The sequence below is a fragment of the Vigna angularis genome, chromosome 1 (genome assembly GCF_016808095.1).
Source record: "Vigna angularis cultivar LongXiaoDou No.4 chromosome 1, ASM1680809v1, whole genome shotgun sequence".
In the NCBI taxonomy this organism is placed as follows: domain Eukaryota; kingdom Viridiplantae; phylum Streptophyta; class Magnoliopsida; order Fabales; family Fabaceae; genus Vigna; species Vigna angularis.
The window spans coordinates 54,971,931-55,044,019 of NC_068970.1; the positions used below are offsets into that span (position 1 = coordinate 54,971,931).

At 32.7% G+C, this 72,089-nt stretch overlaps 3 protein-coding genes across 7 annotated transcripts; 1 reads left to right on the forward strand and 2 right to left on the reverse strand.

Moving 5' to 3' along the window:
* The first annotated feature begins 3,448 nt into the window (after positions 1–3,448).
* On the forward strand, positions 3,449–7,154 carry LOC108319389 (14-3-3-like protein C). 3 transcript variants are annotated; one of them, XM_017550514.2, is made up of 7 exons: positions 3,449–3,845; positions 4,054–4,360; positions 4,442–4,529; positions 5,208–5,317; positions 5,439–5,587; positions 6,738–6,787; positions 6,872–7,154. In XM_017550514.2, the coding sequence occupies exons 1-6, from the start codon at positions 3,773–3,775 to the stop codon at positions 6,785–6,787; spliced, it is 777 nt and encodes a 258-aa protein (XP_017406003.1). In that variant the 5' UTR covers positions 3,449–3,772; the 3' UTR covers positions 6,872–7,154. The 3 variants fall into 3 exon arrangements, with proteins under 3 accessions (XP_017406003.1, XP_017405995.1, XP_017406011.1); XM_017550506.2 differs by having other exon boundaries at positions 3,450–3,845; positions 6,864–7,154; XM_017550522.2 differs by having other exon boundaries at positions 3,450–3,845; positions 6,869–7,154.
* Positions 7,155–19,617: 12,463 nt separating this feature from the next.
* LOC108340726 (cyclic dof factor 4) lies at positions 19,618–21,335 on the reverse strand. The gene is made up of 2 exons (XM_017578271.2): positions 20,623–21,335; positions 19,618–20,040 (listed from the first exon to the last, which is right to left on the reverse strand). Exons 1-2 carry the CDS (start codon positions 21,089–21,091, stop codon positions 19,928–19,930), a joined length of 582 nt encoding a protein of 193 aa, XP_017433760.1. The 5' UTR covers positions 21,092–21,335; the 3' UTR covers positions 19,618–19,927.
* Positions 21,336–46,498: 25,163 nt separating this feature from the next.
* On the reverse strand, positions 46,499–54,685 carry LOC108345081 (protein SCAR1). 3 transcript variants are annotated; one of them, XM_052878041.1, is made up of 10 exons: positions 54,514–54,685; positions 54,166–54,330; positions 53,012–53,175; positions 51,649–51,772; positions 50,747–50,879; positions 50,558–50,622; positions 47,361–50,457; positions 47,157–47,270; positions 46,776–46,883; positions 46,499–46,699 (listed from the first exon to the last, which is right to left on the reverse strand). In XM_052878041.1, exons 2-10 carry the CDS (start codon positions 54,318–54,320, stop codon positions 46,649–46,651), a joined length of 4,011 nt encoding a protein of 1,336 aa, XP_052734001.1. In that variant the 5' UTR covers positions 54,321–54,330; positions 54,514–54,685; the 3' UTR covers positions 46,499–46,648. The 3 variants fall into 3 exon arrangements, with proteins under 3 accessions (XP_052734001.1, XP_017439140.1, XP_017439156.1); XM_017583651.2 differs by having other exon boundaries at positions 54,166–54,685; XM_017583667.2 differs by lacking the exons at positions 54,166–54,330; positions 54,514–54,685 and adding an exon at positions 53,895–54,049.
* Positions 54,686–72,089: the final 17,404 nt, after the last annotated feature.

Genomic DNA, 72,089 nt, shown 5'->3' on the forward strand with positions numbered 1-72,089 from the left:
GTTCAAAACAATATTGCTAGTGCCTAACAAAGCCAAATCACACAAAAGTCATTCTAGAAGTGTACACACGCATTGGTTCGAGTTAAATTTGACCATACTAATTATTATATAAATCAAAATACTTCAATGTGTGCTGAGTTGGATTTGTGCACTTTGTATATATTTTCGAGTGGATCGCGATATTCTAACAACAAAATTTTAATATTTTTTTTATAACGTTACGTGTCATGAATTCATTGGCTTGTATCTATTTTATTTTTTGTTTTAAGAAATGATGTTAAAATTGAGGAGGGTTTCAGAATTTCGGAATTCCAAATATGTCCCTTGTCCTATTTCATTAGAAAGCAATGTTCTCTACGTTCTTGTTCTCGTTCTCATTCTCCCTCTTTGTTGTCGCTCTCGATCTTGGTTGTCGTTCTTCTTATACGTTTTCGTTGCATCTCTTCGTTTTGCTCAACATCGTCCTCTTTGTTGAGGGTTTGTGCGAAATGATAAGTTCCGGTAACCATGGTCCTTCGAACAAGGTAAATGCGTTATTCCTCCTTTTTCGTCATTGCGTTTTTGGTTTGGCTTTTGGGTTTTCCCTTTTGTGCTAAAATTTTTGTTGTTTTCGTTTTAGGGATTTGCCCTTTTGCTTATTTTGTTTGTCGTTGATGCAGAGAAAGTTTTATGCGTGCTTTAGACGAGCAAGACAATCTAATTGCAGAACTTAAACGGAGGGTTGTTGTCCTAGAGGCAGAGTTGGCTGAAGAGAAAGCTAGAAAAACAAATAAAGATGATGGTGGACAGAGTGTGCCTCGTGCAGAACCCTTCATGAACAATGAATTTGTTTCCCCAGGAGGCGTGTCCACCAATCCACCTCCTATGAAGACGTATGTAGGGTCGGATCACGAAGGCGTTACAAGAGTAGAACGCTTAGGACTCCTGGAGATGGATTGTTTAAAATAAAAAATGAGTGATATATTGATTGGTTAAAAGAATGTAATACAACATTGTAAATAGATGAACAAATTGTGTAATGTAACCTATTTTGTTCAATGATATAAAATATGCATCTTTGCTTGTGTTACTTATTATTAATGTTAATTGAATTCATTTTTTATTGTCATTGTGAAATGAGCTTTTATTTGGAATGTGAATGAATAAAGTGGCCATTTTGATTGAGTATTCATGTATGTGATGGATGAATGAAACAATACTTGTGAGTACAGCGTGGGAAGTCATGTTTTGGCAACCCATGATGGAGGAAAGGAACAATGTTTATGAGATGAGCAACTTGGGTGAAGTCCACAAACTTTTGAACCAAAAAATTGACTTGTAATAGTTTACAGGTTCCTGGTAAACGATTACACGACAAAATTTGGATTTTGTACAGAAACTTGAACTATAGGAACCAGCTGTGGTAACCTAGGTGACCATAGTCAAACTTTTTCATATTTTGGCATAAATCCCATGGTTTGCACTTGATTTTGTTGTTTAAGTATGAGTATAGGGTGAGAAGTGATGTTTTGGCACCCCATGATGGAGGAAAGAAACAATGTTTATGAGATGAGCAACTTGGGTGAGATAACATGTTGTCAACTTTGACCTTTGCTAGCTATTTTACTGATAACTTTTCCCACCGACCTCCAAATGATGTGATTCTTTTTTTATGAGAAACTAGACTCAAAAATCTTTCCAATGACTACTAATTTGTAATTTTTGGACATCTGAGTTGGTACCGTTTATTCTTTCAAGTTAGCGTTTCATATATTCTTGCCAACTCTGACCTTTGCTTGTTCTTTTTCTCATAACTTTCTTCACCGAACTCCAAATGAGTTGATTCTTGTTTTGTTGGAATCTAGACTCAAAGACCTTTCAAATTATGCCTTGGAAATCAAGTTTACACCTTTTTTGACACTATAATCGATCACAAGGACATTGTAAACGATTACCACAGTGTTTTTTCTGCAGATTAGCTCTGCACTTGTCCAACTTGGTCCCCTTAGTAAGAATGACTTATTCTCCACTTCTTGGGGTCACCTCCCATCACTTACCACTCTCTACCACCACTGAAACACCAACAACAAGTAAATACAAGTGGACTTGTGCCTGAAAGTAACAATTTTTGCCAATGATCACCCATGACACCACAACTGACTACTTCAGTTCAACTTTCTGTACAAAACAATTATTTCTCTCATGTAATCGTTTACCAGGCCAATGTAAACGATTACCACAATGTTTTTTCTGTAGATTAGCCATGCACTTCTCCAACTTGGTCCCTTCAGTAAGAATGGCTTCTTCCCCACTTCTTGGGGTCACCTCCCATCACCTACCACCCTCTACCACCAGTCAAACACCAACACCAAGTAAATACAAGTGGACTTGTGCTTTAAATTAACAGTTTTTGCCAATGATCACCCAGGACACCACAACTGACTACTTCAGTTCAACTTTCTGTACAAAACAGTGTTTTCTCTCGTGTAATCGTTTACGAGGCCACTGTAAACGATTACTACAATGTTTTTTCTACAGATTAGCTCTGCACTTGTCCAACTTGGTTCCCTCAGTAAGAATGGCTTCTTCCCCACTTCTTGGGGTCACCAAACATAACCTCCCAACCAGACCCTTAAATTCACTTGTATGGTTTTTTGGTCAACAAATTCCACAACTTATATTCATTTCTGAAACCATTGCCTACATTTTAAATACTTATTAATATTCTGCGTTCTTTTTTCAATATAACACCTTTATTCATTATAACACACACAACGTAAAAAGAATTAAATTCATGACACCCAAACCGTTACCAGACTTCGAATCAGAAAAAAGATACAAGAATAGATGACACAACGACATAGATGAAAGAAGTGAAGGTCAAATCCCAGAACAAGGTAAAACGCAACTAGGGTTAGAACGACAGAGAAGATAGAAGTTAGATCAAGAGAGAAGATAGAAGGGATGAAAGAAGTGTAGAGGTGAGAGCGAAAAAACGAAAACGAAAACCGCGAAAACAAAAATGTTAAACTTGTAAACTTTTCTTCCAATTTTACTCTTAGTCTGATAACCTCTCTCTATTTTCTTTATATTAAATTTAACCAATACAAAGACACTACCTAGTATTGTCAAATTGTTAGCAAATATTGGTTGTCAACATAACATTTTCCATTTTGGATTTATTTTAAACTAAACATACACCAACTCGTCAATGATTGAATCAATTTATTTATCGCTTAGTTGAAAAATCAATTTTTTAATCAGTATCATATTAGTTCATTCAAATATTAGAGGTACCATTATGTAACCGACTGTACAGTTGAAATTAATACATCAATTCATCCTGAGCGTTAGATTATTTTAGATTATATCGAAGGGTGAAGAAGGATGAAGTGGACCGAAATGAAGAATTCCATCATACACAGAAATATAGTATTAATTTTTAGTGTTTCCGTGTGAACAACAACCCCTCATTTTCAAAAAGACAAAAAAAGTGAATTTGAAATTTCAATGCCCACCAAACGCCAATCAATTTGCCTCCCTCCCAATCCCACGCGCCTACCTCTCCCGTCACCATCACAGCCTCCCCACTCTTTGCATGAACACAAACGCGTGACAAACACTCTCCCTGATACGCGTGCGGAATCGTGATCGCCCACGACCAACCCGTGCCGTCGTGCCCTGTCTCTCCACAACTAACCCTGCGCTCATCAACTTGCAAACACTCACAACACAACACACACAATTTTCTAGAGAGAGAAAGTGAGAGGAGAGAGAAAGTTGCAGATCCTCCATGGCCTCCACCAAGGAACGCGATAACTTCGTCTACGTTGCCAAGCTCGCCGAACAAGCCGAACGCTATGAAGGTACTTTGTAGTAATCCATTCTTTTAAATGCTTCCACGCTGTCGGTTTTTTTTTTCTACCGATTTTTCTGCGTTGAGATTTGAGAGTCACTACTGTGCTGACCTAGATGTTTAATTTGGAAATCACTTTTTCTGGTTTAATTTGAATTTGTTTTGAATTTGAATTTCGTGGAGACGAATTCTGAGATTTAGAGTGTTTGATGTGGTAGAAATGGTGGATGCAATGAAGAATGTGGCGAAGCTAAACGTGGAACTGACGGTTGAGGAGCGGAACCTTTTGTCGGTAGGGTACAAGAACGTGGTGGGTGCTCGTAGGGCTTCGTGGAGGATTCTTTCGTCGATTGAGCAGAAGGAAGAGGCGAAAGGGAACGATGTGAGTGTGAAGCGGATAAAGGAGTATAGGCAGAAGGTGGAGTCTGAGTTGTCCAATATCTGCAGTGATATCATGACTGTTATTGATGAGCACCTTATCCCCTCTAGCACTACTGGTGAACCTAGTGTCTTTTTCTACAAAATGTGAGTGCTGACTTGTCTTTTTTGTCTCTCACTGTGGATTTAGAGTTTCATGTGTGTTCATGTCTCTGTTGTTGGCTGCAGGAAGGGTGACTATTACCGGTATCTCGCGGAGTTCAAGTCCGGTGAAGAGAGAAAAGAGGCTGCTGATCATTCCATGAAAGCGTATCAGGTATGCTTGTATTTTCGACCTCTTGCATCTGTTGTGGTTACAATTTTAAAATGTCTTGATCTTTGATGCCTGGTGATTCATGATGTATGCTGTTGGTTGCTTTGCTTCTTAGCATGTCTCCAGTAACCAAGGGCAGAGAGGAGAAACGATATGTTTTTGCATTCCTTTATTGTTAACTTGCAAGTCTTGCTTATTGGTTTTTCCTTTTGCTAATCTGATGATGTCAATGAGTCATTGACTTTTTTAAAAAATTCCCTCAAGGTAATTGTCTAGTCAACCATCTATTATTGTAATATAAATCATATGATTGGAATACTGTCGACACTAATGTTAATATGTATGCTTATGTTGATGGATTGTTTGCCATAGTCATTGGCCATGTGAATATTGAAATAGTGATTCTAGTGGTTCTTTATCATCAAGGTTGTAGTATACACGGTAATGAGGGAAAAATTAAATGAGGGAGCGAGGGAGTATGGATACAGTAGGTTAGTGTTTGTTTTTCAGGCATAATTTCATCATACCAAGTTTCTGTCTTGTGACTTTTTATCAGCTTTACTAGTGTGGCACTATAACATTTATTTAGATGTAGGCATCACTGATATGAATTTGGCTGCTAACTTGCCAAAGTATATTTCGGCCTTTCATGTTGATCTGAACAATTCTTAATTATTTCAGACAGCTTCCACTACTGCAGAGGCTGAGTTACCTCCTACGCATCCTATCCGACTGGGTCTGGCTTTGAACTTCTCTGTCTTTTATTATGAAATTTTGAACTCTCCTGAAAGGTATTGGTTTTATATTTTATTGTCCTGAGTATTATTGTTTATTGGCTCCCCTCCTTGTTAATATACTATGTGTCTAAGTTTGCCTGTTTAACAAGTTTAACTCTGTACTCTTATATTTCAGGGCTTGTCACCTTGCAAAGCAAGCATTTGATGAAGCAATCTCTGAGTTGGATACTCTGAGTGAGGAGTCTTACAAAGACAGCACCCTAATTATGCAGCTTCTGAGGGACAACCTCACCTTGTGGACTTCTGACATCCCTGAAGATGGAGGTAGTGATTAATGGAAATTAATGTTCTCTATCACTTTGTTAGCTAGACTTTGTCTGCAATGTAAATTACATAGATGATTTTTCTTAGTGTAAATTACACATTCTCCGAGGTTTAACAAAATTTCACCTGACACCCCTCCTTTTTTTTTTACCCTTCGCAAACCTTTGTTTATTTATGATTCGTAACACCACATACCCTGACCATTAATACAGATATCCTATTTTTTATGTAGTTACATAGATTAAGGAAGGACAAAGTAATGTAAAAAGAGGGAGGGATATTATTGGGTCACTAATTTCTTGAAATATACGGTGATTGTGTAACTTGTCCGATTTTATTTTTTTATTTGATATAGAAAGTCCATTTCAGGTATAGTGGATACTGTCGTGATTTATGGTTGATATGGTTATTCGTTTGTGGTCGTTGTGACTTCCTTTTATGTGATGTTATGCTTATTTGGAGAGAAATTTACTACACAAGTTTTTGGTGGATCTCTATGCCTGTTATTATCAATGCACTACATTTTTCGGCGAGTAAATATCGATTCTTACTTTGTTGTGTCTCCAAACAAGATTGAAAGAATGAGATGGTAATAACTTGTACATAATTGGAATTGATTTGTTCCGAAAAAAGTCAATACTTTCCTTTGCAAATAATTGAATAATCCTGTTTTTTAGAACTCCAGAGTATAGAAGAAAAGCCTGTACCTCGCAGTGTAACACTCTAAGTTGAAAATAAACTAGGGACGATTTGGGAAATCTGATCAAGATATTATTGTTAAATTGCTTTGAAGCAACAAATTTAAAAAATGTTGACTTCATTGAAAAGCTTTGAGAAATGTTTAACTTCATCTTCCATGTGATCTTAATCCACAAATTCTTGCAACCTAGAGGCAACTTAAATTTTTCGTAAGGTGATGTTTTCCCAGTTTTGTTTTTCAATCTTTGTTTACACTAATGTATTCCTTCTATTGGTTATCATATTTGATGTTGATTTACTGACAAATATACTTATTTTTCTGTTCTTTTAGACTTGGCTATTCCTTCTCATTTTTATTTTATAGCTATTTTCCTTTCGTTGTTCTGTGATCCTGCCAACCCAACACTAGTATCTATGGTTCCCTAGCTAATTAAATATTCTTTTTTAACAGAAGAACAAAAGGTGGATTCTGTCCGAGCTGCTGGTGGTGAAGAGGCATAGGTAGGTTGTCTACCGTGTAAGCAAATGATATAGGGTTTTACCTTTTACCTTAACAAAGTTACATTTTGCAATGAAGTGAAGCAGGTATTGGCTAGGAATTGGTGTGCATACGAGAAGGCTAGCCTCTGTCGTGATAGTTTACATTTAGGATGTTGCAATAGAGCATGTTGTTGGTCTCTAGAAAATCACCATAGAGCTTTGTGATCCTTTTATTCTATGCGTGTGCTTTCTGTTACTGCAGACGATTTGCATGGTGTTTCGCTGTAATCTAGTGAATTGCTTCATTTTGTTGACTTCATCTTTCTAAGAGGATGCTTCCTTGCATTCTTTTATCTGTTTACATAATATTTATTTAAAATTATGCCAATCATTGTTCCACAAGAAAATTGAATTATGGACTTCGATTTCCATCAGATTTCAGGTTAAAATTTTCTTGGTGTTTGACCGGAGTTTAACCGTTTACCAACACTATTGCAATGTGGTCATGATTGAATGGGCCATCTCAACTAATACTTTTACTAACTTTTTTTTTCTATTTTTATTGGGGGCTTAATATCATACTCAGTCTGTAAATTCGCAATAATACTGAAGACACAGTGTAGGTAAAACTGAAAAAAAAGAAAAAAAGTCATTTTGTAAACCAAATTATAGAAATAAATTGTACTTCAAATGTCAATAATTCCTGTTGTAATGTTCAATGGGCAGTTTTTACCCTTGTAGAAAGACATTCTTCACCATAGCCATTTCTGCTTTCTGAAAGAAAGAGATGCACTTTTGTTGTAAAACCTTTTTATGCAAAAATTATATAAAATCGGTTAAAAATTATTTTAATTCCTCAACTCAACATAATTGGTCTTTTAATCCTTTTAAAAAACATAGAAATGGGTTCTAAAAAAGAGGAGTTGGTCTATTTTCATTTAATCCATCAAAATTATAAATCAGGACACCACCATTAGAAGCAATTTGCATAAGTTGTTTCATATTTGAAAAATGTAATTTGTGATTGTATGTTACATCATTGTTAAGAAACCTGCTTTTAATTTGATTCAATGAAAGATAATTTAAAATGACATAAGCCCTATAAACACGACTTTTCTCTCTCTTAATAAACTTTTCATAGGTTTTATGTTGTCATTTCATTGTTAAGAATTATATCTATCTTTTAAGAATTATTAGTCATTTTACATATACAAATTTCCCCATCCAATAATCCTTGTCGATAATATTCTAAATCTATTATCTAAATCAACAAAAACAGTGCTCAAAATATTACAGTTAAAAATCTATAGAAATTTGAATATTTTTACATTAAATCAGTTCCTATAAAACCTTCAAATTCCATATAAATCTAAGAATTCAGAAATTGATGTGGTTTTCAAAGAACTATTTCAAAAACTCATGACAGTTAAAGAAGTTACAACTTATCATTCAAAAGTTTAATTCACAAAACCAAAAGCATTATTACAAATCTAGCCGAACAAACATTAATGTTTCCCATCATATTAGACTTGGGTTACTTTAACCCCAACATGCAAGCAAAATAAAAACAAAGAACTTTATATTCGAGAAAAAAAATTACTCAATACAAAATCAGATCAAATTTTTTGTTGATACCTTCCAATCTTTATGCTCTAATAAGAAAGAGAATTAACATTATTTTAGAAAGATAAAAGGTAATACAAAGAATTTAAAAGTTATGAACAGTGAAATATTTTAAATAAATAAATAAATGGTTATTTATTTTTTAATATATAATATATATGCGTGTGTGTGTATATAATTTTTTAAAATAATAAAAATATTCATTCTATATTTAAATTAAACTTTATCATAGATCATTGAACATTAAACCATTGATATATTTGCTGAAATTACGAAAGTGGCAAATCTAAGTTGGATTTAATTACTTAAATAATTTGTCATTCATTTTCTATATATATTGACCCATTTAATTTTATTCTAATTAAACAGGTGCTTGCAACAACGAGTAAATCTAAACAATGCTTGAATATAGGTGGAATGACTTTAATCATGATGTTGGCTAGCTTATCTGTCATGAGAATCTTCTCTATTATACAATCTCTTGAAGATTTAAGTTATTACATCTGTGAAATATTATTGAGTTTAATTTCAATGGTCCATTCCTTTTACATCACGTTACATCTTTTCAAATGAAAATGAAGTTAATTATGAGAGGCCGACATTGTTACAGAGTTGATGACTAGAGAGGTTGGTTTAGGGTACAAAAATGTGATGTAAAGATGGGCCACTGCACCACATTTCAAAAAAATCGGCTTCTTCATTTGATTCATTCATTCTGTCTCTTAAAAGTGGAAAATTCTAAGAATGTTATATTGATGTATGTTTTATATTTGTCTCCCATCAATGTCATGGCACAATAAAACGATGGAAGAGAGACCTGATTTTTAGTATTATGAATCGACTCAACTTAAAGTATGTATATGACTTAATTTTGAAGTTTATAAAAAATTGTGTATTTTTAATTTAATCTGTTATATCTCTAACGAGTATTTTAACCTTTTAGATATTTTTTATTTTTTTTATTGATTGGATAATATAGTTATTACATTGCTGGGTTGGTTTATCTTTGTTACTTATCTTATTATGTGATGAAATAAATATAATGTAAAAAGTTAAAAGTGATTTTTATTTTTTTATTTTCATTAAAAATGTGTTTGATAATAAGAATGGTCCTATCAGTTCTGGTAATAAGGATAATGTCTTAATCATTGTAAGTAACGAGGTAAGAGTCATTCAAGAGCATGATGATCTAGTTATTAATATCCAATAACTTCTTGGCTAAAATAATAAAAGTCATTTTGCATTAAGTGTATTATCAATTTTATATTAATCTTATATAGAATCAAACCTTTTTTTAACAAGTGGAGATAAATAAGCAAGATGTAGTAGTCACATTATCTAGATAACAAAAGAATTAAATAACAATAACTTAATTGAAAAATATAAAAAATTAAATGCTTAATAGATAAAAAAATAAAAACAATTACAAATATCCAAATTTATAAGGAAAACTTGACATTTATTTAAAGTTTATGATGATAATTATCTATCATTAGCTACAATATTAAGCATTACGTTGCTTAAGATTGGATGATTAAGTATTACATGCTTAAGAGTCTACATATTTCTATATATACGGTTAAGTATTTGAAAGGTTTAAGGGAAAAAAAGTTTACAAGAATTACGTTGAAAAATTAATTATGTTTTAATACACTTAATAGTCATACATCGTTTAGGAGTTGAGATTTAGAATAACTTAAATACATTTTTCTCTTTTAATTTTTTAAGATGTCTTTTAGGGATAAAATTACTATGGAGTTTTGAGTTCCAAAGCAAAAAATACTTTATATAATGTTTGATCCTAATGATGTTATTTTAATGAACTTGAAGTTGCAACATTAATGTAAGACCGAGAAAATGTAGAGCTTATAAATAAAACTTGAGTATATTTTATTAAAATCTGCATGAGTTTACAAGGTGTTGTGTAACTCAGTTGGTATGCAAGTCTTGAATAAAACATAAAGTTCTATGTTATTTATTTATTGGGTTGATATAAGTGTAACACATGTTGTTGTATGATTGTTAAATTTATGAGGTTCTATACTTTCAGTGTGATGTGTTGGCTTGTTGGTAGAGATGTGTGTTTAAAATTGAATGAAAGTGAGTTCAAATCCTAGAGAGAGAGGTTTATGGGAAACCTTTGTTTTATTTTAGTTATATTTATTTTAGTTATATATTTTTTAGTTATATTTTTGCCAAAGGGCAATAGTGTATTTTTCCTTTGTGTATTGAGGTGTAAAAATTATAAGTCGAAAATTAGAAAATAGAACGTGGAATCTAACCGTTATAAAACTGATTGAGATTTTAAAGGTAGCACTATCTAAACAGTTACTCTTAAGTTATAAAATATTTTAATTTCAAAAATAAAATAAGAACTTATTGAACAAGAAATAAAAAGAAAGGAAGCGTAAAAGAAAGAGGTACGTAAAAATTGAGAAAAAAGAAGAGAGAGCACAATGACACAGAGAGATTAAAGAAGAGAAAATATTTTTAGAAGATAGCAGAAACGTGCGTTCGTGATTGATTTGTTTTCATTCTTAAAGCTTTCTTAAGATGTGGGAAGCTAACCTTAATTACTGATCTTAATTTTAAGAGTTTTGTAAGATGGTGTGATGTTTGTGCTTTTTAAAAGTATATGTAACCATGGAACTCTATTTTATGACCATCTAAATAATGGTTTCTTCTTTTTCATGAATATGTGAAATTAAGCCTAATTATATTTAGAATCATCTATGGAATTATGGTTTTCTCCTAATTATAATTAGAGATTGAATAGGATTAGAATTCGTTTTTAATGAATGTCTGATCTTTTGGGGTTCTAATTAAATTTCTAAATTTGATTTGTTTTTCCTAACCCCTAATTAAATCCCCTTATGTTCTTTCTAAGCCCAAAGGGGTTACTTTTTCGTTTGAAACTGTTAGATTCTAATTCTCGAATAAAACCCAGCTTTGTGTTCTTCGTTGCACAGAGTCTTCTCTTTCTCCTTCGCTCTGTTCAAGCCGTATCGCAAGGAGGGATGCTTCCTTCCTTTTATTTGTTATGTTTCTTCTTGGACTCTACGTTTTTTTTGCTAGGGAGGAGGTTTTTTGTGCTCTTCGTTTCTTTGGTTCAGCTTGCAGAGAACCTTTTCTTCTCCAATCGTTAGGCTTTGTTTTGTTTCACAACAAGGAGGCGTTGTTTCCTCTCCTTCTATTACTTTGGTTCTGACGCATTTTCCAAAGGAAGCGAGGGGGCTCATGTTTGGTGGCTCATGCGCGACGACCTCTTTGGTGGTGACGGGTATCACAACAGCGACGTTACCGCGGTGCGAGGGTTGTCGTTTTCCAGCATCTTCATGGCGGCAAGGCTCGTAGTGATGTGTTGCTCTGAGGCTTTCTGTTCTCGCATTTTTTGCTTACGATTTGGGGGTGTGTCGTGAAGAAGAAGACCCCTTGTTTGTAGCGTTTTTAGGGTTCTTGATTCTGCGATTGAGATTTGTTTTTGTTCTATGATTTAAGAATAAAAAGGAAGTTAATGAGGGTATAATGATTAATTAGATTAATAAATGGTTTATTATTTTTTGTCTGTTATTGACTAATATTTATTTATTTATTTTGTAATCTATTGTTAGGGCGAAACTCATGAGGGGTTTATATTAGATACATTGGGTTTTGAATGAGACTTTAGATAATGACGAGTGAATAGTGTTAGATAGAGAATGAGAATTGTTGTTTTCCTTATGTATATGATGAACTTTGAGTGATGTTGGAATGTGTGAGTGTTGAGATGTACTTGAGTGTATGGTTGATGAGCATAAGAGTGGAAGATAGGTCTACTTGTTGTACCTAGTAAAGCTTGAGACTATCGATCGTCTGATACGAGATAACGACTCCCTTTGGCCTTGTGTGCGAAAAGGGGGTGCTCGGGTATTGAACATTCTTTGTATGGGGTTGACAGTGTTTGCTTTGTCCTTGTGTGGCAGGAAACATGTTCCTTAGCCAGGTAGGCGAGACTACTCGAGCAGACCTGTAGGAGAGGCTACAGGTTTGAGATATGGTACAAGAGTGTGGCTGATTCTTTTCAATATGGAGTTATGGTATTGTGGAGACTCATGGTTTTATTCATGATGACATTAGTTCTGATTGAGGTACATGTGATGATGATTCGTAGTTACGATGTGTTTGGAGACGATGTTGATAAGGATGACGTTGATGGTATAGTAATGATATAGTTGATGATGATCATGGTGTATAGATGATTCTGTTAGTATGATAACATTGTAGATGATTGATTTGTTATTAAGTTGTGTTTGCTTACTATGTACATATTTTATTGTTATTGGTTATGCTATGGTAGTTTACCTATATTTGTTTGTGTTTGAGGTTGTGTGTGTCTTGCGATGATCGTATAACTTTTGGTTAGCAGATGTTGCAGATGCATGATAGAGACGCGAGAGTGAAAATAAGACTTGTGTTATTTAAAGTTTTTGTACTATAAATGTTAGAGACAATGTAATCGGGTTTATTTTATTTCGTTTTTATTTTACAAATTTCGATATTATATAAATGGATTTCCGCGATGGTATTATGATTTTAAAATTTTTTAAATTTTACTCGTAATCAAGACATCCCAAATATCGAAATGTTATAATTAACATTGATTATAGGAACAAAACGAGATTCCAAACACAAGTCCTTTTTATCAAGGGAATTGTAACCCTCAAGTCCTCACCAAAGGAAATAGAAAAATAGTTTCAAAATCAAACATTTATTTTCTTTAGTAAATCCAATAGTCTCACATCACCAAGAACAATTTAAATACATCTTCTTCCATTAACTTTTTGAGATATCTTTTAAAACTAAAATAACGAGGAAGAGTTGAACTCCAAAGGAACAATCATCGAATGCAATAATTAACTTTAATGATATTATTTTAATAAACTTATATTCTAAATAAAATGTTACAAATATATTTAATAGTAAAATAATGTTAATTATTATTATTTTATTTAGACTATGAATTAACATTTTACAATTTAAATTTAGCATCTTAATATTAGTGTAATTTTTCTCCTCCTTATTAATATATATATATATATATATATATATATATATATATATATATATATATATATATATATATATATATATATATATAAAATAAAAATTGAAATCATCATATAATAAAAGGTCATAAACACAAAAATATTAGCACGAATAAATATATACCGCAAAGTTCTCTCCTTTCGTGGAATTATTTTCTCTCCTTATAAACCTAAAGGAGAAATATAAATTCATTATTTTACTATTTGTCCAAACTTATAACTGTGAAAACATGTCATGAAATGAATGCGGAGTGTAGTCACAACAGGACATATAAGAACAAAATATTTAATTTTCTTTGTTTTTAGGTTTTAGTATTATATTTATTTATTTATTTCTTAGTTCATTGAAAGATATGTGATTTATATATATATAATTTGACTTTTGTGTGCTGTAAGGACCTGAAAAATGGGCCAAGAGCAGTTGGACTTTATGATGAAGCAGCCAGATCCGTAAAACTAAGGACATCATGATCTTAGAAGGGACCTTTCAAAATCTGAGTTCATTACCCAACTTTCCCTTCTCTCTCTAGAACTCTTATTTTCCCTAACCTTGCTCTGCCTTCTTTTTACCATTCCCTCACATTCAGCCATTGCATGTTGGATTAGGTGGTGCTCAAGTGACCGCGGCGCAGTGAGCTTCGCAACCATCCGATTAGATTTTCCTTCTTCAGTGGGGTTTGGTCGGGTCCTTGCTGTGTGAGGCACTGTTAGAGCATTCTAGTGGACTGTACTGCTCAACTCCCAGGTAAGGGGAGCTAGAATACTTCTTTAAATTGCTTGCATGAAGTGTATGTATATTGGATTCTGAATTGGTGCACTGTTTGGAATTGTATTTTGCGTTTTGAGTATGTTGTAATGTATGTGTTGATATGTGAAATCCACCAACTGTGTTGAGATGTTTGGAATTGATTTGGATGGGTTTGAATTGCTATAATTAACCAACTAGAAGTGATTTAAGTGTGAAATCTGGTATATTTTTGGTTGGATAGAAATTTGGAGTTTTGTGGTTTTTAGGTCACTTTGAGAGGAAGTGAGGTAGTGATTTTGGGCATTTGAGGTCTAAAGCGCAACTGGCTGTTGGGGTAGTCTTAGCTAGTGTATTGTGACTTGTTTGAGTCACTAAATTGATCAAAATAGGTGCAAAGCAGTATGATTGGGTTTTGGATCCCTAAGTTGGGAAAATTGGTGTTTTAGAGTTGAAATTGAGTCTTAATCACTTTAGGATGGTAGTAGGAATGTTTAGAATCATTTAGATAAGTTTAATTAAGTATAAAACAAGAATTAACGGTGTTAGAAGTTAGTAAAAATGGTTAGGAATGGTTATGTTAGGTGTTGTTCATAATTCTGCAGAATTATGCATTTTTGTTGAAAGTGAACTGATAACCGTTCGGCCATGCGCTGTTGAGCGTTCGATCTTAGTGGGTGGTCTCAGGTAGTGTTCGGTCTCTTAAGTAGCGTTCGGTCTCTCAGGTAGCGTTCAGTCCCTTAAGTAGCGTTCGGTCTCTCAGGTAGCATTCGGTCTCTTAAGTAGCGTTCGGTCTCTCAGGTAGCGTTCGGTCTCTTAAGTAGCGTTGGGTCTCTCAGGTAGCGTTCGGTCTCTTAAGTAGCGTTCGGTCTCTCAGGTAGCGTTCGGTCTTAGGTAGCGTTCGGTCTTAGGTAGCGTTCGGTCTTGATATTGCTTGGTCTTAGGTATCGTTCGGTCTCTCTTAGTGAGCGGTCTTGAATAATGTTCGGTCACTTCTTCAGTTTTACCTTTTATGGACCGTTCGGTCCTGTCTTATGGAAGAGAGATACCGTTCGGTCTCCACCATTCTCAGGGTGTTCGGTCTTGCTCATTATGTGTTGATGTTTTCTGTTCGACCTATATTCCTATTTATTCCAGTATGCTATTTTACTTAATTGTTCCAGTTGCTTTAAGGGCTTATGTGTGCATTATCATGTTGGCGTTAAAGTGGAAAGTATTAGTATTGGACGTAATTTCATGATCCTCAAGGGGGGATACATGGTGGTGCCCTTTCAGTGTGTTTAGAATGATTTGCATGGTAGCTCAGTCTTGGGGGTTTTCCTGACGCTCCAATGGTCTTTCATTCTCAAGTAGAGAGGATTGATCCATGTGGTGAGGAGTAGCAGGAGGTCCTAATCTTGGGTGCTTCCAGTATGGCCCAAGGTGAGTGATAACGGACTAACCTCGTGAGTGTGGTAGGGTGAAATCCATTGACAATGGCTTTGCAAAGCAGTAGAAGCCACCACGAGTGCATGATCCGTCATAGCTCGGCAATCATTCTAAGTCCGGACGAGTCAAGTTTAAGTGTCACAAGTCATGTTTGTATATTATAGTATATCTGTCTTTACTTGCATGTTGCCTCTGTTATAACATGATTTTTATATCTAACTCACCCTTGCTTGTGTGTTTGTGTTTGCTTGGGTATGCTTTCTTTTGCAATGATCATCCACTTGGATGTGAGCAGAGATGGATGATGTAACACCCTAATATTTTAAAGGGTATTACTGATAGTTAGAGACTAAATTAATTTGATATCTCATATAAACAATCAAACTTTATTTCAATTACTCCAAAGTACAATACCAAACTTACAAACTTTAAACAATATAGTCTTCACCATTGAAATTTCAACTTATAAGCTTTACACAACATAATCTTCCCAATACAAATTTATTCTTTTTACAAAAATCCCTAAAAGTTTTCCCCACATCTCTCTCATCTCTAAGCTTTTTCAACCGCATCTGCAACATTATCTAATCACATATAACATGAGTTATATGATCATAGTACAAACAAATAAGGGTAAGCCAATCATATCATAAAATCATTAAACTTGTAATAAAAATATTATAATCATGTGTTTCTGCAATTGATAAAATATCATTATTCCGATGTCATTAATTCATCATTATCAAAATCATCTTCCTCATTTTCATAAACCTTACAAGTGTACCATGCTTACTCACGAAGCCTTATGGTCAGACCGCTCTCTGCCTGCTTCCTTAAGCCTCACCTGTTACTATGTCTTACTTTCTGAAGCCTTATGGTCAGACCTCTCTCTGCCTGCTTCTATAAATCTTTGAATCATATATTTATGTCAAAGCCTTATGGTCAGACCACTTTCTGCCTGCTTTCATAAACCTCAGGTGTTACTTTGCTCATATCAAGCTCTCATGGTATAAATCGCACATACTACTCCTCGTAGTAAACATCATTTCATAAGCAATGATTTCTTATATCCACTCCAATATTTCATCAAATCAACATTTCATACCATCTTATCCACTCCAACATTTCATCAAATCAACAATTCATAACCTCTTATCCGCATAACTCAATCATGTTCATTCTTTAATCATAATTTGACAATAACCTATTTTGATGTCAATAAATTAAACATATTGCCAGATATCATACTTCATATTATAAACTCATTTTGACCATAACGAGTATAACTCAACATATTTTCACCAATCAAAGATTCATAGATCAGTCAAAACATTTCAACATATCTTAGCAACTCATATTAAAGTCTGAGCTCAATGTAACAATAAATAAAATATATATGAGGTTTTTACCATGATAACTTTATGCATCTACAGTCAACTTGTTTTATTTTATTTTCATCCTATTAGAGATCTTTCTTTACCCCAATTGGTCACCGGAGAGGACCCAGATGTCTGAACGCATCAAACTCACCTTCGACGCCAGCACATATGACTAGTCACAACTGACTGGACCAGGCCAGGGCTGCTCTATGATCAGGGATGTGCCAACTCAGGTTTTTAAGGTTCCTCTATCCTACCAACAAAGGGAGGCCCTCAATAATTAACAATTTATTTATTTATCTACCTTGTTCTCTTATGCTCTAAATCTAATATGCCAAATTTTAATATTTTTACTTCCTCTCACAACAACCTCAAACAGTATTTGTATATCTATTTAATAACCATATACAAACTATTACAGAACCCTTACTCCAGACCTTCCAACAAGATCAATTTCAGCCAACAAGCTCATTCAAAACAGATTAAATTCATCACATCACAACATGTACAATTTAACAGTTTCAGTTATAACACTCAATATAATAAAAGTCATAAAACAGTTTCGCAAGAGAACACCAGTTCAACATTCGTATATTTATAAATTCATACAAAAATAATTAGTTGCTCTTACCATCAAAATAACATTAATATAAAAATTCAGGGGAAACAAGAAGTTGAATCTGGCAGAGCCGGTTAGACAACTTCTCATCCTTCCAAAAAGATGCAATAAAAAGAATAGATAAAACAATAAAATTTCTGGGGAAACAAGAAGTTGAATCTGGCAGAGCCGGTTAGACAACTTCACATCCTTCCAAAAATACAATATAAATAAGAAATAACAGGTATGGGGAAACAAGAAGTTGAATCTGGCAGAGCCGGTTAGACAACTTCTCATCCTTCCAGAAATACAATATAAAGATATAAGAAACAACAAAAGCTTTGGGGAAACAAGAAGTTGAATCTGGCAGAGCCGGTTAGACAACTTCTCGTCCTTCCAAAAATACAATATAAAGATATAAGAAACAATCAAAGCTTTGGGGAAACAAGAAGTTGAATCTGGCAGAGCCGGTTAGACAACTTCTCGTCCTTCCAAAAAAATACAAAAGAAACAAATAGATATTCTCATTCAAAATTCAAGACCATACAACAACAAAATACTACATATTCAAGATTTAGGATTAGAGACAAGCAAAGTATAAGAGTGGCTTCCCTTACCTCTATTCCAGACTTAGTTTCCTCTTCTCAAACCGTTCTCCGGAAACTTCCAGAATTTCCCCTCTTCAACTATAATTTACTCCAACTCTCTTCTCTCACAATTTCTCTAGAATTTTGGTGTAAATTTCCAGCCTCCCCCCCTTGGCTATTTATAGTAAAAAACTTTACTATTCATTTTTACTATTCATTTTTTTATTCATTTTACTATTACAAAAATAATTTTTTATTTGCAAATTGGTGAATTCTGATCTCAAAGCTACGTGTAACACTTATCCTTTCCAAAAATAATTTTTTTTACTATTCACTTTTTACTATTCACTTTTTACTATTCACAATTTACTATTCACAATTTACTATTCACTAATTTTTTTTTCTAGTATCTAACAAATATTTTCAAGGATCTTACAGATGAGGTGCCTCTGGAGCAGACTTTGGAGGAAGATGATGTTGCTGCTTAGTCTTCTTAGGATTCTATCAGTTATTCCTTATCTTTTGAAATACTCTAATATGCTTAAGTTTTAAATTCTGACTCATTATCGAATGACTGTAAGCTTAACAAACTTTATTTACAGTCTACTCTAACTGTTCTCTTTTATTTAAATGTAGACTTACTATCTTATATGCTTCTATATAATCTGTGATATTATATGAGTTGTTCACACTCAAGTAGTTTAAATTATTAAATTATTTACTAAGGAATAATAATTGAATATACTAAAAAAAATATGAATACGAATAGGTGAAAAAGAAGGAATAAATATATGGAAAGAAATAGACTACAGAGAGTCAAGAGTCAGAGGAGAGATAAATTGCTATATTTTTCTATGCTTGAATTTTTCTTACTTTTATATTTTCTTCAGTTTTAAAAAAATAATATTTATATCAACAAATTAATAGTAATTGATTGGAGTTGTTAACTTGTATTATATATATTATTTCATCGACATGACATGTTACAATAGAATGAAGTTATAATGAATGAAATAATTTTATTTTTATTACACACAATTTATATCAATTGAAGCAAGGCAAATAACTAGCATATATATTTTTGAGTTGTGTTTCAAAAGGTTTATCATATCGTACGTAATATCCTTGAGACAAAAAGCAATTTAATTGGACAAAAGAATGAAAATAGATCACTCATGAGACTACTCTTTCACAATTTGACCGCTGTTAATTACATATCATTATTCTAATAATCTTACCCAACTAATTGCACACCAAATCTTATCCAATTATCTACATATAATTATTGTTATCATAATAATAATAAAATAAAAAAAGAATTTTAACTTAAAATTATTTTACTATATAGATACCGTGGATTGGACGTTTCGGCCGGCATCTAAACCAAGTTGTGAACAAAAGACGGATAAATTCCTTAATTTTCAAAGAGAGGAAATAAATAATAATCAAAGTGCAATTTGCCTAAAATTTTAGTATTTTCTTTTATAAACTTCTCTCTTTCTTTCTCATTGACCGTTTCTTCCGCGTTCACGTTTACATCAATCAACGTCAAACCAAACCAATTAATCTACTTCAATTAATTCTATATATATAGATTTTGTGCCAATTCTAGAACATCTTGCTAACTCAGAAATCATCTCAACCGTTCACGTCCCCAATAATTAGATCACCATTTGTTCCTTTGCCGTGTACTTTTTCGAGCATTCAAACTTCTTATTCAGATAAGCTTTACACTGTCTCTGCCTTTTAAACCATGCTTCCTTTCTATCTCATTCCTATGTTCTGTGATTTCGTGCCTGATAACAAACTCTTTTTGACTTTCATGCTCACCTGCACTCACAAGCCTTTCTATAAGATACTTTGCTCCATTTCATATATAATATACAATAACTACGACAAATCGTATTTTCCCATAGAGAAATCAAACAATTGGGTCATCATTATTCCAGAAAATGAGAAATTCTGACTTCCGTGTTCATATTTAAGGATGTCTTGTTCAGATAAACAAACAAACTCTTTCACTTGGTGCATGGAACATGTTTTTCTTCTGAAATCGCTTTAGATGAGTACGAGATGAATATATTACAGGATTATGGGTGTTTTAGTCTCTGTGTCTACATGAAAAGAAAAAGAGGCTTAATGAATACGATATAAGAAAAATATGCATAATTTTGGGGTTTTTCAATAAATTAAAAATCCAATATGTGCAAATTACAAGCGCGTTATATTCTATAAATTATCACTTTTTTTTACACGTTGTGTTTTTATTTAGAAACAGCAACGTACTTACATAATCAAAGTGATATACCTAAGTTTCGTACGCAAAGTTGAACTAAAATGCCTCCAAAGTAATAATACAAGAAGAAGAAAAACAATGGAAGAAGACAGTTTAGAAAGGTTGACGTTGACCACCTGAATTTATCCTCCGCCTTTTAGAAGGAAAAAACTGCCGGAAATCGCCGTGAGTGATGGTGGCAACATGCCATTGATCCAAGATCAATCTATCTTCCAAACCAAATTGTTGTTGAACCGTGGATGCGAGTCCATCGTCGAGAAATCCTGTAGGGTCATGGCACGGCGGTTTGGCCTTCCGGCGACCTGCCCCTATGGGTACGTTGCGAAGGGCTCCGCCGGCCGTCCAGTACCTCTGGCAGCCCTTGCAGAAATGCCTTGGCTGATTAACGTTGTAGTTGTTGAAGTAGCAAAACTTGGTTTCCATGCTCTTGCATCTTGGACATGGTATGATCCTATCAGGTCTCTTCTCTTCTGTCCCTTCTTCACTCTCTTTATCATCTTCTCTTGTTTCTCTACCATGCAAAGTGATCGTTGTTCCAAACAGCTTAATCCCTTCACTCGCTTGGCCACTCTGTACTTTGGCCATTTTCTCAGGGAGAGCACAGAAAAAGAGAGAGAGAGAGAAAAGGATTATTCGTAGTGAAGAAGGTTTAGGTTGGTGTTGAAGAGGAAAAATACCAAGGTATTTTTATATATGCAAAAGAATAGTTAGTCGAATGATAAACCATGGGTTTTTGGTAGAAAGTCCATGTGAAAAACGCCAAAACGTAGGTGGAATATAAAGTGCGTTGCGAATTAAACTAAATAAAAGAGAAAAAGAAGAAAAGTTAAAAGGGTTTTGGAAGAGTAGAAACTGGAAAAGCTATGGATGAACTTTTTGTACACATCAGTAGTCTACGTCATGACCATGCACTGCTAAAATGTATACATACACTGCTGGCCCAATCCAGGTAGATCTCTTGCTATGTGTAAAAGGGATGTTCATTTTATACTATAAATCTTGTAAAGAGGAAAAGTACTCGTAACAAAGAGAACCAAAAGAACTATTGAAAAAGTCATCAAATTTTATTATATATACTTATATTCCATTTTCAAATGTAAGCCAGCTCGAAAATATTATGTTAGCCAAAAGAGGGTCTGGATTCTGTGTTATTTATAGCTTCTTTATAAAAAGTTCAGAGGAGAAGCCAAGGAATATTGTATATGATTATTTTTGTTTTGGACGTCTAAATTCATTGATCTTTGAAACTTGGCATTGAAGTTTGGAGAATAAGGATGTTGGTAGGTTATGATAATGAATAATTAAGTAATTGATTATGCTGTGAGTATGATTCGGCAATTGTTTAGATAAGTTATTGATCGTGGTGTGAGGCATATACATAGCACAAAATGTAAATTGCATCGTCTTCTGTACTCTCGCAATTGTTTCCATATTAATGATTCAATTTTTTTCTTAATTACTCAAGTTAATTTGTGTTTGTCTCTATTAATTACCAAATTAGTCCCTTAGAAAATTAAATTTATCCATTTTTAATATTTTATTACTAAATATAATAAGCCACTATTCAAAGAATTGTCATAATATATATTCTTACACAAAAAGATAAAGTCTTCTTTAATGTAATTACCCATAAGTGTAGCTTAAATTAAACAATTGAATAAATGTAAGATTATTTTTTATTAATATTGATCACAGTTGTTTTAGTTCACATTAATCAAGATTACTGTTTTTACAGTCTTTTTGACCAATGTTAGCTAAGAATTTCTCATTATTGACCATCATTATTTTAGCTTACCTTAGTCAATGTTATTTTGTTGACAATTGTGGTAGGTTCTTTTCCAACTTTAGGATGAATATACATTGAAAATTTTGTCTTGCTAACATTGTTAAAAACATCTTACTCAACTAATTTTCCTTTTATCCACAAATTTTAGTTATTATTTTTTTTATCGGCAAATCTTACTTAACGATCAACGATGATGACGGAAAATTTCCACAACCAACATTAGAAAAAATTTATGACCAACTTTGGAAGAAAGATTACACTACTAATATGTATAAAAAATAAAACTTTGCAAACATGAAAAGAAAACTTAATAAAATATAAAATGAAAAAAATAACCACGACCCATATCAATTAAAAATTAAACCTAGTTTATCTTAACTAAAAGAAATTATGTTTAATATTAGTAAAATAAATGTTAACATAACTTTCTCTTAATTTATTTTATCCAAAATCATTTTCAGTTTATATCAACTACAATTATTTAGGTTAACATTAATCAATATTATTTTTTATTACGTGCAGTTGAAGGATTCTTTTACAATCTTTTTGATTGTTGTCAATGGAAAAATTCTCCCAATTGACGACATTGACAAAATAATTCATAGTTAATGTTTGTTGGAAATTTTCTTATTCATCATAAGAAAAAAAGGTCCTAAACATTGACAAGAATAATGTTAGTGTGAAAGATAAAAAGAATTATCACTATAAATATCCACAAACAAAAAAATAATAATCACAATAAATATGAATCATATAAATAGTACTTGTCAAAAAACAACTTCCTCAATATTGGTTGAGAAAACCTTATCCAATATCTGAGAACAAATAAATAACATTGACCTACAACAATGACAATAAAATAATATTAATAATTTAAATAAAAAATAACTCCTATCACCACTAAAACAAATAGAATAAAAAAATTAATTCCAACAATATCTATGCCTATAATAAAATTGACAATGTTCTAACCAAAATTTGAAATGAAAAAATATGAATAAAAAAACATAAATTTAAAAATATAAAAAATTGTAAATTCTTAACTTTTTATTAAAATTTAGATTTCTATAGTTTTAAAAAATAAACTATTCTTAAAAAATTCTAAATTTTCAATTCTTTTCTAAATTTATTGTTCAAACAATATATGTTATAATAAAATATATAAATTTTTCTGTAAAATAAAATTATTAAAAATTTTCATATAAGAATATCAATAATTATTTTTCATGTTTTATCATAAAATATAAAAGTTAAAAACATAAATTTATTTTGAAATTAGTTCATTTAAAACATAAGTATGACATACTAAATATAAATTCAAATTAGTCTCTTTAAAACATAAGCAGAAGTAAATAAAGTAAAATACATAAAGTAGAAAAAACATATAATTTGAAATTTAAGTTTATATATAAAATATTTGTCTGAAAGGAAATTAATGTAAAAGAAAATTGCATAAAAGGAAGGAAATTAATTTAAGAAACTCCACTTCCTTGAAAGTGTTAGAAAAGCATAGGGATACATATATTCTACACGTGAGTTGGAATGATCTAGGCTTCACTTTTAGTGTCTTTTAAAAGGATATCGTAGTTCACTCACCAATCATATTTTAATACACATCGTGCAATTTTTTCTATCTGCATTTAGATATATTACTTCTTAAAGTCACATCCTTTAATGCCATTTGGTAGCACTTTTCATAAAAAAAAAAGCCAACTTTTTAGCTACCAATAGAGTTTTAATGTATTTCTTTATTTAAAAAGAATACTTTGCCAATAAATTTTTTTAATTAATTCCTTAATAATTGAAAATCTCACAAAATATTCTTCAAGAATTTCTACATACTATACAAGTGTGTAATTAATTTAAAAATATTGAAATAAAATTTAGTCGTGGGTCGGGTTCCCTTTTAGTACGCCAACAACGTTTTCTGTCTTAAGAGACTTTTATATGCCTTTTTTCTAACTAAAGGGGTTTTCATATTATTTATTTGGAAAGTGATCCCATTTCCAACTCATTACTCTGTTTTATAATGAAGATTAGGAAGCATCAATTAACTTTCTTTATCGATAAAAGATAAGCTTTTTCCTGGGAATTATTTTAAAGTCAATCACCACGTATAAAGTTATATCGGAGCAAAACATCATAGTCATAGATTTTCATTAAAATAACGGAAAAGTTTCATGTTCTTTATCTAATCTGGTCACAGAATTCGAACTCGTTGTTCATTGTTACTTTTTTTCTTTTCCACTTTCCTTCTTCCTTTACCCAAGAAAAAGTGAAATCAAATAAAATTGTGCAATTAATGAAATATTAGATTCGCTAATATTATATGTGCAAGATCTGCCAATTACCAAATATTTTTGTTCCTGGATACATTTTATTTTAAACCAAGTTCCTCGATTAATATTATTAGATAACCACTATACATTAAAAATATTATTCTTTTTAAAGTATAAAATTCTGTTACGGGTTTTTATTACAGAATACACATTTTTTGACATCACTCTTCGATAATATTGAGAAAATCATATCCTAGTTATTTTAGGTATTTGAAATAACTAATTTATGATGCAATCTAACGATCAGTAGTGCAAGGATTAAGATTTTTCGAGTGGGATCCCTTGTACGTGTAATTTAATTTATATACGTATTATGTTATTTGTTGTACATAATCATAATGGTAGAAGGGTTTTATTTTTCACTTCAAAAGCTTGAAAGAAAAGTCATTATCTATTCCATCTTCCATTCTTCTCTTTCTTCCATGCCAAGTGTTGTGCCGCTAGTAGGGCTTCACTTTCCAGAAGAGAGAAAAAAAAAACTCAGTATCAACCCCTATGCATTGCAATTGTGTCCAACTATCTTGCCAGAACCTTACTTTGATTTGATAATCCTAGTGATAGTTATGTTGTGAATTTATTATATTTAAATGAATTGGATTAATGTGAAAAATAATTACATTCTTTTTAACAATTGACCACTTGATTAAGTAATTTTAGAAAGAAGATGTTAACATTTTATTAATATTTAAGTTATGTGAAAACTTAAAAAATAGAATATTAGAGTTTATTATTGTTTTAAAATAATGAGACTGCATATTTTAAAGTTAAAATAATTTAATAATATAAATATAATTTCTTAAACTCGTCTTATTATCTAAAACATAAATTATCTTTCTAAAAACTTGTTCTTTGAGTTTCTCTACCTTTTCTCTAAGAAATCTAATTTCTCGATCATTTGTTTGACGATCAAGAAGTGCCTAGAGGATCACAGTTAAGTAATCTCCATTCCTATCCGATCAGTTTTTGATTTAGAGCAAGTAAGTTTCTACTTATTTTTCTTTTTGTTCTCTATTTATGATCATACTTAGGAACCCCTTCACATGTTCTCTAATTACTCACTCCGATCACAATTTGGTAATTTGTAGGGGTTTCTAGAGTTCCTTGAGCTCGAAACAAGGATAGTGTACCGTGTAGAACTTGGTACCATCCTTTAAGGTAAGGAAAACTAATGTTATCTTATAATTGATTTATTGAGTATGAAAGGATATTTGATAGTTTATGAAACTAATGAACGGTGTTGATTATGTTAAAATGATATGGTGTTGAACACCCCTTTCTAGGCACCTGAGCGCCACTTTCTAGTGACTCCAGCTTTGAGCGCACCTTTCTAGGTGCTGAGCACCACCTTCCAGTGGCTTTGATGCTGAGCGGTGGCTGTCTAGCGCTAAGCGCCATGTTCCTTTGATGATTTTTGAGTTCTTTCCCTTTTGTTTCTATGAATGATGATTTCATTAATGATTTAATGTGTGTTTAGTATAATCTATGATGATTTCATTGATGATTTTGTTTGGAAAATAATTTCTAAGGTAAAATTCTTAGTGGTGGTTTCAAGTAAGTGATGTATTGATGTAAGGACTCAGTCTTGGAAGTTATCATGACGCTCCAATAACCACGTCATCTCATATAGAGAAGGAGATTATGTAGTAAGGAGTAGTAGGAGATCCTAGTCTATGGTTTGATGTTCTTTGTCCATAGGTGGTGATAGATAGATTAATCTTGTGTGGTAGCTTGGAGGCTGTTGTTTCACAATTACAAGTGCAAAACTTGTCATAATCTGACATCAATACATCTATCCATATAATTCAAGTCTAGGTTAATTGCATGATTAAGATGTGTGAATTACTTTGATGTGTAACATAATATATGAAATATTAGTATGCTATGTTTGGTTTTGTATCATTATCTTACCTTGTTTGTTTTTTCTTGTGTTCAAACTTTATAATTGTTTGTTCGTGCATTGGCTATGATCATCCGGTGGATGTGAGCAGAGGTTAATGATGTTTTTGTTAAGCAAACTTTGAAGGGAGGATCAACAAATGCTTAGTTTTCTTTATATTAGTTGTAAAGTATATAGTTTTTCTTTAGATGACTTGTATATAAAGTTTTAATTTATGGTTATATTAGATGACTATAATACAACTTTTTATTACTCTACGAACTGTTCTATATTATGAGTTATGTTACAATTCCTCTATATTATTTGTACTATGTGAATGGGATGTTACAAGTTACATATAGGTTAAAATATTAGAGGTGAAAAATTGATAAAAGATTTTATGTTATTACTTGTTAAAGTAAAAATAAGAAAAGAATCTTGATTTATTGTTAACTATTATTATTATATTGTAAATGTAAGGAAATTACTTTAATTTGTTTTAAGTTATCTTAGTGAGTAATTATGATTTTAAATTATTATGTATATTAGATTTTTTAAGATGTTACAAATAGTTTAGTTATTTGTAAAAAATATTTTACACTGTAACATCCCAAAATATGGCATTTAACTATATAATAGTCATCACAGATTTAATAAGATAGAACAATTGTTAACTGGAATATAAAGTAAAAACTTACAATTATTCAAAAACAACTATAAATTTTAAACTTTATATACAAACGGACTATACAAAACTGATTGCAATACTAATCTAAAGAAAACTGAACGACAATGTCTCCTCCATCAAGTGTTTGCTCTAAGGAAACCTCATCTCCCTCTGCTCACACCACAGGATGATCATAGCCAAGAAAAGAACACAGCCACATACAAACACAAGCACAAACAAAAGGGTAAGCTAGATATAAAAAGATTCATACAATTTTATAATACATTTAACACCTTAATTCATTCACATATAGCAACAAACTTCAAACATCCTAAACATGTTAAGACTTAGACTAGATTTTCCGGACTTAGAATGATTTTCGAGCTATGGCGGGTTGTGCACTTGTGGTGACCTTTACTGCTTTGCAAAGTCATTGCCAATGGGTTTCACCCTACCACACTAACAAGGTTAGTTTGTTCCCCGCCTTGGATCATACTGGAAGTGCCCAAGACTAAGACCTCCAGCTACTCTTCACGACATGTATCAATCTTCTCTACTTAAGAATGAAAGACCATTAGAGTTTCAGGATAACCCCCAAGACTGGGCTCCCTGCATTCATTCTTAACATACTTTCATTCCAATCCAATAATATTATAGGATATATAATAACAGAGGAACTTTTAAACCATTCAAAGAATCAAACATACCTAGGATTATCTGAGACTTATACTAAATATAAAATACAAATAAATCATGAACTAGTCGATCAACGACCAAGCTCGTTTGACGACCAAAGAGTCCTCTCGCTCAACGACCCCACTCGTTGTACGAATACAAAGACAGTGGTCCAAACCCCTTCACCTCTCACTCAGCAACCCAACTTCTATGTGAATACAGAGACAATGGTCCAGACCCTTTCACATCTCGCTTAGCGACCCAACTCGTTGTGCGAATACAAAGATAGTGGTCCAAACTCCCTAACCTCTCGCTCAACGACCCAACTCGCTATGCGAATACGGAGATAGTGTTCCAGATGTAAGACCCTTGAAACTTGTTGTAATTAAGATACTAGATATTTTTCAAACAAAAAATAATTTTATGTATAAATGCTACAGTAAAATACGTATAGTGCTACAGTAAAATATGTACAGTGCTACAGTAAAAATACCTCGTGAATCATGTGTTGCTACAGTACTGCTACAGGAAAAATGTAGTACAAGCTACAGTACCGCTACAATGAATAGTAGTACAGCTACAGTAATTGTAGTACAGCTACAGTACTGCTACAGTAACCCCTAACTTCAACTATAAATAGGAGTGAGAAATGAAGTTTTAGGGGGGAGAGTGAAATTGGGTAAGACTTTTGCCAAAAATAAGGAGATATTAGGAATAGAATCTGAGTTGTAGAGAACGTAGCGAGAGCTTCTGAAGAAGTGCTCTTCATTCATAAAGGAGAGAGAATCAGGTAAGGGGAGCTAACTTTGAGCATTTCCTTTTGTATTATCTTGAGTCTTGAATATGCTATATTTTGCTTTTGCCTGATCTTAAATCTTGAATATGGAGTATTTTGTTTTTGTATGATCTTAAATTTTAAATGAGAGTATGCTTTTGTGTTGATATCCAAGTGTGATAGTTGTAAAATGTGATGTTGATTATGTTATGCCATTTGTATGTTATTAGTTGTTCATTTTTGTATTTTGGAAGGATTAGAAATTGTCTAACCGGCTCTGCCAGATTCAATTTCTTGTTTCCCCAAACGTTTTATTGCTTTACTTATTTATTTTATTGCATTTTTTGGAAGGATTAGAAGTTGTCTAACCGGCTCTGCCAGATTCAACTTCTTGTTTCCCCAAACTATTTATTGCTTTACTTATTTATTTTATTGCATTTTTGGAAGGATTAGAAGTTGTCTAACCGGCTCTGCCAGATTCAACTTCTTATTTCCCCAGACATGTATTGTTCTTGTTATTTAATTATATTGTATTTTTGGATGGATTAGAAGTTGTCTAACCGGCTCTGCCAGATTCAACTTCTTGTTTCCCCATGAATTTTTATATTAAGATTATTTTTATGATTGTCAAATATTGTATTCTTCTATGACCATTTATAGTAATATTTTATTATTGTTAATTGTTTATAATTATCTTGTATGAATTCTATTATGAATGAGTTGTTGGTTGAAATTGATCTTGTTGGAAGGTCTGGAGTAAGGGTTCTGTAATAGCTTGTATATGGGTATTATATAGATGTACAAATACTATTTGAGGTTGTTGTGAGAGGAAGTAAAAATATTAAAATTAGGCATTTTAGATTTAGAGCATAAGAGAACAAAGTAGAAAATTTAAATAAATAAATTGTTAATTATTGAGGACCTCCCTTTGTTGGTAGGATAGAGGAACCTTAAAAACCTGAGTTGGCACATCCCTGATCATAGAGCAGCCCTGGCCTGGTCCAGTCAGTTGTGACTAGTCATATGTGCTGGCGTCGAAGGTGAGTTTGATGCGTTCAGACATCTGGGTCCTCTCCGGTGACCAATTGGGGTAAAGAAAGATTTCTACTAGGATGAAAATAAAATAAAACAATTTAATTATAGATGCATAAAGTTATCATGGTAAAATCTTCATATATATTTCATTTATCGTTACATTGAGCCCAGACTTTAATATGTAGTTCCTAAGATATGTTGATGTATTTTGGCTGATCTATGATCTTTGTTTGGTGAAAATATGTTGAGTTATACTCGTTATGGGCAAAATGAGTTTATAATATGAAGTATTGATATTTGGCAATATGTTTAATTTATTGACACCAAAACGGGTTATTATGAATTTATGATTAAAGAAGGAACATGATTGAGTTAGGTGGATAAGAGGGTATGAATTGTTGAATTCATGAAATGTTGGAGTGGATATAAGAAATCATTACTTATGAAATGATGGTTACTACCGGGAGTAGTGTGTTCGAGTTATACCATGATAGCTTGATATGAGCAAAGTAACACTCGAGGTTTATGAAAGCAGGCAGAAAGTGGTCTGACCATAAGGCTTTGACATAAACATATGATTCGTAAGTTTTATAGAAGCAGGCAGAGAGGGGCCTGACCATAAGGCTTCAGAGAGTAAGACATAGTATACAGGTAAGGCTTAAAGAAGCAGGCAGAGAGCGGTCTGACCATAAGGCTTCGTGAGTAAGCATGGTATACTTGTAAGATTTATGAAAATGGGAAAGAGGATTTTGAAGAAGTAAAAAGAAAAATGGATTAATGACATCGGGATAATGGTATTTATAAATTGCGGAAATATATGATTGAAACATTTATATTATAATTAAGTTTAATGATTGTATGATACGGTTGGCTTACCCTTATTTGTTTGTGCTATGATCATATAACTCATGTTATATGTGAGCAGATAATGTTGCAGATGCGGTTGAAAAAGCCTAAAGATGATGAGAGAGATGCGGGGAAAAACTTTCAGGGATTTTTGTAAAAAGAATAAATTTGCATTGGAAAAATATGTTGTGTAAGACTTACAAGTTAAATTTCGAATTTATGTTAAGTGGTGAAGATTATAATGTTTAAAGTTTGTAAATTTGGAATTGTACTTTGAAAGAATTGAAATAAAGTTTGATTGTTTATATCAGATATCAAATTAATTTAGTCTTTACTATAAGTAATACCCTTTAAAAAATTTTATTTATATTATGAAATTATTTTATCATAAAGTACTCACATTATTTTAATATAAATATACTCTAATACTCTATTTTCTAGGTTCTTACGTAAATAAACAATGTTATTAGTACTTGACGTTTAAGGTTTCATTGAATTCATGATAATGCTTCTTTTTAGCATAGCACGCTTATATCATTCATAATGAGAGTGTAAATACATGGTATATGTGACACCCGGGCACGGAGACGAGGGCGGGGAGTGACGCCGGTGCAAGAAGCATGGTGCAGGGGGCACAGACAAGGAGCGGCTCCTGGCAGCTTCGGGTGGAAGGGGTACATGGACGAATCGAACATACACCGGAATGAGAGGGATCTGGAGACTGTATAGGTATGGGACTATACGGTTGAAGGATAGCTTAAAGGAATTGATTTGACTACTCATATTATCAAAATGCATTTACTTTTCGGTAGCCTGACTCATAAGAACTCCATGGTTAAGCGTGCTTAGCCTGGAGTAATTCTGGGATGGGTGACCTTCTGGGAAGTTTTCCCAGAAAGTGTGCGAGTGAGGACAAAGCACACTGGAAAGCCTGGTGGTGATCTGTGGGGGCAGTCGACGGTCCCTGTGAGTTGCCGGGACGTTACAGATGGTATCAGAGCCTAGCCTCTCCCAGTACGGTGTGGTTCGAGGACGAACCAAGCGGAAGCTGGTGGGCATGTGACACCCGGGCACCTCATAAGAACTCCATGGTTAAGCGTGCTTAGCCTGGAGTCGACGGTCCCTGTGAGTTGTCGGGACGTTACAGATGGTATCAGAGCCTAGCCTCTCCCAGTACGGTGTGGTTCGAGGACGAACCAAGCGGAAGCTGGTGGGCATGTGACACCCGGGCACGGAGACGAGGGCGGGGAGTGACGTCGGTGCAAGAAGCATGGTGCAGGGGGCACAGACAAGGAGCGGCTCCTGGCAGCTTCGAGTGGAAGGGGTACATGGACGAATCGAACATACACCGGAATGAGAGGGATCTGGAGACTGTATAGGTATGGGACTATACGGTTGAAGGATAGCTTAAAGGAATTGATTTGACTACTCATATTACCAAAATGCATTTACTTTTCGGTAGCCTGACTCATAAGAACTCCATGGTTAAGCGTGCTTAGCCTGGAGTCGACGGTCCCTGTGAGTTGCCGGGACGTTACAGATGGTATCAGAGCCTAGCCTCTCCCAGTACGGTGTGGTTCGAGGACGAACCAAGCGGAAGCTGGTGGGCATGTGACACCCGGGCACGGAGACGAGGGCGGGGAGTGACGCCGGTGCAAGAAGCATGGTGCAGGGGGTGGTGGTGACTAGTCTTTCTATTTTCCTTCTCCCTTTCTTCATCTTACTTAGCACTTGGAGCATCTTCAAGGGAGGAAGAATTTGGGGCAGCTTGTGATGCTCAACATAGTTGTCTCCTTGTGTCCTATAATTCCTTCAATCTCAGGGTCTTCATGATGCTTTTGAGGCTGCAGTCCTCGTATGAACATCTCCCTGCATACACTTAGACACAACTAGGCTAAAGCCACAAATTAGCCCAAGTAAAATTGAAAATTTATTTACAAAAAAAAGAGTTAGTTCTATATACAAAATCAAGTCTACATAAGTTAGAAACCTCACAAAAGTCTAGTATTGACATGAGTCCCCGGCAACGGCGCCAAAAACTTGGTGGGCGCTGTCGGGACTCGTGTTTGAATCCCCGGCAACGGCGCCAAAAACTTGATGTCCCAAAACTTTGATATGGCCCAAATTTAACTTGTTAGCCGTTGCTAGGACTCGGGTTCAATCCCCAAATCCTTGGCAACGACGCTAAAAACTTGTTGGCTCAAAAAATACTTGTTGGGCTCGATTTCGGCAAGTGCACCGAATCGTTCAAGTAATAAACCGGTAAGACCGGGTATCGTTTTCCCAAGAGACTCGTAATACTAGAGAATTGTGCGATTAACAACTCATATAGACTCAATAACATAACATCAATATACAGAACAAGTGCAGAAATGTAAATTCATACATAATTACAAGGTTGGACTTTGGTATTGAAGACACTTGGAAATGGAAAAGACTAGAAATGGAATGAAGTGACATTGCTAAGGTTAGTTTTCACCAATGCACTCTTGTGTATAACCAATTTTGTCTCCTCTCTATCAATTTACTAAAGTCAATCCACTAAAACACTCTAGCCCTAATTCCTTAGGTGAAAGAGCCTAGGTTTTCCTTATCAAACCCCAATTCCTTGGCAATCTAACAAGCAAAACCCGCATTAAAGAGCTGGGATCTAAGACAACATGTGAATCATCTTCCATTCCTAGAATCAATGACCCACAAGGACTCCTATTTCAGTTCCGGGTTTCATCTTACGTTCCCATAATCCATAAAACCCCAAAATCAAGTCATGAACGTTCCCATTACATGCAAGCTTTAAGATCGGAAACAAGAATACTAGCAATTGATAGAAAAGGCATATATATATTCAAATCATTCAACAATTACACAAGAATTCAAAGGCTACAACTAATCCCAACAAAGATGGGTTTGGTTCTCCATTTCCATGGAGAACCCTAAGCTTACAAACATGGAAGATGGAAGAAGAAGGAGACCCAAAGGAAGAGGAGGAGATGTTCCCACAAGCTCCTCACGCCCTCCATGAGCTCCAGCCGTGAAATCGCGCCTCCAAATGACCAAAGACCATTTCCCATTCGCGTTTTAGGGTTAAATAGACACATCAGCAAAAGTCGCGCCCGGGCGCCCTCTGTCAGTCGCGCCCGAGCGCGAGACTCTCTGGAAATATTCAAAACTGGCGAAAAGTCGCGCCCGAGCGCCCCATTTCTCACGCCCGGGCGTGAAACTCTCTGGAAAAATTCAAGTCTAGCGAAAAGTCGCGCCCGGGCGCCCCTCTGTTTTCGCGCCCGAGCGCGAGCCTCTCGCATTTGGACGAACGTCCTACAATCTGGCCGAGCGTCCTCCTTCCTGGACGAGCGTCCTGGACGAGCGTCCTCTGCCTGGCTGGACGAGCGTCCACTTCTGCCTGGCTGGACGAGCGTCCACTTCTGCCTGGCTGGACGAGCGTCCACTTCTGCCTGGCTGGACGAGCGTTCTCTGCTTGGACGAACGACCTCTCCTGGACGAACGTTCTGCTGGACGAACGTCCTCCTGCATGGACGAGCGTCCTCTCGTTTCTTCTGCATGGACGAGCGTCCTCTTCTGGACGAGCGTCCTCCTGGAGGAGCGTCCTCTTTCCTGGGCGAACGTCCGCTCTCTTGGACGAACGTCCACCTTGCTGGGACGAGCGTCCTGAATCTTGGACGAACGTCCTCCATGAGCTCCTGGACGAGCGTCCGCTCGTGCTTCCACTCTGGACGAGCGTCCGCTCTTCTGCCTTCTGGGCGAGCGTCCGCTCTCCTGGGACGAGCGTTCTTGCACTGCTGATGGCATTTCTTCATGCTAATTTCTTGGTCCAGTTCTATCGTTTGTTGGAGAGTCTTCCAAGTTCATTTTTAGCTACAAAATAAGGGATTATTGATGAAAGTACATCAAAGTAGCCAAAAACACAAATATATAGAAAACAAGACAAAACAAGAGGATTAAGCAAGTTATAAGTTAGAAAGGAGTTGATTTTGCCATTAAAATGATGCTTAAAATATGGTATAATTTAGCATTATCAGGGGCACAGACAAGGAGCGGCTCCTGGCAGCTTCGGGTGGAAGGGGTACATGGACGAATCGAACATACACCGGAATGAGAGGGATCTGGAGACTGTATAGGTATGGGACTATACGGTTGAAGGATAGCTTAAATGAATTGATTTGACTACTCATATTACCAAAATGCATTTACTTTTCGGTAGCCTGACTCATAAGAACTCCATGGTTAAACGTGCTTAGCCTGGTGGTGATCTGTGGGGGCAGTCGACGGTCCCTGTGAGTTGCCGGGACGTTACAGTATACATTACTTTAAAATTTAACAAGTTAAATGCAGCTCAATTGTTATTGAATTGATATTAATGAAATAATAGTAATTATTATATAAATACAAAATTAAAATAACACTTATTTTCAGTTTTGACATTCAACAAACATAAAAAATCAAAATATATGAGAATACTTAGTCTAACTTTCAACTATACACGATAATATTGGTTGATAATTATAATCAAATTCAATTTAAAATAAAAATAAAAACGACAGATATTTCAGATTATTTTTTCATTTAAAAAAAATAAATAAAAATAACCTTGTAAAATGATTCTTTAATTTGTTTTTCTTTTTTTTACCTATTTTTTAGATAGATTGTATTGTGAACTAGTTTTCTAATTTGAATGGACTAAACACAGGAAGTTTACTATTTTTTTTAGTCCATCTTCAAATATCTTACGAATCTGAAGTGACAGAGAAAATATTAGCTGTAAAATGAGAGTACCTCTAAACAAAATAATGTTGGCAATGTGAATTGTATCTATGTTTTTGTCCCTTCTCCGATACATATCTTACCCAAATCAGTTTATTATCAGGAATGCATGCTATGGATATTATTATTATTATTATTAATATATATATGTGTGTGTGAATTTTATCGATCTAATGATTAAATTATAATTGATTTTTTATTTTTAATTCAATAATAATAGAAAAATAATTAAATTATTTATATTTTAATATATTTTTTAAAACTACATATTATGTCTATTTTAATAAATATAAACGAGGTATAAATAATTTTCATTAACCTAATCTTATGAAAATTTAAGTCTAATAATAAGTTTTGAGAAAACATGTTCAATAGAAAAATGAGAATGCTAACAATGTCCTAAGAATATTGTTTAAAGTATGATTAATGATACTTAATTTCACTGTATTTATGTTGAAATCTGAAATAATTAATTTTACTAATTAAAATTGATTTCATTATATTTATGTTGAAATATGAAATAGTTAACTTTACTAATTAAAATAATATAAATCTATATAACAGATTTTCTATAAACAAAAATACATTTTTTTTTGTTTTTATGTTTACAACCGTTTTCTAAACTCAAAATGACAGTGATTTTCTAAAATACCCTTTCTGTCTTTTCTAATTTAATAATTTTTTTACATTTAATTATATTTTAACTTTTAGTAACCTTAAAATGAAAGACAAACTATTAAAAATAAGAGAAATAATACAAGTTAAAATTATTTCATTATTTAACTATTTTTAATTTTTAGGTTAAACCCTTTATAGTCTCTATTTATGTGAATTTTTCTCGGATCCCCATTTTATTGGATTATCCAATTTAGTCTTAAAAAATTAAAATTTGAGTTAATTGAGCTCCTATCGTTAAATTGACTTAATAAAGTTAAGTTTTTTATGAGGTGTGACATTGACGTGGTCAGTTTTGAAACATGACATTCTCATGTCTTTGTACATGGAATATATAATTATAAAAAATTCTGAGAATTGAAACCCAAATTAGGATTCATCATCTTCAACCTTACCTTTCACCATCTTCAACCTAGTGATGTTTAGGTTCATTATGAAATTTGGCTTTCACGAATTTTTGGTTCATAAATCCCAGTAAAATAATTATGGAAAGACAACACTGTCAACTTAAAAGACCCTAATTCAACTAATGCTCAAAGAAAATTCTTCATCTTCGAGAACCACACAAATAAAATAAAAAATCCAAATCACCCTCTCTTTTAGACAACATCTCCACATATTTTGCCCAAAACCCAAATGGAAAGCATGTATCTTTCCATTAACCAACCCAGTAAATCACTAACAAAAAACTCTAACCATAACATAGCGAAAGTTAACTACTTAAGGAGATTTTATCAAACATTCCCAAATTCACAGCTCCCTAATTAATCCACAGAAACCCAGAAGTCAGTCAAAGCTTAGATTTTCAGCACAAGTGATGGGAGAACCAATTCGATCCACCAACAAATCAGAAACATAATAGGGCATCACAGAAACCCACATAAAAAATTATGGGAAAAAGAAACATTTTGCGAGAACCTTTTCTTCATCAGGTTCCCTTCATTTCCACTCTCTCTCCCCTTTCGTGTAAACTCTAACTAACCATTCATTTTCTTGTTTCATGCAGGAACGACGGGACGGAAGATCACTATAGCGTGTTGATAAAATTTGCCGATCAGTTCGTCGCCGATGAATTTTACAGCTATTTCAATGGCAGGAAATTTTCTCCCGCCGAAGTGAATCAATCTTGATAACCTTTTCACATTTTAATTTTGTTTTCTGTTTCCGAACATTTTAAATGATAATCAAAGTTTTCTGTCCAGGGTATTGAAGAAGATATAAAGTATGAGATTGGAAGAAGAGGCGACCGAGTATGACTTGCATCTAGCTTCTAGGATTCTTCAGGTTGTGAAATTTGGGATTTCTATGTAGGTTTGTTGTGAGGCCCGATTCAAATGTAATTTGGAATTGATTTTTGGATTTCTTTTCACAGGCTTGATGCATAGGGAAGAAGATTTCTGGGTGATGGATAGGGAAGATGATTTCTGGGTGGTGCTTCATTATAATGGAAGATGACTTTTATTTTTTTAATTTCTTAATCAAACATTTTTCACGTCAAACTTAACTTAATCTCGTTAAGCCAATTTAACGGCAGGGATCTAATTGAGTCAATTTTTCACTTATAAGGAATAAATTGGGGAAACCGATAAAATGTTATGAAGGTGATGACTTGGGTCCAAGCCCATCAAATAATCAAGGCCCAAATACTATAAGCTAGCCAAGGAAAGCATAATTACAGTCCATGAAGGTGCGCCCAACGCAAGCCCTAGGAGTGCTTAGCCCATCTTCACTTTGTAGCATGTGTATTAGATGCTTAATTATATTTCATCATGCGTTGCACACAAGGCACATGGCTTGTGATCCATTATACACGACTGATTATAAGCTCAGCCTAGAAGCCCTAAATGGGTAGTTAAAAGTGCTATAAAAGCACACCCATCATCTTGTATGAAGTCACTTTTGAAGAATATTGAGTTTTATGCATTTCCAACACCCTAAACTCTGTTCAAAAGTCACTTCTATGAGCTTTCCTTCTCCATCTAGCTTCCTTCCAGTGGAAGGCCGCCTAAGCTAGCTTCCACCCACACCAAACAGCTCTTCAACCATCCTCTACACCATTAATTTCACCTTTGCATATCTGCTGCCCCAATTTGGTTTCCATCTTCCGCCGCATTCCACTCATCACCCTTGTAGGAGCAACCTCATCAAGTGGTATTCAGAGCTCTGGTTTGTTCTGCATCATGCTCCAGCTAAGTCCAATTCCTTTTGTGCCACACTGTCCACATTTTCCATTCGTGTTTTTCCTTTAGTGCACTGTTACATTGATTTTTGGGTTTCAATAGATTTCCAATCGAGTCATTTAATTGTTCCAACTTTTATTCAATTTAATTTCATCATTTTAATCGGTTTATTCATTTTTTTTGAGTATTTTCATTTTGGAAATATGATCTGTCATGTTTAGTCATGTCCAATTAATTCAAATTGTCAAATTTTGAAGTAAATCAGTGCTTGGATAAATTTGTGTTACTTGAATGGTTATTCGATAGCTGCACATTATAAGAGCAAGGATCCAAAGAGCTCAAGTGCAACCTGATTCCATCAAGTGCAGTACCAATTTTCACGGTAACCAAATCTGATTTCAATTTGTTTGAATCTGCACGTGTAAAATTGAAATCTGGATATATTTGAATTGCTGCAAAGTATGATGAGTGCATACCAAATGAACAGTACATTGTCCAAGACAATAACAGTTGGTTGTACCATCCTGCAGAATCCAAAATTTAGTGCCTAAGCAGCTTGACCGAACTGCACCCTTCTTTGTTTGAGTTTCTACATTTTTGTGAATTTTTGAATCTGTCCAGTTTATAACTCTCTGCTGGACATCTTTGAATTCATTCCTAGAGTCTTGTTCAAATTTAAATTGTTGTCCTGGAGTCATAAGACTTGTTTCCAGTTCCATTTGAATCTTCTATTGAAATTTGGTTGGTGAATTGAACCAATTTTGGATGTTAAGAGCAACTCATACAGTGAAATTTTGATTTGCAAATAGTTAGTCTCTGCTGGCAGCTTATACAAGTCTTATTTGGTAAAATAAAGTTGCTCAAATCATAAAATTAAGTGTCCAAACTCGTTTGTGCAAAATGGCCATTCAAACCACTAATTTTCCAACACTTTTTCTGATATGAGTTGCAGAAATTTGTGAATCTTTGCTTGCTGTGATTATTGCATCAAATTACATCTTCAATTGGTAGCAAAAGCTTGGTTCATTTGATTAAAAAGAAGTGCACAAGTCAAAATTCACAATAGACTGCATTTTAAAAAGCCATGTGAACCAATGCCAATAAATTTTTTTTCAAATGTGATGCACATTTTACAGAAGCTCTCTTACGCTGTGTTCATTTGAAGCGATTTAACTGTTCACACAGTTTTGCGAGCGAGGAATTAAGCTCGTTATGCGTTTGGTTGAAGTGAAATGCGCGAACGGATTTGCGGTGAAATGCGGGATGGTTGCATTGTTCAGTCACCCGCGGTTGTGATGAGATTTGAGTAGATTGTCGCGGAAAAGTCGTATGTGCCCTCCAATTTAAGCAACGAAAGAGGGTGGCATAACCGGTTACAGCAGAGTGTAACTGGTTACAGAAGAATGAAATTTTGGCTGGCACACGCGTAACCGGTTACGCAAACGCGTAACCGGTTACAAGGCTATATATTTTTCAGTTTTTTGTATAATTATTTTAATATTATAATTTAAAAAAGATCTACATCTTAATAAAATTAGGTATATTATATTTTCTAATTTATTAAAAATAAGTTGATTATTTAATTTTTATAATTTTTAAAAATTAATTTTATAAATTATTCATAATTTTTTTTTCTTTATAAACATTTTTACAATTAAATATAACATTTATAAATAACATTTTATATTACTTTTATAACTAGGGGCATTTTGGTAATCTTTAATTTCTACCAATTAAACTAATTTTTAAAATCTATCACATCAATCAAATCCTACACTAATTCTCACAAACTTTAAATCCAAATCCACTCAAAAAAACAACTAAAAAATTACCCTCAAATTCATTCAAATCATCTCCCCCAAATCTACCCAAAAGAACAGAGCCTTAGGCATTTCTTCAAACAGTTTTGCCTATTTTAAAATTGAGTTCGAATTAGCCATATCTGCAACTTGTAATTGTTTATTGCTTTTTAACTTCACTCTAGAGTCTCTCCTAAGTTCATTTTGAGTGCCACCTTTCATTGAAAACCGCTTAATTGTTTGATTTGATTTGTTTGAAAATTTTGCACATCAACTGTTTGATGAAAGTCTAGTTGTGCATTTTGGTTTAGCAGTTTCTGGCAGTAGCAGGGTTGGATTTTCTTACATTTTAATCACTTGAAGGTGGTTCTTTTGAGCTCTATTTTGGGTGCAGAATTATCCAGGCAGTCCTCCAACACTGGTAGCATCCTAGGAAGTGGAGTAAAGCAAGGAAAGATCAACTTTGGAGTTGATTTCTGGTGCAGCAGTTCACGTCCTTGGGTCTGCACAAGTCTCTGATTGTTGTAACAGCAGAGTGCATTTCTTGGCAACTATGAGATTAGTGTGAATCAACCAAATTCACTTCCCTTGAGAGAAGCCAAAGCTTCCACACATCATTTACGTTCCATTTCTTTGTTGTTCCAATTCATTTGATTCGTAAAGCACTTGTAATTGGTCATTCAAAGTCCAAGTGTTTGGAAGAGTTCTTGGTGCTCTTTCAACTCTTGGAAAACCTTTTCTTGTTTATGCTTAATTTTGTTTTGCGTGTTTAGGGTTGACCTAGGCTATAAGAGATTAAAATCTAAGCCTGGTCACATTAGAGTCCGAATATTAGGAGTCTAGTTTTGATTGTTTATGTTTTGTTTGAGTCTTGTCCATTGATTTTAAAGGTGAATTTAGTTTAAAGGGTAATTAGTTAGTCTAAGACATCTCTGGCAAGGTAAGACTTGGTACTTAAGCAACCCTTGTGGTTCACCTCTCTTACTTGGACTTGTCTAGGTGAAGCTTATAACCCTTTAGATTAAAAAAACTTTTAAGAACAAATGATGTCAAGTTATAGGTCTTATAGAAGTTGTAATTTTAGTTTTGACAAACCACATACTTTCAAAGAAATGATTGAAACACTTGAAAGAACCATGAAATACTGTACCTTTTGGGAATTGGATAGGATTGAGTGTGATATATATGATCAAGCTAATAGGGAACTTCCATTTTTTGGTAGAGACACAAGTGCATTAACCTACATACCTTGGGAAAAGAAAATTAATGAAATACATCCACTCTTGGCTAAAATTAGTGATCCTTGTAAATCCATGCTTTTTCTAAAACAAATGAAAATTGTGTTCCTAGGTTATACATTTCTAAGTTTGAAGGGCATGCAAGAGAGTGGTGGGATCAAAGGCAAATTAGTGTTAGACAAGGTAGAAAATCCTCCATTCATGATTGGTATGAATTAAGAGCTTGCATGAGAAGAAGGTTTGTGCCTTTATCATTTAAACGAAACCTAGAGCTAATGAGAGAGAGCATTCAAGAGGGAAAATCATTTCTTAAAAATATAGACAAGTTTCATCATATGGAAAGAGAGTTTAGGGAAAAACTTATGACATTCTTGAATAAGGGAAGTACACGAAGAACTGAGAGAGAACATAGGGAATACAAGAAAAAATAGAAAGGATAGAGAGAAGAAAATAGAGAAGAAAAGAAGAGAGAAGAAGAGAAAAGAGAGAAAGAGAAAAGCTTGAAAGAAGAGAAGAGGAAGAGAGAAGAAGAGAAGAAGAAAGAAGAGAGCGAGATAGATGAGAAGAGGAGAAAAGAGAAGAAAAAGAAAAGAAAGAAAAGAAAGAAAAGGAAGAAATTGAAAGAAAAGAAATGGAAGAAAAGAAAAAAGAGCAACTACGAACAACATCTCCTCCTACACTCTCAATAAAACCTAGACTATTAAGGGGAGGTTTTCTATCCTTTCACTTTTCTCCATTTATTTTTGAGTTTCCAAAATTTCACTTTTCTTTTAAAGAATTTGCCATTTCACCTTTAAAAATGTTACAACTTTCAACACATGGCAAATCACAACTTGAGTTATGGTTACCTTTCTGGTTATCACTAACTCAAAACAAAAATAAAATTTCAATTGAACAAAGGTTTCTTTGTTGTATTAAAATTAAAAATTTTAACATAAGAAAATCTTCTTCTAAACATATTCTTATATGCATCTTATCGGGTCAAATAAAACTAATTAGAGATATGTTTGATGATTATTGCAGATTGATATTTGATCCAAGAGGAACTCTTGTGAAGCCAACTAAAATAAGTCTTCACAAAGACAAACCATCAGATTTGAGGACAAATCCTTTCTAAAGGGGAGGGGATGATGACTTGGGCCCAAGCCCATCAAATAATCAAGGCCCAAATACTAGAAGCTAGCCAAGGAAAGCATAATTGTAGTCCATGAAGGTGCGCCCAACGCAAGCCCTAAGAGTGCTTAGCCCATCTTCACTTTGTAGCATGTGTATTAGGTGCTTAATTATATTTCAGCATGAGTTGCACACAAGGACACATGGCTTGTGATCCATTATACACGACTGATTATAAGCTCAGCCTAGAAGCACTGAATGGGTAGTTGAAAGTGCTATAAAAGCACACCCATCATCTTGTATGAAGTCACTTTTGAAGAATATTGAGTTTTACTCTGCTGATGCATTTCCAGTACCCTAAACTCTGTCCAAAAGTCACTTCTATGAACTTTCCTTCTCCATCTAGCTTCCTTCCAGTGGAAGGCCGCCTAAGCTAGCTTCCACCCACACCAAACAGCTATTCAACCATCCTCTACACCATTGATTTCACCTCTGCATCTCCACTGCCCCAATCTGGTTTCCATCTTCCGCTGCATTCCACTCATCACCCTTGTTGGAGCAACCTCATCAAAAGGGGTTTAACCTAATTTTTACATGTGCTCCAAATAAATTATCAATTACAATTGTATAACACTTATAAACATTTTTATAATCTAAATAACATTTAGAAGATCATTATTATTTTGTGTTTAGAGAATAATTGTAAGCATAAAAGAAAAAGAAGAATATATTTTTATTTTTAGAAGATCAGTTATATGAATTTATACTATTTTAATTAGTAAAATTAATTATTCCAAATTTTAACATAAATGTTATATAATCAATTTTAACTAATAAAGTTAATTATTTCAGATTTCAACATAAGTTAAATTAATTGTCATTAGTTACACCTTAAATAGTGTCCTTAGAACACTGGTTAGTAAAACTCATTAAAAAATATTAAAAAGTAGGCTTAATAGCCTTTTTTGTTCCTAGATTTGCTTATTTTTCTCAATTCCTTCTTTTAAAAGTGTGTCAAAATAGTTTCCATTTAATAAATTTTGCGTCAACGCTGTTCTTTCCGTTAAATACGTACGGCGTTAACTTTTTTTTCTCTCTCCTCTGGTTCTCTGCAACACTGCAGACTTTCTCTTTCTTTTGTCAGATTCTCTCTCCTCTAGTTCTCTCACGTCACACACCCTACACATCTCTTCATCTCTTTCTTCTTTCATTTACACTTCCTCACTTTATAAACACCAATCCAGTGTCCAAAGTTACATAATCATTCCCATGCAAAATCACACACTCCCTCCCTCCTTGCTGCATTGGTCCGAGAATCTCACTCATGCAGTAAGCATATTTCGCTTTACTCTCAACATCATCCCTTATCCTTCCTTATTTCAAACCTATTTCCAATCTTCCTTCCATCATTCACCAACATTATCACACTACTCACTAAACATAGCATTTCACACTTATTTTTTTTCCTAGTTACCATCTTATTTTCTTCTTCAACTTTAGTTCCTACAACTCCTACAACTCTAACACCCAGTATCTCCTTCTCCTCAACCTCTCTTCACTAGTATTGCACCCTTTTTCTCACTCTCCTTCATTTTCAACAACCCATTCTCTTCCTTCTCTTCCTCTTTCTCTTCTCCCATAATACTATTTACATATATCACTTCTCCAAAAACACATACTAACATTCTCACTTTATCACCACTGCACTCCAATTTCCACATGCCTTCAAAATAAATCTTTTAATAACAAAAGCCATGCATTTTAACTCTTACATGATGATGACAGTACCTCACCTACATTTAACTCTTTGAACCCATGTGCCCCAGATAAGCTTCTGCACCATCGAATACGAAGCCCACCAGACCGCGTTGGAGGGAGTGTAGGTCACGATGGAAACCCCGAATCCCCTGTAGAACCCTCTTGGATCATCCACATCCAGAATTTTTCTGAATGCGTCAAAACCATTTCTGTAGCACACTGCAAAAGGAAAGATCAAGAATCAGTAGCAGTGTTCAATGCCCATTTGTTCACAGGTTAGTACTCTCTCTGGGACATGGTATAAATGAGAGAATTCATTTATGTTAACTAATCAAGCATTAATCATATTATATTCATTTTTCTAAATTACTATTCTTAATATTTTTCTTAGCTTGTGGAGAAGAAAGAGTGCATAAAATTTATTGTGATTAATTTTTTTTATAATAAGTACTTGCAGTATTAAGGTTCGAGTAAATATTAGTTTTTATTTCAGGCAAGATATCTTATTTAGTTCTTTTAAATAAAAAAGTTATCTCTCTTTTTTTATTCTAAGAAATGGTCAATGAAATCAAATTAAATTTTACAAAAATGGACCATAAACACAGCATAAAAACAGTTAGGATTAATGAGATGATGGATTAAATTTAAATTACTCAATTTTACCTCCTTGTACCATGAGTCTCTGGCTAACAACATCGACTGGGGTCCACACCAACTGTGCCGCCATGGCAGAAGCTACTCCTCCTGCGGCATTAGCGAAGGGTGGCGGAGGCGACTTTACTCTTGGTGACTTCGAGCGCCGACATGTAAAGCGAATCGTAATTTGTTAAGTGAATTTGGGTTGCTGAATATAATGTGCCATCTTGAAAAAATTGTCTAATGAAGTTTAATCGAATTAGTTAAAGTGTTGCAGACCATTTTTCATATAAATAATTAGAGGATATAAATAGGTTTTAGGTAACCAGAGAAGATTTTTTTTTATTATCAAATACTTATTAGAAATAGACTATTAGTCCTGATTGTTTTGATTAATCTACTATAATAGAGGATAGAGCGTCTACGTGGGTTTGGATAAAGAAATTTGAAGAGAAATGTGATGATAGATTTGCGGGATTGAGAGAAGACTTGTCGTCACTCGAGTGCGGGGAATATGAATTAAGTTTAGATGTTGTATAAGGAGGGAGTTTAAGAGGGTGTACTCTTTCGTGTGGGTGCCATTAGGATTTATATTTAACACTCACTTTATATGAGTGACGTGAATTGGACACTGGCAGAGAAGGAATTTTGTTCCTTGTTTGGGTATTTTGGTTTGAATGTATAACCATGTGGGTCCCACTTCATCTAAAAGAGAAAACATTGGATAAATGAATTAAGAATGTGTGTTGTTTTATAGAGTCACTTTGTAATGATTTTAAAATGAAAACTAATTATTTTATGCCGAAAACACCGGCAAAAAATTGTTATGTTCAGAAAAGTAGACAAAAAATTGTTATGTTCAGAAAAGACAGAAAATAAAAAGTTAACGTCGTTTATGAGTATTTAACGAAAGAGATTTGATTGAGACAAATTTTATTAAGTAAGAATGTAATTGACACTTTTTTAAAAAGAGGAACTTAATTGATACAACTGACCAAAACTGAAAATAAAATAAATTATTAAGCCTAAAAGGTATAACATTTAGTGAAAGTTATATTAATATAACTGTTCATTAAATAGTAACACTGTGTAATGAAAATGAAGATGTAAGAAAACTTTAATTTATCTTATCTAATTTATTCTTAACGCACTTTCTTTCTTAGAATGATTTTATTAATAATGGCTGAATAGCACAACCCATATGTTAACAAAATTTATGATAATTTATTGTGTTAAGTCATGCCTATGAAAGAAAAGACTTCGGAATTGATCTTAACTGTTTCTTCTACAACTTTTCTCACACTATACATAAATTTATCCATAAATTAAATTAAATTATATGCAAAATATGAAGCTTCAACACCTTCACTTAAAATATTTATCCATAAAAAGAATTAGAGATTGACAAAATTCAATTCCATAATTTCTACACTTTACAACTAAAATTAGTTTCTAACTATTAGTTAAAAACATTAAAATTAAAATATTACTAGAACAATATGATGACTATCATGCATTGAATATTCAAATTCTTGTAATATCGTTTTTTAAGTATGAAACAAAGTATATTAGAAATATAATACACATCTTATGCACCTTCATGATCTCCAATGGAATTTATCATTGTTTCCAACAATAAATGATAGGTATAAATACCATGATATAAAAATGTAATCACTACAGCTACCTAGACATTTTCAAGATTAGTAGCACAAACAGAAAATTTGTTCAAGAACATGTTTTCCATTGAAAGAACCATTTGAAATAAACCTGTATAAAGATTCAAAGCAAAAACTAACGAAGACACATTCATCATAGATAATAAAAGAAATTGCACTAAAATTAATAACAAATAAACAAGATTTATTCACACATGCGTACATACAACAAAGCCTCATGCAACTTCACTTCAGGAGGCTAAAAAACATAAGGGGCAGCTCATGTATGAAACAAAAAAAAAAATTGTCATGTATCACTCCAGTTATCATCATCTTCACCATCATCACTTGCAACAACCTGAAAGTGGATACTGATCAGATGCGAAGTGCAGAACCAATTACATAATAGATAACAAGAGTGTATGGACAAATACCTGACGAATTGCATTTGCCTTTTCTAAAATTGCTGTAACTTTAACGTTGGCAGTGGGACCAGTTGCATCATTTGACTTTCCTGTTACTGTGGGCCTCAGGTTGAAGGCCTGAACCAACAATGCAAAAGTTAACAACAATAAACACTGTTACTTTGTTTATAGATAAATTTGCAAGATCATGTTCTGGTTTGATGTGATTTAGACTCCAGAGTCAAAAATTGTCATTTTGAGGACTAATTTGATGTGAAAAATTTAAGTATTTAATGACCATTTTGATGTATTTATAGAGAAAGACAAACTTGATGACACTTATATCTGTGTGGATGACCAAAATGTTTATTTTTACCATTGAATATATGAGATTATAACATGATTACATACTTTTGTCCTGATTTGATATAGGAAATCTTCTCTTTCATCAGTCTCCTTTCCCATTCTCAATTGGTTTGTTTCTTTCTGACCCTTCAATATCTGCTGATCCGGCTGCAGGAAATGCTGAATGAGACGAATGCGCTGTTAGATTCCAATGTTCATCATTGTTGCATAAATAAAATGTTCAAGAAAAAGGTAATAACAAAATGTTACCTTGTTCTTCAAGTTATATATAATGTTCTCATAAGACTCATGACCATCGTCATTAATTTGTATTTGCTCAACCTTGGTGAACCTAGGTTGCTGGAAGACAGTAGAATCTGAAAGACTGTGATCATTAACAAGTTCAACATCTTCATATATACAATGCAGTGTCTCATTTGTCATATCCAACTGCGGTTTTGAGACCCACCATTCCGTTGGAGGAAGTGGAGGTGGTGGTGGAGGCGCTGTAGGCTCTGCATGCCCATGTTGAATAACAGCATTATTGAATTTGGAATGCATTTTACTCTCTTTCTCAAGTGCAGGATTAACATTATCATAACTTGGAAAATCAAGTAAAGGCCTGGATAAAGAATGCTCCATGCCATTAGCCGTATAAGTACCGTTTCCACTTTTAACATTGGTATCATCATTGGACACAGACTCAGTTGATGACTTTCTGCGAGGAGAATCATGTACCCCATGGTCACTGCTTCCAGGAGTTTCATCAGATTCCCATTGATCAGAGTTATAGTCAGAGCGAGGGCTTCGACAATCATCGGATATATACGGAGATGATCTACAGAAAGTGTCGTCATCATCAGAGTGAGAAACTGAGCCATCCAGAGGAATGGAAGAAGATTCAGGGACCAACTGGAAAGAAGGAAATATATCGTTTACGCTTTCATGACGATTATTGCCATCAGGAAATTTAAGTTTTAGTTTGGAGGTCTCTAGTCCAATGATGGGATGGAAAGATATTTTCATATGTTCAAGTGGAGGAGAAGGGGGAAGTGACTTTATAGGATATACAGAACCATCTTTCTCTTTGAAAGTGGTTGTCTCAGGAAATGACTGTCCCACAATACCATTTTCTCCACTCTGTTCCAATAGAACTTGTTTCAGAGAATTATAATGTTCTGATTTTTCATCAAATGAAACTTTCCGTTGAAAACTATTTATTAGTAATCTACGACTAAGTCCAAACACTCGTGATGAGTTTTCACCAATTCCTTGGTCGGTTTCAGTGCTGTCCTTTGTATCAGGGGCCACTGGAAGACCACTTCCAGGAGCAATTACTCTGATTTCCCCTGACCCGTTCCTTTCGGTCTGATCAAACCCATTGCTCTGCAGAGAATTGCCATTTGTGTTTTCAGAGGTGCAAGCTTGGTCATCATCATGGCATGTTACGAATCTAGAAGTTCGCCCCTTTAGAATCTGTTCTGCAACCTCTTCTGACGTTGATTCCTGTTCCTCTTTATAAACATCGCTCTTTTGCATTGTATTGTGACCTGAAGCACCGTCTGGTTCACCTTTTGTGCTCAAAGGCCCTTGACTAATAGAATTTGACTTGTTAAAATCAGGAGGTTTTGATGGCTCAAGTCCTAATAATCCACCATTGGTCCAGAATCTAACTGAGTGATCAGACAAAGACTCTTTACGTGTCTCTTCATATTTGCAGATATTGGAGCTGATCTTACCTGCTTCCTCATCTGGCAAAGTAGTGCTATTAGAACCAAAAAATGATACATTGGTTTCAATTGGAGCTGACACAGCATCATTAACAGAAGTCGGACCAATATAGTTATTGGTGCATACTGAGTGATCCAAAACAGAATTTCCATGTGTGTGAGGAACCTGTTCACTGGCAGGAGTCTTAGAAGGATGTGATTCAGTTATAGTATTGGCTACTTCTTTGCTAACAGAAACATCTGATGGAGTAACAGATGACAAATTAGATGCATGTGGGCCTGATGTGCAAAGAGAAACGTCTTCCATAGAGTCAGGTAAATTACTGAACATTTCTTTGTTTAGGGAAACTGTGTCTCTGGTCGTTTCTTCATTGCAAGTAAAATCTGATGGATTCCCAGATCCCAAATTAGATGAATGTGGCTCAGATGTGAGAGGGGTAATTTCTTGCGATTCGGGGGAATTCTTGAACGTTTCTTTGTTGAAGCAAACAATGTCTCCAGTAATTTCTTCACTATAAAGGACATCTGATGGACTCCCCAGTCCCAAATCAGATGCGTTTGATTCTGAGGTGAGAGGAAGGATTTCCTGCAATGAATCAGGCAAGTTCCCAAACATTTCTTTGTTGAAGGAAACTGGATCTCTGGTCATTTCTTCACTATAGGAAACATCTGATGGACTAACAGGTGCTGAATTAGATGCATGTGGCTCTGATGTAAGAAGAGTATCTTGCAGTGACTCGGGCAAATCCCTGAAAGCTTCTTTGTTGACAGATGCAGCGTCTCTTGTTAAGTTTTCGCTATCAAGGAAATCTGATGGGCTTACAGATACCAGATTAGATGCATTTGGCTTTGATACAAGATCAAGAACATGATTCTCTTTCAGTGATTCCGCTAAATCCTTGGCTGTTTCATCATTTGTGGGAACAGTATATTCAGTCTGGGAAATGACATCAGAAACATTATTGTCCAGTAAATTAGGAGGAGATTCAGTGTTTCCATGAGTGCCATTTGAAGTGAATTGTTGAACCTCTCGTTTTGTTATATAATCAATATCGTTTTCAGATTCTGATTCAATAGTGTTGAGAGCATCCTCGTAATTATCAGGTTCACTGTCAATATCACCAGTTTGAACCCTGTTGAAGACTAGTTTCGGGTTGCTTTCTTCATTAAATAGGATATGATTGTGGTCAATATTTGTCATGGTAACATCCTCGTTCACATTCATATCTGAGTCATGTTTTTCCACAGGCCTCTCTTCTGGAGTTTTATCTATATCACTGGCTTGACTTTTAGATTCTACTATCTCTTCCTTTTCATCCCAAGTAACACCAGATGTGCTAGAGGCAACTCGTTTTTCCAACAAATCATGTGAAATCCTATCCTCTATATGAGAAGATACTGATGGAAGAGTATCAGTTTTCTGTGTCAACCTACTAGATGATGGTTCTTTATAATCTGGCACATCAGAACGCACAGAATCACTTGGATGGAAAACACATTCAATGTAGCCAGCACCAGACTTTGAATCAAAAGAATTTGAATAATGTTCTAGATCTGACTTCGTTCTCATATCTATAGTGGAGGCTGTTTGTGAGGAAGAAGTCCGCCCATTGATAGCAGAAGAAACAGATTGCATTCTGGGTAGTCATACAATATGTAAGTGTTGATTTTGAATGAATAACTAGTATGCTGACGTTAACTATCGAATAGACATTTATAGATGTAGATATATAATACCTGCCACTAGTGCTATGTCTCTGTTCACCCCTTAAAATTTCTCCATTCCTTCCTGACCTTTTCTTCTGTCCAACATTTTTTGTTAAGCACCAAGGAATTGTTTGCAAAGAAATCAATGAATGCATATGATCGGAAAGAAACTGGGTTAATGATAATCTTCTCACTGAAAGGCTAGGATCATTATAGTACCTTGCTTTTATGAGATTTCCTTGCTTTCTCAGTCTTCTCAGTGTAAGATTCATCTGAATCAGCAGATATTCTTTTAAAGAAGGTTGGATCTGAGTATCTCCTGAAACAAGATCCTGGGCCACCAGTATCAAATCTGATTGACACATGGAATGTTTCATTAGCCAGTACAGCACACTTGATTTAAGCATGATTAGTTGACACAACTCAACTCTTTCAAAACTGAACAGAGATGGCAAATGCGACAGGCACGGTACCAGTCCAAATTTGCATGGGACTAAGATAAAGTATAAACTAATCTTGCTCATAGTTTTTAATGGTGTTATATAACGGGATAGTGGTGCCCTTGCCTGCTACAGGAATTGCCATAGTGGAGCAATTTAGTGAGTAGTTGTAGCAGACTAAATACCTGGCTCTATAGGGGAGGTACATCTTCACGCAGCCAAAAACAGAGGCATTAAAGACTTTTCAGGCGGCTAATTTTGGAATTGTAATTCCAAAAGTGAAATCTATAACTGTCATAGCAGTGAAAATTGTAATGAAGACTTGGATTTAGAAGATGTTGATCATGATTCTTATCTAAGAAATTTCTATTCGACTGTAGTTGGTATTTACTTGTATGTTTTGTTTAAGAAACCTATGATATGATGTTTTATTGTTAAGTATGAATGTCATTAATTTTGAGTAATTTTTATCTTTTTTCAGAATTTATATGTATATAGTATACATTATATAAACAATATAAAAAATTTAAAATAGCTGTTATTCCACTATGGCAATTTCAGAGCTGGCCGCTATGCACCATTATCTAGAATTTGAACAAGATTGTAAATTTTTATTTCAGTACCTAACTAATATTGCTATTCTCAAACAAAAAGACAATGGGGGAAGGGAATTTAACTTACTTATCAAGTAAGTGTACACGTGGAGGTTGACGACATTCTTCATATGAATCCATAATAAAATTAGGCAAGTCATTGTATATGAAATGATTTTGGGCAGGTTTTATGCGTTGATGCCATTCACAACCTGAAAGGAAACTTCAGTATTAAGGACTACCATAATCTTTGAACATTGAAACCATGATCATAAATAATGTAGTATTCCACAATTTAAAATAAAAATATATGGATATATGCTATCTAGAAAGTTCATAAATCTAGCTTACTGTCACTTGACGGTAATCAGGTTAAAAATAATCTAAAATAAACATTACTTTCAAAATTATATTCATTACATGTTTGAGGTGTAGCATCTTTCGCAGATCAGCTGGCATGCCAAACAACTCACATTTCACACAAAATTGATATATACTAAACATAATATTATATGTACAGTAAATCATGACCATATTCAACAATCACCAGCCTCCAATTAATAACAATAAAATGACTCATTGAACATATTGAAAGCATGAATACTAAACCAACCATGGCATTTTCCGCTTTCTTAAAGTTTCGGTTTTTTAAGAAATTAAGGGCTTGCGTAATAACAAAGATCTATATTTTAACAGTGGCAAATACAAAGACAAACGAAATTTCTCAAAGAAATTTCCCTCTGACAAATGCAAAAGAAAGAGCAAACCCCAACTAAAGTGGATATCACGAACCATGTAAAGAAATTGAAAAATTCATATCAAACAACATAACTTCAATATGATTCAGCTGCCTGATCAGTACAATACTAGACAAACCCATGAAAGCCCTTCACATTACTTCATTGGTACAAACTATAGTATGTCAAACTGTCAGTCTTTAGTGATGATTGATATATCAAAAGATTCTATTCAAGGAAACAAATCTAGAAAGCTTGTTATATGCTCCAATATATAAGATGGGAATAACCATCTCAAATGCTACTCTTGTTTATTAACTAAGGCATCGATAGGCTTATATCAGAACTTGTAAAACCACTAGTAATTTGCATTCCACAAAATTATTTAGGTTGTATTAATTTAAAACATAACACATTTTCTTTGTCCAAATTTATTTTAAGATATGTTCTAGAGGGGCATTGGTTCAAATCTTAGAATAGCCTCCTGACTCCCATTAGGCTTCCCTTTATAAAATTTCGGGGAAAAAAAATGTATTTTGTGGTTTCCATTGTTCTTTCAAATAAATTTGGTTTGTAAACTTCATTAGGCAAAATACCAAAACTCTATTTTCTAAAGGAATAACTTTCAGAATTCAAAATTAACATTTTCAGAATAAAGAAAACAGACTCTCCAGTAAGCACATAGTTTGAGATCATTGCTTAAAATAACCATACCAGCAGTGTAAGCTAAATGTATGTGACTTGTTTGTGCCAAAACAGCCTTCTCCAAGGCAGGTAGCGAAGCTTCAATGTTTTGAACACGAACCATCAATCTATGACTCCTGGAAGCTGTTGTCAATACTTGCTCCTGCAGACCATGAAAAACCTCTGCCGCAAAACTACATTTAAAAAAAAAAAATGACTAATGAACATCATACAAATAAATAAAAAAGGAAAAATAGAATTACTTCGACTAAAATCACACAGGTATTGAACAAGGTTTCAACAAGTATAGAGTAAATGTCTCAGTTATCAGCAAGGATAATATTTGAGAAATAACACACAAGATCCCACATTCGTTCCGCTCTTCAAATAAAATAAAAATACAATCAAATTGCTCCGTTGTCCAGCTTTGTCGTCAAGCTTAAGGCAAATATGGCAACTTAAAATCTAACTCTTCTAGAACCAACCATAGTCCAATTTCACTGAAATCTAAATCAAAATATAAGTTTTTTGGATTGTAACTCGAATCAAAATAAGTTATGAGGGTCCAAAAAACTAAAATTTTCACAATGCCATTTGAATTCCATTGTGGACTATACCTACAGCTGTTTAGCTTAAGGATGACATCATAAGTTTAGTTAACATAGAAAACCTCAAGAAGAAATGGAAGAAAGAATCAAAAGTTAGTTCACAAGAAGGAACAAGAAAGCATTTTTTGACAATCCATTCCACGAAATCATTGCAACTCGTGAACCACTAAACTCTAAAAGGCGAAATGAGTTTGAGGGATTATCCAGAGAGCAACCAAGGTCGAGCTGTACACACTACACAACCTATAAGATTCTACACAAAGCTCAACCGAAAACAAAAGTCAAAGAGTATTTTGTCTACTTACCAATTGAAATTTGGCCCAAATACCGAAAAAGCCCGACTTCAATTCCAACGGCTAAGTACCTTTCACCCTAAATGAAATCCAACCTTATTCTGTCACATCTAAAACCAACATTCTCAGCAACCTCCAACTCTGTACCCCATTATAGACTCGGTATACTACAGAAATTAAGCAACCCCATTTCGCAAACAACTCGCATAAGCATAAAAGTTGCAAATTTCACCTATTTAAACATACCCAGATAGAAAAAAAATTATATTGAAAGAAAACATACTCAGCAAGATCACCAAGTTGCCTCAAGATCCCAACAAGACCAGCCACAGCCACACCATCCAACACAGCTTTAGGGTCCTCTTTGCTGGCCTCTCTGTACAACTCGGGCTGCCCCAAACTGAACTCATTCCTCACCTGCAACCTCACCAGAGGCATCTTCCTCACACTGAAACAGTGAAAACCCAAAACAAGTTACTTTTTTTCCTCTTTTATTTACTCCCTTCTGCTTGATAACTCTCCTGCCGAAAGCAATGAATGTGCGCGTGGGCCGGGAAGCATTAAATGAACGAATTATGAGAGAAACCAGTAACAGAAAATAATAGAGATTGTTAGAGTAGTATTTGTTTACTTTTTGAGAGGTATTAGAATTTAGAGAAAGAAATTAGGTGGGTGTGTGGATTGGAGCAGCTTAACTGCCAAAGGGAAGAGACAAAGAGTGAGAAATCAGGTTAAGTGTACGGATCGTTGAGGTAAGGGAGAAGAAGGACATTGCCAACTCTGCAAGCCATTCTTGAACGGAAATCATTGTCTGAGAAAACATATGTGAACAACAAAAACTACCATAACACCCTCACTCTTTCTGTAAATGCCTTACGTGTCCGGAAAGTGTTGTGTGTTGAAATGACCGTTTTGGGTCTGCGAACTGTCACAAAACTGTGCCTTTCTGTGGCTCCGAACCTTCGACGTGGGTACCACATTCTTTTCCAGGGTTGGTCAAAATGGTAAAACACAGACGGACCCTAACGCTGGACATGAATCCGAACATGTTCTGTTTTCGAATTTTTATCTGCTCAACTTGAAACATTATTATCGTAAAAGAACAAGCTTGTGAAAATAAAAAATAAAAAACACCAAAATTGGATAATAACGAGAATTACTAGAACTCTACGTATGTGGATAATGCAAGATAGTGATGTTTATGAACGTGAAAATACAGTGTCTGGCGTGACAACAATTACGGATGGAATGGTTTTTCGATGTTTCAATTTCAAGGATTTAATGGTAAGATCGACATTTTGTTTTATGTGGTGTGATGTGCATTAATGCTAGAGGCTTAGTTAGTTAAATATTGAATGCTAAAACGAGATTAGTGAGCAAAAGATGGTATTAAGAATTTTGTTTGAATTTAATTATAATGGAAAGTTGATGGATTTGAAGAATAGTGAGTAGTACACAGAGGCTAGATACTGGATTCATAAATGAATAATAGGAAAACAGGTGAAGTTATTTACTTCAGCTGCTAAGTAATGGTACTCTCTGTAATCTTTTCTTGTTTGCTAATTAATTCGGTACTAATAAGGAGGGACAGAGAAAGAGGTAATAGAAGGAAAACGAAAGTGACAGAAAGAAAGAGATTTGTCATTAATAACAGTAAGGAAAGGAGCGAACAAATTCTTATGTCCTTTACATTACATCATAAATGCAGATTTTTGCTTTCTTTCTGGAGTTGTTAAGAAGCTAAAGAGAAATCCATTTCTCTCAAAACTATCTGTCTCTTCTTGAAACTTAATTTTGAATGGTGTGGCGTGATATACCAAAAATTAGATATTTTGGTATGTGATAATGTGAGCTGGTTTTTGTGGACATTAAGGTCAAAATATGCAAATTCCAAAAATGAATGATTGGTGAAACAGTTAACGGTAATAAGAAAAGGAGAGAAATTTTCAGCAAATTCTTGAGGCATAAAAAACGAGGATAAGTCTCCTGTCGTTCGAAAGAGTTGACAAAGAAATTTGGAGGATAGGTTAAGAATTTGGTGAAAGGTTTGACTTAGAACAGTTACCAAGAATCTTTATTGGCTTTCACTTCACCCAACAACAGGTGCCATTTCATTATGATTAGTACCAAAATTATCATTATATTATACACACTTAAATATTATTAATTTTTCTTCTCTCATTCTGTTTGTATAGTTTCTACCAATATACATTGTGTCAATTGAAACTCATCATAATACATTTTTATTGCATGAATTATATGGTGTGCAAAGAATACTGATAATATATACATTATTTTCTCCAAAATATACATAGCTTTTAAATTTTTAATTTTACATTTTTTATCAAGAAAATGTTTCAAGTTTTTCGTAGAGTGTTCATAAGTGTACATAATAAAAAGGAATCCTTTAATAAATTCAATGGTGACTATTCTGGTAGGCAATGAATGCACTTTTCTTTTCCTGAAATTTTTAAGAAAATCACTTCCATCCATTTACTATTTTCAAATTTTAAAATGGTATTTAATAGTATTTTGTTTGAATTTATCTACATCTTAGGAAAAAAAAAATGTAATATTAATTATTGTTTTAATCAGTAAAAGGTATGTTTATAGAAAGTACATAAAACCACAGTAAAAGAAAAGGTATATATTAGATTTTTTTTTCTAATAATAACATATCTTTTAAAAGTTTATTGTCCAAAACCACTCATGTAGAGGCCATGGTGATATTTAAGCAACATTTTTAAAAGTGGCAAGGTATTATTGAAAATATAAGCTTAAAATAAGTTGTATTATCATCTATAAAAGTACCATTTATAAATATTAGAAATATATATATATATATATATATATATATATATATATATATTCTCCCATTTTAAAATGTGATAAAATTTGATAACAAACTCGTTTACATATAACTTTCATTTTTTAGAGTTGAAACATGATAATAATTAAGAATAATCGAGTCTCCAAATTATCGAGAAGAAGTACACACCTCTTTAACTGTGAAAACAACACAAATGATTAAATTTTCAATACAATTCAAAATATTTAAAATATAATCTTAAATAAAAATACATCCTTATATATAGTATAATAAAATAATCTTTTAACAATACCATTTGTTTTTGGGGAATTTAGTCACTCGATGTTTAACTCTTTGTTACAATTAAATCACTTTAATATGAGTTTTGATTGTTAGATCATCGAACTAAAGTTTTTCAATTTTAATTGGAGTATTTTCATATTAATTGCATATACCAATTTCATCCATATACTCAATAAATTCAATTGTTTTTTATGTGGATTTTCACAAGAATCTCACACATAACAAGTCAATTCTTTTATTTGTTTTGAAATTCTTTTGATGAATATGAAGATGAAATATATTTAACAATGGATGAAGTCAAAATAACAAAAATGATTGAATTCAAATGAATGGATGTGACGATAGATGAAAGTACAGTAGAACAAAAAGAACACCGAAGTTGAAGAAAAAATAAACTACCAAATAAAATAAAGAAACTTGTAATAAAAAACAATGAAAATAGTGACCTAAATTACAATAATCAACATTGGTTTAGTCATTTTTTTGTTTACAATGTTTTAGCATGTATCAATTTCACCCACACATTCAATGAATTCAATAGTTTTCTTGTGTGGATTTCCACAAGAATCTCACGGATAACAAGTCAATATTTTTTTTTTGTTTTAGATTTTTTTTGTGAATATGCAGGTGCAATATTTTCAACAATGATATTCACCAAAGGGTGGAGTAAAAAATAAAAATGATTAAATTCAAAAGGATGGATGTGATTAATGATGAAAGTACACTAGAACAATAAGAGCACCAAAGTAAATTGAAGAACAAGTAAATTACCAAAAAAAAAAAAGAAACTTGTAACAAAAATCAATGAAAGTGGTGATTCAAATTCCAACAATCAACACTAGTTTAGCTATTTTTCTGTTTGTAGCATTTCATATTGTATGATTTATTTCAAATTCTAACCCTTCCTTTGAATGATTATAAGATTTGAATTTAAATTTGAATAAACTATAAGTAACTACCCTACTCTTAGTGGTATCAAAGTTCACATGACCAAAGTAGTTATCATTCACTAAACCTTCAACTCAATTATTGCTTTGTTTTCTCTGTTTGTTTCTTGTTGTCGATAGATATCTTCGATTCACATTTTCCTTTGACCAATGTTTGACAAAGGACAACTAAGTGGTTTGTAAAGATTCATATGTCTGTCTTATGACATCCATCTTATAAAGAAATACTTGGTAAAATTTTCCTTCAAAAATGTCATCTTTGTATAATATAATTCTCTTCGGTTTATACCTAGTGAGGCTTAGAACGCACGAGACAACTTTCAAATACCCTTAGAAGACAATTTTGTCCTTCATTGATGACATCTTATGAGGCTTTCATCCTCAATCTTCATAAAGTTAGGCTTTCAATCAATAAACCAACATAAAATTTGACTTTCAATTGTCCATGTATAATTTACCATATAATTTCAATTGTCCATGTATAATTTACCATATAAGGTTGAAGACTTATAAACTAATTATAATAAGGTCAATTAACCATTGACCTGAGTTGACTCAACTCAACCTTTAGCTCGGACTAACTTGGCTCAACATTTGGCCTAGGCCAAATTAGCTTGACTATCATCTTAGACCGACTCAACTTGACAATCAACCTAGACGAACTTGACTTGACTTTGGTCTCGACCGGCTTAGATCACCTTCGGCTTAGGTAGACTCATCTTAACCTTCAGTCCAAGCTGACTCGACACGGCCTTCGGCCTAGGCTAACTTGGCTCCACTTTTGGAATGGACGACTCGACTTGATCATCAACACAAGTTAACCTGTCCTGCCCTTTGGCCCAAGCCATCTCGGCTTGACTTTCGGCTTGGGGCGACTCGGTTTTACCATCGAGCATGCCTTGGCTCGACCACTGATCTAGGCAACTCGACTCAACCATTGGTTTGGGTTGACTCGACTCGACTTTGATCTAAGTCGACTAGGCTCAACTTTCAACTTAGGCAAACCTGACTCGACTTTCGATTCAAGTTGATTCGAGTCCACCTATGTCCTGAGTTGTTTCACTCCTCCTTTAACACAGACCGACTTACCTCGACCATCAACACAGGCTAAGTCAGCTCAACAAATTAACACGAGAATACTTGACTTGACTTTTGACCTAGACTGATTCAGCTCGATCTCCGTGATTGTAATAATAATAGAGTGAAAAAAAATGAAATTTCAAATTTATAATATTTTGATAATATTTACAATTATTCTATTTTATTCATTTAAAATACTTTCCAAGTTTTTTAATTATTTTATTTAAACAAGTTATTTTAGTATAAAAAATTAATTCTTCAAATAAATGAATTATTTTTTAAAATATAATATTAATGGATTAGAAATAGAGTTAATATAGGTTAAACTCTTGAATCACCTCATGAAAACTCTTAGGAAACTCAAGAGGGAGATAGTACAAGTCCACTTTATTATATAGTAATATCTATCGTTATTCTAAAAGAGTGCCACAACGGCACTCTACTCTGCCATAGTGGAAAGTTGACGCTGTTGCGTCACACTAATCAATGCCCATAACATGATTACTCCTTCAAATCTATCTGTTAGGTTTCACAATATTCAAAACGATAGAACTCATATTTTACTTATCATAAATGAGATCGATCTTCAAGTCATTGGACTCTGGAAAAAGTATGTGAAAGAAAATATAATAATGTGTGACAGTATAGAGAAGTAAGCCAAGGTGTTAACATGTCTTTAGGAATCTTTGCCATAATTAAAGGGTCCATCACTGCTCAATTAATTATCTAATTATTCCATTAAGCTGGAGGACTTCAATTTTTCATTTCTTTTATCTTTTCTTTCTGCTTTTTAATTAATGTGTCATTGCTTTCTTGTTTATTTTTGTTCAAATATAGCAGCACATAGAAAGAAACATCATTGTGCTGTCTTATTTATTTAAAGTATACGCATCCCAAACCAGAATCATATTTACTAATTCATATTGCAACTGGGTTAGTTTCGTTTTTTAATGTCCATTTTAAAACTAGTCAAATTGTAAATTGTGATTAATTAGGTGTGTTTAAGTGTTACATAACAAAGGGTAGAACGAATTTTAAAGAAAAACCATTCTATTCAATTTAACTATACTTTCATCATCCGTAGTATAGATTATATTGGTTTAAATATGTTTTAAAATCTTATGAGATATAAGAAAATTAAGAACAAGTTTGTTGTTTTTGTTCTTTATGTTCTAAATCATCTTTAAACATGTTCGTGTGCCTAAAGCGTACCATAAAGTGAAATCTTCTTAAAGTAATTATTCTCAAATAGAATAAAATAATAGTAATTATTTTTGTACAAATACTTCTTCTCAAAGCATTAATTTGATTAATCTTTGTCTACATCTAGCTGGATATGAAACTCGAAATTGAATAATAGTAATTATTTCACTCTTGTCTCTGATAATTTCTGTCTACATTAATCAAGAATATCTTCTACCAACTGTGTTTTTCTATTTTGATCACCCCAAACTCACAAACTCTTGGAAAATCGAATTTTATCAAAATTGAAATTTACTGTGTTTGTATTATTCGTATATGTAGGTATTATAAGGCTTTCATAAAGCATATGATAAATCACTTTAAAATAGGTGCGACGTTTCGATATTTCTTGAGTTTGTTTGTTAGTTTGTGTCTCAAATAAGATTCGAAGTCAATTAGGTCAAAGGTTAAATATTTTTTTTAAAATTAAATAAACTGAAGAAAAATATACATATTAAATAAATGGCAGACAGAGATAACAGATTCACATGATATCCACGTGAGCTACATACTCACCCCACCAATAAAGATAATACATCTTCATTTCTATTAATAAATTAATGTGGAGGTTTCCAAAGACATTTTTTCTAATATAAAAAATTAATAAGCCACCAAAATTTATACGATTGTTTGGTTGGCTCCCAAGATATGGTACGTTTAAGAAGATTTTCGGATAAACTTAAAATTTATATTATATTAAATTTAAAATTTTAAAACAAATTAGTTTTTTCTATTTAATACAGAAATTCAATGTTAGCATCCAACTTTTATCTGTGATATTTCATTAATATGAAGATGTTAGTTATAAGTGAGAAGATAATCATATACAATAAATAGAATTTAGTCCTTTCAAATTTCACCTCCACACATTACCATAAGAAATTAATTAAATTTTAGAAACGATTAAAACAACTCTCCTAAGAGTGTACAAATTGATGCGTTGGGTCTAATTAAGTGGTTGAACGACAGTAAAATGAATAAACATACTAAATGATGTCAACACAAAGTTTAAATATGCAATTAATTTAACCATGTTACAACTCAAAGACCAAGTAATTGTTTAAGATATTCTATAGGCATGCATTTAATGTTTACGAGTTTGATATTCATCAATAATTTCTAGGTTTAAATATTTTTATTTTTCTATTTTTGTTGAGCTTTTTTAATGTGATTTTCGATTTTTTTTTAATTAAGTCAATTTTGTTTAATTTATTTATTTCTGTTAATATTATTTAAATAATTAATTGTGTATATTACGTGTTAGTATATGTTTTTGTTTGTTTTCTTTTGTTTTCTAATTTTATTTAATTTTAAAAAAATATTTATGTTAGCATATCATATGTCAAGGTAAATGACATGTGTTGGTATGGTGTCTTTTTTTTTTTAATTTTATCTCATTTTTAATTAATTTTGTTTAATTTAATTCTCAATTTTTTATTATTTTTAAATTAAAACTAAATTTAATTTTTGTACGAATATTATACAGAAGTTTTTATTAAAATTTACATTTTTAATAAATATATTTGAAATTATTTTTAAACTAATTATATAACTATATTATTGTAATATAATTATTAAATTTATATTTGATTTATGTTACACGTAAAAAGAAATAAAATTAAAGTTGGTCTAGAATAAAAAAAATAGAATTAGAATTAGTTTATAATTTTAAAAAAAATTATCCATTACTTTTAATGGTAAACAACCATTTACATAAATGTGTAATCTATTTTTCATAGGTGACCGTACAATATCTTTAACAAGTTATCTCTTCTAGTAATTCTTTCAACTGTTAATAATATTCAAATATTAAACCTTACATCAATACCACATATCTTTACAAAATACTCAAAAAGAAAAAGAAAGAAACTGAAGTTCTCATAAAAAATATAAACTACTTACTTAAATAAAATATCAGATAATCTAATCATAATCATCGCTTTGATATTTCCCTAAAACTATAATATAACTAATATATTATATATTAACATAACAATATTTAAATGATCTCAGTGAGAATTAAAATGTATTTAAGTTTTGAGAGATAAAGTTATAGAGGTATACATTTATAGTCTATTTATAGACTTATTACTTTTTTTTTTCAATTTGGAATTTATTTTTACAAAACTCAGGTATATTCTAATAGTTATATTGTTAGCAGACTCAAATAAAAGTATATTCATAAACTCATATATATTGTTAATAATAAAGGAAATTAACTAAAACCCGTTCATTCTATTTTTAACAATTGAATCTCATTATTAAATATTTTTATACACTTTATATATATATATATATAGTCAAGTAAAACGATGAAAAAAATCAAATTAATTCTACTATGAATAAATAAACTATTTTCCTCAAATAAAATAAATTTAATATTATATCTAAATTGATTTTACTTTTTTACTTTTAGAGTAATGATAGATTGGTAATCACTTTTATTTAGAGTTATTAAAAAATTAATTATTTATAAAAATTCATTGGTTCAAATGTGATTATTATTATATTATAAAGAGGATTATTTTTTTTCTTTACAATTTTTTTTACCTTTTAATAATTATGTATTTTTTAAATTCAAATAATTATTCATAATAAAAAAATATTATAAGAGAATTATGAATTAGATGAAAGGTAATTTTAAAATTAAAGTGAGTGTATATTAAAATGATAACTTTCCTGACATCTATTTGTAGGCCCAATTTCTACCTAGTGGTCCAACCAACATCATTAGCAATTGGCAGAGGTACGGACAGAAATGGTCCAAGAGACCATATAGCGTTAATTCCGAAAAGCCCACATTTTTCACCCCTTGGCTTGGGTTGAGATCATTCTAAACATTTTCACCCTTCTAGTACAACTTACAACAATTGAAGTTCCAAATTTAGGATTCATCCGATTATGGAAAGGAAATCAAGGACTATGAAATATGTTGGCAATCAAGCGTAGTTGGAAATGTAAGTGTGTTGAAGTTTTATATAAAGTAAAAATAAGAAAATTAAATTATACATATATAATTTATAAATATATTATCTTAAGATTTTGAATTAAAAATTATATTGATTTTTTTTATATAAATTTAAATTAATGTCTCATCTACCTAAAACCAAAACCATTTAATGCTGCTTCTGAAATAAAAATGTTTGCAACCTAACTAACAAGAATTGTGAGAGTTATTAGCATGTTTAAAACTTTTTGAGATACTGTGTGTCCCTGCTAAGTGGTAGTTACGAGGATAAGGGCTGGAATCTTTGGAATATCAGAAATGATTGTGTTTGATCTTCAATCAGGAACATGTTTTGCTTCTTAACTGCAGTATATTGGAACAATCCCAAAACATAATGATATATATAACATAAGCACACTCTCTTATCATGCTTCAACCTCACACACTCTGATTACTGGTTCTACTGAATTTTGTCATTCTCTTGAACGTGGTGTTCCCACAGAATCTAATTATGTTAGCTTATATATGGTTTCGTCAGAACCTCCATAATTGTGATGAAATTTTAGATCCTTAAGTCGACCCACATAAGCTGTAATGCTTGTCTTCTTTTTAAGCTTTTTCAGCCATTCCCTTTCTGACAAAATATTTCAACATGATCTGACATGATGTGGGAACACCAACATTTGCTGTATAGCTTGTTGTGATTCCATAAATCAATTTTGAATATTTGTTCTTTAGTCCTTTAGGAACTACTATATAAATGTTAGAAAAATCAATTAACTTTCGAATTATACAATCCACAATTAAAGGACTTTCTTAAAATTGAAAATGATTTCTAATTATCCAATCCGTAAGTTTTCTATAATATACATTTCTATATATTTAGATTTCACAATTCATAAAAGATAAAAGGAGAATTTTCATATTCATTTCGAATGGGCCTTGTATAGTTGTTTAGAGTAGCCCAAATGCTGGATCAGCTTGCAGAAGAGGGATAGCAGAATGTTTGAGAGTTGATGATAAAATTGTTGAATGCTCGTTTTTTCCACATCAAATGAAGACTTTTGTTAGCCAATACTTTATTTTATTAATTATTTACAAATTCATTTTAAAAGTATAAATTTTTTTGATAAAATCTAATTTTACTAGTTAATTATAATTTTTACATTTGTTTTCGATAAGTTAATACGATAAAATTATTTTTTTATAGTTTTTAATTAGCTATCATTTCACTGTAAAAAAAACTTATCATTTATTTTTATCAAACAAACCCATAGGGCAAAAACTTGGTCACGAAGGGAGTTAATTAGGGATTTTTGGTATGCTTTTATTAATTGAGGAGTGGAGCGGTTAATTTGCCTAATAATCAGTGACCAATTCTAATTCGTTTTTAACATATTTTTTTATTAATTCATCAAATGAATAGGTTAAGAAAAGTTCAAATTTTTAAAGCTCCCATATATAAAGTACGTTAGGATTAGGAGTAAAAATGAGTTTGATTGAGTTTTTTTTCTTCTTTCTTCTTACATGGATGTCTCACAATTCAAGTTATATGTAAGATATGAGTCCATTAATTAAATGTTTGTAAGCCTAATTTAACAATGTTATAAGATTGAGTTACACTTTTAATTTAATTTTTCTGAGATTTTTGAGCACTCCCTTGAAGAAAACATGAATTAAGGTAATACAACTAATCTTGATTTCCTACTTTAAAAAGAATTGAAAATTTGTGAGGATGTAATATTGAGAGTTTATATTCTAAAATAGACACATGTGAATTTAATTTATGATTGTATTGTTGTTAAATTATTATTTGATTTTTTAGGTGATTAACTGTAAGTACTATGATATATTATATATTATATGTTTATAGGTTAAATAACTAATGAAGAAAATTGTTTTACATAAAACAAGCTTTTATTTTTGTTTAATTGTAATAAAACTCTAAAAGTTTGTATGTTTATTTCGTTTAAGTGATTGTACGTCGTTAAAGAAAAAATTTCATCAGTCAAGCTATGGATGTAGCTTAAGCCATGATAACTCATGTAAGAGAGATTTCATATTTTTTTTTTCTAAAACTTTATAAGTTGGTTGTTCTGACAATGAATGACTACTCAAATAGGAGAAAAGTATTCAATAATCTCTATTCTTTTAAGAGTTTGATTGTAAATAACAATGTGCGTAACTAACTACATGTGAACACTCAAGTATAAGGAACAAAAAGAGTTACTCTCATTTAATTTTTGTAACACTGATGCTACTAAAAACTTAAAATATTTTTGTGAATGCATTTGTTTTTCATCATAACTGAAAATGGTCATTTATTTTATCAACTAAATCTGACACAGAGTAAATTCATTTCCATTATTAAGAACATGTAAAGATAATTCAATACTTAATAATTATTCAAAATACATCTGAAAAATAGAAAACAATGTGTTCCCCACGTAATGCTCTTCATGGTTGTACATTCAAACTATTATCTATAACATTATTTATTCATATATAACATAATTATTATAAGCATAAACTAAACTCACAAACACACAAAAGTAAACTCACTGAAAAGAAAACGTAATAACTAAAAATAATAAAACACATCGTGCCTCCATCTTTCAATAACACATTTAAATAGAAATTACTATTGCATCATCCAACAACAATGAATCTACATCTAGTCTTAGCCAAATAGGTTTAATCAACATTATAATAGTCCTTGCACATAGCTTTCTAGCATAAGTGTCGCTTCCCACAACTCTTTGAGAATTTTTCACTGGACAAGTACATCTCCATCACTTTTCAGAAGAACTTCACCGGAAAAGTACACACTTTCCACCACTCTCCCATAGAGCTTCACTGAACAAGTGCACAATGCTATTCCCCACTACTCTTTCAGAAAGCTTCACTGGGTAAATACACAATGCTACTCCCCATCACTCTTTTAAAAGGCTTTCTCGAGCAAGTACACTTTCGGAACTGTTACATTGAGTCTCCTCACCTCTAACTGAGTCATATGTTTCTCATTCATACGATCACATCACATATACAAGCATCTCATTTATAATAACACTTACTCTATTATAGAATAACCACGTAACTTAGATATCATTACTTCATACAACATAAATATCACATCATATCTTTCAACATATTTTAACTCAAAATATGTTATCAAACCAACAATATCACTACACATGATTTCACATTGTATTTCATCGCATGTAATGGTCTCAACATAAAACATTGCTTATATCACAAAATCACATGATATAATTAGGTAAGCGAAATTCTGATACAGCTCAACCAAGATTGATCGCAACTCGGCTAAGGTTGGCCGCAACTTGGCTAAAGTAGGTCACAACTCAACCAAGGTCGATCGCAACTCGGCTAAGGTTGGCCGCAACTTGGCTAAAGTAGGCCACAACTCAGCCAAGGTCGATCGCAACTCGTCATAACTCTTAAACAAGTCAATAAAGGTCTTTAATAGCTCAATCAGGGTCTTAAATAGGTTAGGCGAGGACTTCAATAGCTCGACAAAAGTCTCCAATAAATCAACCTAATCCTTAAATAGGTCGACTAAGGTCTTAAACAAGTCGACTGATGTTAGCACAATTCAATCCATGTTCAATAAAATAATTTTGTCAAGGTCTAGAATAGCTCAGCCAAGTCAAAACATAGGTCGATCGAGTTTTGGAATACTCAACCAGTTCACATATAACTTGACAAGGCTTGAAAACATATCGCTCGAGTTTAAATATAACTCAACCAAAATTCCTGTGGCACACTCATTTTCAGTTGTTAAATCACTGTAATTTCTTGTATAAAAATAATCTATTATTACTAGAAGAAAAACCTAATAAGAGATAGAGGTTAGTTCTCCTTAAACTTTACCAATTTCTAACAGTAAAATATTTTGCATAATTATACTCACCAGGAATGATGAACTTTCTATCATGCTGCTATCATCTAAGCTATCATAGTAGTAATGGGTTGACAGGTCAACCTATCAAATAAAACTCAATTATCTATTTGAATAAAGAAGAGGTTGAGATAATTGTTTCTCTTTTAAAATAATAAACACACATAGTTCAAACAATCATCATTATTTCTAGAATTTTCTTTAGTTCTTGTTTCACTTAAAACTTAATGAATTTTACGAAAATTTTTTAGGAGGTATGATGCATGTGACATGAATTATGAAGAACGAGAATATAAATTTATGAGAAATCACAAATAAGTAAATAAGTGATAAATGTACTGTAATGAAATATAGGTGAATGATAAATTTTAACATGATAACAAGTGAATGATTGATAATGATGGATTTACTATTAATAAAAAAGTAGTATTATTTTAAGCATTTAGTTATTTAAATACTCAGATTTCACCGATATCCTAATAACTCAAATAAGAGATGAAATGTTTGCAAAATTTCATTTGAGATGTGTTACAGTTAAATACAGAAAATAGTAATAAAACAAAAACTGAATAACAATTTATCGGTTTATTTATATTGTCTTTACTTTTATCTTTTTACTTTATAATTACAAAATCAACCTTTTTATTTTATTTTCAAATGTTTAGGAAATAGTAAAAACATTCTTACTCATGAAAAACATATTTAAAAATGGAAATAAATTAAAGTAATGTGATAATTCTGAAGTAAAAAAGTAAAAAGAAAAAAGAAAAATTAAATAGGTATGAAACTTTCTTCGGTTATATTTTTTTTTATCTAATTTAAACTTAAAACTTTTGCTTGCTAATTAACATAGTGAAAAATCGAATTGTTGATAATGTGTTTAATGAAACTACCTGTTACCATTATAAACTAACTATCAGTTCGAAACTCATAAAACTAACAAAAATAGTAATGTCATTCTAGACACGAACAAATAATGATAAGTATTGAAAATAAAATCAGAATAACTGAAGAATCCTCGGTGTAAAGCATTTTAGCATGTCTTATGAAGTATAAGATGATTATGCAGTATGAGTTAATGCATAGAAAGTAATACATGATTAAATATATAAGAGATAAGATTAAGTATAGTCTGTTTTAATTGAGTAAACTTAGAGAATGATTGAAAGAAAAATGTATGTGGAATGATGTTATTGAGAATTGTAATAGCACTTTATGAAAAAGAAAGCATTTTGGCAGTGTGAGTTGTTGTTAGAAATGATAAGGGATGACAACATGATTCCTCCGAAGCAGACCATGTTTCTCAAAGAAAAGGCACTGCAACATTGCTGACCCCTTCAGCTTTCTGGTTTCTGTTTTTCAACTTTATTTCGAAAATGATCAAGTTTCAAATCAATGAAATCATGTTCGGGGTAAGTAACTTGTAGTTGTAGCCGATACTATTTTTGAACACTTAAGACACTTATATACTTAGATTACTAATTTCCAATGACTTTAAGTACAAAGAAAGACACATATACAAGTTGCTATAAGAGAAATTAATATTAGAAATCTTTTGTTTCATCGAAGTTCATGCATTTATCTGAGCTAAATAAACCAAAAATTTAGAATAGTTTTTTACCTATCTGTTTTCTACTCAACTTACTCCTCCTCATTTTTAAGAATAGTTTTTTCCACAAGTCATTTAGATTATACATAATACCTTAGTTAAGTGTCTAAATAATATTCCGGACATATATTTACATATTTCACTTTCCCATTACAATCTTCATGTTTTTCTTATTGTCTTATTGTTTTGAACTGATCTTCTAGTTACCTCTTGGTTTCTATTCTCCCCTTCATAAATGCATCATACTTTGTGAAATATTATTGTTATTCAACTCTTATATTTATGACTTTATCTCATTGTTTTTATAATGGAGCTTTTATAATCATAGCCTTTTATATTTTTAAAGTCTCATATATATATATATATATATATATATATATATAAACTTATTTGAACAAAGAAATAAATCGTTATTATTATTGATATTGTGAATTATGTTAACTTTTTGTAAGAATATTTAAGAAATTTGTATTGTTTCTTTGTTTAAGACTTAAGGGTTGGGACAAAAGACCTTTGTCATTATGGGTTACCATGAAGAAAAAAGAAGTGTATTAAAAGGGTTCTCCAGCAAATTTTATCCACTCAAAAGGATAACATGATGTGATCACTCTCATCATTGACTTAATAAGATGTATTAAGGAATAATAGCTATGGCCACTGCATACACAAAAGTTAAAATGATTTCAAAAGAAGATCGAGTGAAACATAGGTATATCTTCTATCTGAGCCCCAAAGAAGATATACGCAAAATCAGTCACTGAAGAGGAAATAAAAGTTTTCTCGGCCTGAGGTGATTAACAGATCGGATTCTCGTTAAAACACTATTTAGACCATAAACTAGAAGAAATAAAAATGAAAAAGCTTAATCATATAACTCTTAAAAGAAGAAAAGGAGAGAATAGTTACTGACGAGGGCCAATATTTACTCTTTTATTCTCATTCAGATATAATGAAATTCAGATATATGGAATGTAAGACAATCTCAACATTGTAAGTTTAAAATGTGTCAAACAAAAATCTCAAACATCCTCATCCTTGGTAATGATACCTATAATTATTACTATAATTAAGAATGTGAAAGTCAACAGTAATAATTAATAATGAGATAATAGAAATAAGTGAATAGATTAAGTAACCAAACTCTAAAAATATCATTATTTTTATTTATGGTCCAAAACTATATATATATATATATATATATATATATATATATATATATATATATATATATATATATATATATATTAAAAAGTTGAACTATTCTTGGTCTAATAAATAGACAAATCAAACGAAAAAAAAAATCATAATCATAGTTAACCATAATATATTAAGAAAATTCCAAATATGAGAAATATTTTTTGTCTAAAAAAAAGTCCACTCCTATTAACTTCGGCTGAAAATGAAATAATAAAAAGTATGATGCATGAACATTGACGTGTATATTTCATATAATAAAGAAAAAAAATTAGGACTGTAATGAATTTTGTTTCTCAACTTTTTAATAAAATGGAATTTAATAACAAAATAAAATAGAATTTAACAAAATAGAATAATCAATTATTAATTATTCTAACTTTTGGATAATATTTTTTGAACATTAGTTTATTTTATTCAATTTTTATTATAACGATATTTAGAAAACTTTGTAAAAGATATTATATTATTATTATTATTATTATTATAATATTTAATGAAAATAATTGGAAATTCAAATATATAAAATATATATTTAATTAAAGAGAAACTTAATTTTAATTTACCAAAAAAAAAAGCGCACGTCTATATAACTTTTTTTATTCAAAACACTTCATGGAAGAAGGGATATTTTACGGCATTAAAAGCTTTTTCATCATGACAATCTTTCGGAAAATTAAAAAGCTTTCTATAACGAATAATTTCAACTACCTTGATTTAATGACTTTTTTAAAATACAAAAATATTAGTATAAATTTATATAAAATATAAGATTTAGTTATGAATTTAGAAATTTACATTATATATTTAATAGATTCTAATAGAATTATTTAAAATTATTTTATTGAATGTTTAGTAAGATTGTGTTTTAAATGATTATTTGAATCTCTACCATTCACTAAAATTTGGTTATTATGACTTTAAGTAAGTCGTTACGGTGAAATTGGTTGGTAGAGACGTAGGAAACAATCCCACAGCATTTCGGTTCGAGCTTGGTAGTAACATCTTATTCTTTAGGTTTAATCATTCAGGAGGTTCTATTTTCGGATCAGAATCTTAATTTGGTCCTTTTCTTTCTCAATATCTTAATTGGGTCCTATTTTTGTGAAAATTGCAACAATTCGACCCTTGTCGTTAAATTGAATCTAACAGCGTCAGTGTCTTGTTGACGTGGCAGGCTGGAATGAGTTTTTAATTCACGTGTAGGGACTACTCTGTATATTTATATTTTTTTAATTAACGTCAGTGCCCATCGGCGTTTGACGTGGTGAAGGTCGCGCCTTAGGGTTTTGGTGTTTTTGATGATGGTGCTAAAGACGAGAATGGTAGCCGCGGAGGTGGCAGCTAGGGAGAAACCCACTGACCCCGTGGTGGTCGTCGACGGAGTCTAGCTCCGATGTGGAGGCAGAGCTCTTACCTTTTTCCATGGCAGCTTTAATGGCATCCGAGAGATCGGGCGAGACGTCATGCTAGTGATCTTCGTCTCCAAGGAAGAGGAAACCTCTGGTCAGCGCACTGGATTTTGAGACCGCCGAAACCGGCGAGGGAAATGCCGACGCGGAGGTTGTTGTCGTGCTTCCAGATTTTGTAGGTGTCGGAGGAGGCGATCTTTCCTGCGCTTAGGGTTCACAAATTTGGGGCTTTTTGTTTGTAGGGTTGCATGATAGTGGAGATGAAGGAGGCGAACTCCGGTGCTCCAGTCACAGCGGCGCCTGGTGACGCGACGAAGGCTGATGGACGAACCCGATTTGGGGGTTCTCCTGGAGATGTTTTAGGTCTTGGAAATTATGGTTCTGATGCTGATGATGAAGACAATGAAATTGAGAGTTCTAGTGTGCCAACTCCTGCAACAAATGCTGCTTACCAGTCAGGGATTAAGCAACCTTTGGCAAATACACATGATGTATCTATTAATGGAATTTTACAACTTCATGAGCATAATAGATATGAAACTAATTTTTTGAATGCTCATATCAAAACCATGTCTTTACCATCCAATGATTATCTGTTTCTGATAAATTGCATGATGACAAGGTTACTAGAGCATCCGATCTTTCACATTCTTCCAAAGTGGTTCCTGAAGATCTTAGGGATAATGGGCTTGATGCCATTCAAAGAAGCCATGATAAATTTAATGGCTTTAGTTCTAAAGATACT

Excerpts from the sequence above, each read along its gene's own strand:
- LOC108319389 (XM_017550514.2), top strand. The coding sequence starts at position 3,773 with ATGGCCTCCACCAAGGAACGCGATAACTTCGTCTACGTTGCCAAGCTC. Across the intron at positions 4,361-4,441 it reads AGTGTCTTTTTCTACAAAAT|GAAGGGTGACTATTACCGGT; the intron begins GTGAGTGCTGAC and ends TGTTGGCTGCAG. Across the intron at positions 5,318-5,438 it reads ATTTTGAACTCTCCTGAAAG|GGCTTGTCACCTTGCAAAGC; the intron begins GTATTGGTTTTA and ends CTTATATTTCAG.
- LOC108340726 (XM_017578271.2), bottom strand. The coding sequence starts at position 21,091 with ATGGCCAAAGTACAGAGTGGCCAAGCGAGTGAAGGGATTAAGCTGTTT. Across the intron at positions 20,041-20,622 it reads AAGGCGGAGGATAAATTCAG|GTGAGCATGAAAGTCAAAAA; the intron begins GTGGTCAACGTC and ends TTGTGAGTGCAG.
- LOC108345081 (XM_052878041.1), bottom strand. The coding sequence starts at position 54,320 with ATGCCTCTGGTGAGGTTGCAGGTGAGGAATGAGTTCAGTTTGGGGCAG. Across the intron at positions 53,176-54,165 it reads CAACTTGGTGATCTTGCTGA|TTTTGCGGCAGAGGTTTTTC; the intron begins GTATGTTTTCTT and ends TTTTAAATGTAG. Across the intron at positions 46,884-47,156 it reads TATATCAAATCAGGACAAAA|GCCTTCAACCTGAGGCCCAC; the intron begins GTATGTAATCAT and ends TTGTTGGTTCAG.